The 69833-nt window shown below is 34.1% G+C and overlaps 9 protein-coding genes and 1 long non-coding RNA gene across 14 annotated transcripts in view; 7 read left to right on the top strand and 3 right to left on the bottom strand.

Moving 5' to 3' along the window:
• The window catches only part of LOC116339524 (arginase), a 6472-nt gene extending 1578 nt beyond the window's left edge, over positions 1 to 4894 (top strand). The window contains exons 2-4 of the mRNA XM_031765450.1: positions 4160 to 4259; positions 4395 to 4533; positions 4623 to 4894. Of these exons, the coding sequence (XP_031621310.1) occupies positions 4209 to 4259; positions 4395 to 4533; positions 4623 to 4846 (414 nt within the window). The 5' untranslated portion in view covers positions 4160 to 4208 and the 3' untranslated portion in view covers positions 4847 to 4894. The remainder of the gene's footprint in view (positions 1 to 4159; positions 4260 to 4394; positions 4534 to 4622) is intronic.
• Positions 4895 to 6070: 1176 nt separating this feature from the next.
• On the bottom strand, positions 6071 to 6795 carry LOC116339831. The gene is made up of 2 exons (XR_004201026.1): positions 6641 to 6795; positions 6071 to 6459 (listed from the first exon to the last, which is right to left on the bottom strand). It is a non-coding gene; the product is annotated as an uncharacterized LOC116339831 (long non-coding RNA).
• Positions 6796 to 8824: 2029 nt separating this feature from the next.
• On the top strand, positions 8825 to 10198 carry LOC116339700 (protein kinase C-like). The gene is made up of 4 exons (XM_031765729.1): positions 8825 to 9433; positions 9497 to 9749; positions 9826 to 9965; positions 10040 to 10198. Exons 1-4 carry the CDS (start codon positions 8825 to 8827, stop codon positions 10196 to 10198), a joined length of 1161 nt encoding a protein of 386 aa, XP_031621589.1.
• A 4300-nt stretch (positions 10199 to 14498) lies between these two features.
• LOC116339738 lies at positions 14499 to 35424 on the bottom strand. Its single transcript, XM_031765772.1, has 12 exons — positions 35392 to 35424; positions 33529 to 33824; positions 17697 to 17891; positions 16624 to 17536; positions 16310 to 16537; positions 16054 to 16234; positions 15871 to 15945; positions 15729 to 15784; positions 15485 to 15611; positions 15166 to 15410; positions 14898 to 15070; positions 14499 to 14836 (listed from the first exon to the last, which is right to left on the bottom strand). Exons 2-12 carry the CDS (start codon positions 33658 to 33660, stop codon positions 14786 to 14788), a joined length of 2376 nt encoding a protein of 791 aa, XP_031621632.1. The 5' UTR covers positions 33661 to 33824; positions 35392 to 35424; the 3' UTR covers positions 14499 to 14785.
• Positions 35425 to 39698: 4274 nt separating this feature from the next.
• Positions 39699 to 44307, bottom strand: LOC116339801 (neprilysin-2-like). Its single transcript, XM_031765853.1, has 11 exons — positions 44129 to 44307; positions 43790 to 43858; positions 42801 to 42928; positions 41957 to 42732; positions 41704 to 41880; positions 41249 to 41625; positions 40742 to 41151; positions 40557 to 40653; positions 40456 to 40496; positions 40269 to 40381; positions 39699 to 40192 (listed from the first exon to the last, which is right to left on the bottom strand). Exons 2-11 carry the CDS (start codon positions 43816 to 43818, stop codon positions 39851 to 39853), a joined length of 2490 nt encoding a protein of 829 aa, XP_031621713.1. The 5' UTR covers positions 43819 to 43858; positions 44129 to 44307; the 3' UTR covers positions 39699 to 39850.
• Positions 44308 to 44734: 427 nt separating this feature from the next.
• Positions 44735 to 46521, top strand: LOC116339543 (mRNA export factor). Its single transcript, XM_031765482.1, has 5 exons — positions 44735 to 44862; positions 44997 to 45326; positions 45402 to 45589; positions 45654 to 45909; positions 45990 to 46521. Exons 2-5 carry the CDS (start codon positions 45057 to 45059, stop codon positions 46347 to 46349), a joined length of 1074 nt encoding a protein of 357 aa, XP_031621342.1. The 5' UTR covers positions 44735 to 44862; positions 44997 to 45056; the 3' UTR covers positions 46350 to 46521.
• Positions 46522 to 46674: 153 nt separating this feature from the next.
• On the top strand, positions 46675 to 49906 carry LOC116339791. Of its 3 annotated transcripts, none has more exons than XM_031765839.1 (6): positions 46675 to 46793; positions 46949 to 47102; positions 47390 to 48000; positions 48111 to 48981; positions 49049 to 49190; positions 49634 to 49906. In XM_031765839.1, exons 2-6 carry the CDS (start codon positions 47034 to 47036, stop codon positions 49663 to 49665), a joined length of 1725 nt encoding a protein of 574 aa, XP_031621699.1. In that variant the 5' UTR covers positions 46675 to 46793; positions 46949 to 47033; the 3' UTR covers positions 49666 to 49906. The 3 variants fall into 3 exon arrangements, with proteins under 3 accessions (XP_031621699.1, XP_031621697.1, XP_031621698.1); XM_031765837.1 differs by having other exon boundaries at positions 49049 to 49255; XM_031765838.1 differs by having other exon boundaries at positions 46712 to 46810; positions 49049 to 49255.
• Positions 49907 to 50885: 979 nt separating this feature from the next.
• Positions 50886 to 60275, top strand: LOC116339428 (histone-lysine N-methyltransferase ash1). Of its 2 annotated transcripts, XM_031765289.1 has the most exons (9): positions 50886 to 51733; positions 51947 to 52008; positions 52160 to 52254; positions 52338 to 52981; positions 53073 to 57604; positions 57675 to 57857; positions 57926 to 58136; positions 58216 to 59318; positions 59399 to 60275. In XM_031765289.1, the coding sequence occupies exons 1-9, from the start codon at positions 51691 to 51693 to the stop codon at positions 59696 to 59698; spliced, it is 7173 nt and encodes a 2390-aa protein (XP_031621149.1). In that variant the 5' UTR covers positions 50886 to 51690; the 3' UTR covers positions 59699 to 60275. The 2 variants fall into 2 exon arrangements, with proteins under 2 accessions (XP_031621149.1, XP_031621150.1); XM_031765290.1 differs by lacking the exon at positions 51947 to 52008.
• A 2119-nt stretch (positions 60276 to 62394) lies between these two features.
• LOC116339753 (thymic stromal cotransporter homolog) lies at positions 62395 to 64904 on the top strand. Of its 2 annotated transcripts, none has more exons than XM_031765788.1 (8): positions 62395 to 62505; positions 62811 to 63083; positions 63143 to 63317; positions 63379 to 63567; positions 63658 to 63764; positions 63828 to 64277; positions 64387 to 64598; positions 64664 to 64904. In XM_031765788.1, the coding sequence occupies exons 2-8, from the start codon at positions 62877 to 62879 to the stop codon at positions 64803 to 64805; spliced, it is 1482 nt and encodes a 493-aa protein (XP_031621648.1). In that variant the 5' UTR covers positions 62395 to 62505; positions 62811 to 62876; the 3' UTR covers positions 64806 to 64904. The 2 variants fall into 2 exon arrangements, with proteins under 2 accessions (XP_031621648.1, XP_031621647.1); XM_031765787.1 differs by having other exon boundaries at positions 62445 to 62505; positions 62796 to 63083.
• A 345-nt stretch (positions 64905 to 65249) lies between these two features.
• On the top strand, positions 65250 to 67956 carry LOC116339585 (thymic stromal cotransporter homolog). The gene is made up of 8 exons (XM_031765549.1): positions 65250 to 65532; positions 65695 to 65911; positions 65983 to 66157; positions 66234 to 66422; positions 66486 to 66592; positions 66658 to 67104; positions 67176 to 67387; positions 67455 to 67956. Exons 2-8 carry the CDS (start codon positions 65699 to 65701, stop codon positions 67603 to 67605), a joined length of 1494 nt encoding a protein of 497 aa, XP_031621409.1. The 5' UTR covers positions 65250 to 65532; positions 65695 to 65698; the 3' UTR covers positions 67606 to 67956.
• The last annotated feature ends 1877 nt before the right edge of the window (positions 67957 to 69833 follow it).

Raw genomic sequence — 69833 nt, 5'->3', positions numbered from 1 at the left:
AGCTTCCATCATTAATATTACGTAATATTATCCTTAGCACAATCGGTGTTCGTCGTTATAATAACATATCATATGAGAATAAAAGTATAAAAAGAAATCGTACACGATTTTGATCGAAACATGTGCAGATGGGCCGTCAGAATTGCTCACGAAACTACATTAAAATGAAAATATTCGTTTGCAATAAATGGCTTATTTTGAAAATCAAATTTATCATTCACGGCGTTCAACGAACGATGATGGGTTCGTGTTAGCTATTTACATACGGTTTCGTAAATGCATGGCAGAAACAAGAGAATTTTCAACATTGAGAAAACAAAAATGTAATGCATGGCGTTCCCACGTTTTAGTTACTATATCACTGCTCTGACAATCGGCATCGTGAACACGACAACAAGCGATTCCGGCTTGTGTGTTTGTGAGGAAATTTTTCGGAGGGTGAAATTTATTGATTTTTCTTTTTTCGCGCATCGCCACTTTATTCACATAGTATGCTCACTCTCTCTCTCTCTTTTTACTCTGTCGTTCTTATACTCTGCGTAACATTCATCTCACAATATTCGATTTTTAGCCTTTTTGTGTTTGCAACCACCGTGCACAGTATATCCTCATCGCATTTTTGTGATTCAGTGTAAGTCTGTGTGTAAGCTGTGGCAAGGCACCGTTGATAAAATTTATATTTTCGCTAACATAAAACGCATACACGGACAGAGCGTATTTAGCGAAACACACCCTATTTTGAAATGTCATCGGGATTACATTAACGACAAGGATACAGCAATAGAATTGCGCGTTGACGATCGCTAATGCATCTCAAAATCTCTATCTCTCTCTCGTTTTCTCCCTTTTTTCTCTCTGTTTATCTCTGCGTGTTTTTCTATCTAAAATTTCACTGTTTATTTTTCCTTTGAATCTCCTGATGCACACAAAAAGAAATTGACGAAAAAAAAATGATTTTAAAAATTCCAAACGGATGCGACAAATAGAAAATGCATTGAATAGAGTCGCTGACCGCCTCTAGTTCAAAATAATAGTGCATACGGTCGTATTTAAGCTAAATCGTAGACAAAATGCATACACTCACACTCTCCCTCTGAATAGTATACATGCACATGCACACATAGAAAAACAGAGGTCAATGAATCCTGTTTCGGTTGCAAGCAATCGCACTTCTATTGCTTTCACTTCATCTATATAGCTAGGGTAGTTTTCGGTTGTTTCGAATGCCGAATTTTATGTGGCTCATTCTATTTTAGACATTGTTTATACCACGAACATGCACACACATACTCACTTACCGTAGAACATGTTCAAAATAGAAAACACTGTGCACTGAATTCAATGCACATATGCTCTACCATATACTATTGTATATATGTCCTGTAACAAGGCAAGATAGAGCGCACAGTCACAGACAGAATCGACGTTTTATCGAATCCGATTATACCCTGTATCAACCCTATGAACGATATTTGTCGATCAAAATATGTCTGCACAAAATGTACATACATCGGTGCATTTTTCTCCCCCTCACCATCTCGTCAATCGAACTCTGTTGGTTTTCTGGACTGTGCAGCGATTCATAATAATACAATATAAACGATATATGCAATTTCATGGTAGCTACAACTTTAATTCCATATCAGCATTTTATAAGCGTATTGATAAATCAACAACAAAAACAAAAAAATGCGAATGTTTGCAATTTCGAGCTGAAACCATAAAAAATATGATTTATTATTTCGGAAAGCTATTAACATGAATTGTTGTATACAACATAGATTCGATCAAAATCATGAAATAGTTTTTTTTGTCGCGAGTCATGATTCTATACATCACGATGATTGTCCTTTTTAGACTGGCTGTGCCCTAATCCAAAAATACACCGCTTATTCATTTTGCTATGTATATACAATGAATCGAAATAGAAAAAAAAACACACAAAACAGTTACTTTAATTCGGTTTTCGCGTGTTCATGTAAATTTGTATTCGCTGCTGCAAACAAAAACCATCGCCTGCAAACGTGAAACAATGAAACAAACAAAGCCCAAAAACCTACGTACAAGACTTGCTATGTTCATTTGGAGGGTTGTATTTATTTTTCATGTGTATACACAAGTCTCTTGCTCAGATCAACACAATTTTATGAACAACTCTCTCTCTCTCTGTCTCTCACTTTGTCTTTCTCTCGGTTGCTTAAATTACATATATGCGAAACGAATTCGAATAAGCAGAAACGCAAGAACCAAATGCCTGGAAATATCGTATACATACACAACGAATGGTATGGCTTGAATTTAGCTTTTATATTTTGATTTGATGCATGAACCTGTAATGCCGCATAGCAACCATTCTATACAGTTACATATTGTATAACGCCGTTGTATTGGCCAAATGGAATTGATGTACGTGTTTGACGTTGCATAGCTGCGAATTTATAGATTTGTACACAGCTCTTTGTCACACAATATACATTTGGTGTTGTGCTTTCTGCGTTCCTATCTATTAGTACACACAGAGAACGAGAGAGTTAACCCATTTTGAAATGCACGAGCCAAACAAGATATGGCAGTATTTCAAAAGTCACCCCATTTTTGTTGTCCTTTGGACCTTTAAATTTGAGAATTTCATTTGCATAATGCGTTTTAGCGTTTAAATTGCTTTTCATTTATTTTATTTTTTTCATCGTTAGCCCGATGCCAAACGCATGCTTTTATCCAATGGTCGCATTCTTCGACCCAAAACTTACACACGAGACATTTTGCGTTAATTAATCTCACTCAGATAAAAAAGCATTTTTTAATGCTAATTGTCCGTGATAGTTCGATGCTGATCCATTTTGCTTGCACCATATTTCTGCAACAAGATCTGCATATGTCGATTGAAATTCCATATTTTATTCGATTATTTTGATTGGCCCAGACATTGTACATTTCGAATAATATGGCAGGTAACAAACATCATATACATTATAATTTATGGCAAGAAATATATGGCCATTGTGCGCCGTGAATAATTATTGTAATTTTGTCGAATGGTCGACAGGGTTGTTGGAAATGAAAACGCCGGTGAAATTACATAAATAACATTTGTATATTTATATATATATTTGTTTCAGCCAATATGACCTGATGGTCAATACTACGACGATATTGTCGTCGTTCAGCTGTTTCTCTTTCTCTATCTCTCCCTCTTTTTCCATATCGGTCTTTCTCGAATGGTTTTTGTTTTAAATAAATCGATAATACGTCTTGCATAGCATAAAGTCTCATTTGCTGGGGGTGACAAACACGTAGTAAACAGTTTTGTTTAAAATATTTGATATTGCATAACAGTTCCAGTCTATGGAACATTTGCACAATTGTGATCCACTGTCAAGAACAGCGACCGCATACACACACACACACACTCGACCATGCATGGCAAAGTATTGTTTTATCTGTTCTTCAGCACGTGCGATATTTTCAAAATGAAAATTCAACTATACTACTGTACAAACAAGAACCAAATGCTCGTCCTTTTATTCATAATTTATGCACGCACCAAAAAGAGAATGTGAAAAAAAAACAAAGTGCAAACTCGAAGTACGCTCTAGTAATTATATGGAAAGAGAGATATCTATCCAAACATGCATTGAAATCGAAAAAAAAAACATTTTTATCAAGGGTGCAAAGACCGGAAATTTCAAGATTTTATGTATTCAGTTCAGAATACACCATATATCGTACGATGTATGTGTGTTTTATTTTATTTTGCAAGATCGGGTTTCACACGACACTGCATTCTGAAATGAAAAGACACACAACTAACAGAATAGTAGAATTGAGTCCAGGTGCCATATTGCCTTGAATGAAAAAAGGATGCTGGAACACGTTCCTCATAAAACAATGCATATTTCAAAAAAATTATTCAGAATTCGAAGCTCTCGAGTGTGAAAGCCATTAGTTGCTCATTAGAAAATTTCGGCAAACTTATGAACCGAAAAAGCGATAACATCTGCGAACACAATATATTGCATGTGATTTAAAATACATATTTTATGCTTTTGTTGATTTATCCACATCAAATATGCATACATTTCCGCATTAGCCAATAATTTATTTGAATGATTAAATATAATAATATGTTAATCACCTATATTTATTTGCATATTTGCAGACTATCGCTGAAAAATGTAGCCTACATTGGTTTACGTTCGGTGGATCCTATGGAGCGTTTAATTGCCGAAAAATTCAACATTAAAATTTTGGGAATGGACGTAAGTTTCCGTTTTTTTCTTCTTCATAATCATCTGTATAAAGTACATTGTTAGCTACAATAATATTGTTGTTCATTGAAACAAAATGTATTTTTTTAATTAAATATTTTTTATGAATTTATTTTTCGATATCAGTATGTTGACAGATATGGCATAAATAAATGTATTGAAATGGCGTTGGATGCGATTGATGAGAAGAACAACAGAGACTATTATATTAGTTTCGACATTGATGCGTTGGATCGATTTGAAGCGCCCAGCACTGGTATATCTCGTAAGTGTTTTATTTTAATGTTAAATTTGATGTTTGAATATAAAATGTCTTTCCTTCTTTTTAAATGCATTATCTATTTTCAATGGCAGTTGCCGGCGGTTTGACACTGCGTGAGGGTATCCGTATAATTGAACGAATTTTTGAAACGGGTCGCTTAACCGGCTTGGACTGTGTTGAATTTTGTCCAAACATTGGCGATGCAAGGGATGTGAAAACAACAATTGACTCGGTCATTCAATTGATAAGCGCTGCTTCAGGCAACAAACGCAGCGGCAACGCACCAATTACTCAACATGACATACCTAAAAATTGATAAACTCGATTTTTCCATTAATAAAAATAAATCCTTCTATAAACAATAAAGAAAAATTCTTGATCATTTATTTTTTAATATGGTGTAGAAGATGCCTATTTGAAGAGTCTTTATGGTGCACAAAGGGTACTTTGATTCCATTATCCTTGTTCATATTGATTAAAAATAAAAATAACAGAAATATCACGTTCACCTATGATGAAATCGTGCCATTCACATTTTATTTTTTGTTCCACTACTGATGCTGCTGATACTTGCAGCAAATAAACTACTTTTCGAATGTTAGTAATGCCGTTTCTATATTCTATTGATGTTTGAGTTCAATGTGCGGATTGAATCGGTGGCTAGAACGTGTGTGATTCGATATATTATTTTAATGCATCGTGGCAACAGTGTGAAACAAACAAAAATCATTTTATCGACATTATTCGAAGAAGAAATCGAAAAAAGTGCAATAGCCTCTAAATGATGAGGGGAGAGAAAATGATGCACACATATAAACAACACTATGAGCTATATCATTTTTTTTATCCAACGAAAATGCTTTTTTCATCTTATTCGCTTCGCTTGATTGTTACACTCACCCCATTACCAAAAAAAAAAAACTTTGATCCAATGATTTTTCATCTTCTTTTGAGTACATCGAATGGCATCACTGTCATTTTCATTTGGTAACAATCTTTCAGGGAAATATCAAAGTATTGGAAAAGAAAAGCCATCCCTTAAAGGAAACCATAGAAATAAGAATGTTTAAGAATAAGATTAGAAAAATTTATTAGAAAAACAACGCTATTATTTCAAAGAAAAAACTGAATGATTTCATTTGTAAAAATAGTTTTATAGGCAATTTTTTCATCAAGAGATCCATTCATTGAGAGTGATTGAATCTAAAAATCGAAAAAAAATTATGTTTTATTACATGAGAAACACAATTAGTTGGTTTCAACATCAATATCTCTCAATTTTTTTTCCATCCGATATACTCCTACATCCTGAATTAAACAAAATGATGAAGATGGAATAAGGTCAAAGGAATATGTATCGTTGCGCACTCTATGAATGAGATGCTAGCAAATATCACGCATTAAATGGACGCCGTAGAAATATGAGTTGAATGGAGAAGGTTACTAATTGTTTTTTTTATTTTGATGCCATTGAACATATAAAAACTATAAAAAAAACTTAATGATAGACTGATAGACAGAAATAAAATCAAACAATGGATTTACTTTGTTCATCAAACAAATTTATTATTCTCGAAAACTTTGTTCAATTTCCATAACCTTATGTAGCGATTCTGCTACTTGTGTAAGTTGATCGTTCAAATGTTGGCTTGTTTCTTTGGCGTAAAAATATTGTTCGGAATTGAATTGAGCCTTTTGAACTAGCTCAGTAGTCTCCTGAAGATTTCCACTTAATTGTATTGGTTTGTGTTGAATTTCTGGCAGTCTAACACCATCAAATACTCCTTGTCGCGTATATTTGATACGATTTTCAAAATATTTTTTGAGTTTCTTTCCATATTCTTCCTTAGCCGCACGACGCAATCCGATCACCTCGGCTAATAAGTCATTTAAATTTTCCGATTCCTTTCGGCGTGGTGCTGCCATCGTCTAATAAAAAAAATCAAAACACAAATTATTTTCATATAAAATTGCACTGGAAACATCCAATTACTATTACTAAATGTTCAAGACCACACAGACACGTACATAAACGGTGTAAACAACACAATATTCACAACATTTTACATATTTTATACGTTTTTTTTAATTTTTTCAACATTTTTCTTACCAAATATAATTCAATTGATTTCGTCAAAATGGTTTACACAACTTTATTTCAAATGCACATGCGATATTAATCAGAAAATGATTCCAGCCTGATATTTCGATCTCGTTTTGTAATTTCGGTTGCTTGACATTTTTTTTAAAATGAATGTTGTTGCTGTGATGTGTGTAGTATATATACAATTCGTATTACGGTTGACAGTTGAAGTGTCAATGGAGACGAGCGCAGGGCTATACAATGTTTTTGTCTAATTACTATTTGACTAATTTTATGTTTTTAAAATAGATATACTGAAATGTCGTTAATAGTTCAATTATCATTTGGAATTTCATTAATGACGATACATAATTAAGACTGTTTTCAGGTAAAATGGTTAACCTTTATTACAACATATGTTTTGCCATATTATTTTATATTTTTCATTTTGTATTGGTAAATTAATTAAATATGAAACAAGGTAGGAACATTTATTTAGAATTAACTCTAAATTTAGATTTTTTGGAAGAAAAATCTAAACTTTTATGGGATGCAACAAAGGAGTTACGAATTAGCACAAAATCATATGGCATTTTACATTGTGTGTACTAAAAAATGCTAATTTAGGGATGTATAGTCAAATGTGAAAGTCGAAACTTGGGACTAGGTTTAAACAATTGTACCGAAAATGTACTTAATTGTACCACAATTTATTTTTAATTGTACCTTATTCGTTTGGATAATATTTGAGGATCAAATTTCGGGTCACTTCAATTTGCCGCACAACAGGCCAAAACAAAAACTCAAAGATATTTTTCAAATTTTTATGGCTGATAATAATTGTAACTAAAATGTTTTTTACTTCCTGAAATTTCCCAGACGATCGGATAGAAAATATGTATAACTCCCATACAAAAGTTCCAATATCTGAAGTAAGAAAATTATTTTTGGAAAAAGTGTGAATTTTGTGAAAATGAAATTTTTTGTTTACAATCAGAATTTCATGAAATTTGGCATGCCTTATCTTTAGGCAACTCCTTCAAATAGCTATTATTATTAGTGCATCATTAAATATGACCAAAAAACAATAATATCCCATTTCTTGCTACCCACAGTCTGTAAAGTCAGATTTCAAAACTTTTACGTGATCACAACAACATCTATATAATATAAATATTGAGACCAAATTCGAACGTTTTTTGCACTTCATTAACAAACGGAAAAATTCCAACCTTTATTACCAGATACGAATATGTTCTAAGAAACCAGATACGAAATTTGTATAATTCTATTTGAAGCCTTTTTGGCGGACCATTATTATATAAATTTCTCTCAATCCCACGTCCAGCTGATTCATTTTACTTCGAATTTATGAAAAAACCATGGGGTGGCTGCATCAATAAATTTCAAACTTGACGCGATGATTGATTCCGAAAGGATTTTTTAAAATACATTGAAGTGTCTATTTAAGTTTAAGGCGCTCGCGTCATTCATGAATTCACAATTCTGTTTACAGCCGCCCATTCGAAAAACATTGAGATGGAAAATCACAATAACCTATTTCTGTATTCTTTAGTAGTCTATCTTTTATGTTTCCGCACACTCACGGTGTGCAGTAAAGTAATGTAATCACCCCAAAACTTTGAAAGAGCAAAAAATCGTTTTTCTTCGCGTTTTGGGTCTCAGAATCACAGAGCAACGGTTTATGGCCAATGGCCATGCAAACATTTGTTAAATGCTAAAAATGTGGATTTTTTCCCGGAATTTATCTATGCCTGAGTGATGACGTGAAACTTTGCACAGGAATTTTTTTTCACATTCTGAAAATTTGAAGAAATTTCAATACTATAATACAAAATTTTCGTTTTTGAGCCAAAAATCCAAAATGTTGTATGAAGAGTCCTATATTTTTGCATGCTAGCTAAAGAAAGAAATTTGAAAACAGTGCGGAAAAGTTAGACTCACGGATGTAAGTTCCTTTTTTATTGCTTGAAAATGATCCACCTTCCAATGATGAAAATGCGTTTCCAAATTGATTCCAAGGAAATTTAAAAAAAATTTCGACGCTTATATTCAAGTAGGGCATGCACAAACATATTGTTAAATTTTACTTTCATATCATTAAGATATTATCCGCTATAGAGATCAGATCATTCAGCAGTGGGCTCTCGGCCGTTGATTATTTCTTGTTTGAGAGAAAATCAATCTAAAATGTGTTCGTTAAATTTTTGTGGGTTTAGTTTGTTTAATCGGTATCAAAGTTCGGTAGTAAATGAATCGAAAAATGACGCAAAATCTCCGAACACAAGTGGTGAAATTTATAATAATACGTCTATTGTCAGTTCAAGTGAAGACAAAAAAGTGTGCATTAAAGATTTTACCTTCATTAAACTATTGGGAAAAGGTACATTTGGCAAGATCATTTTGGCTGAAAAGAATGGCACCGAAAAAGTGTTTGCCATTAAAATTTTAAAAAAAGATCATCTCATTCAGGGCGTAGACATTGATTATATAATGAGAGAGAAAAGGATTCTTACACGATTTTCAAAACATATATTTCTAGCGACATTTTACGCAAGTTTTCAAACACCCAATAGCTTATTTTTCGTCATGGAATTTGTCAGTGGCGGTAATCTATTGTTTCACTTGCAAAAAACTGGCAAATTTAATGAGGTACGTGCAGCATTCTATGCTGCAGAAATTGTAATTGCATTACAATTTTTGCACAGCCATGGTGTTATTCATAGGGATTTAAAACTGGATAACGTACTACTCGATCAAGAGGGCCACTGTAAATTGACTGATTTCGGATTAAGCAAAGTAAAATTTAAATAATTTGTATTTGTGTTACAAATTTAACATAATTTTTCTTACATTCGGCAGGATGAAATAATTAATGGTGTTTTAACGTCCACATATTGCGGTACACCATATTACCTTGCACCAGAAATGTTACAAGAATTAGAATATGATTCATCGGTTGATTGGTGGGCACTTGGTGTGCTTATGTATATAATGATGACCAACGAACTACCATTCGGAGCCGATAGCGAAAATGATTTGTTTGAATTAATTCTTCAGTATGATGTTTTCTATCCATACTGCTTGAGTCGTAACGCTGTATTCATTTTAGAAGGTTAGTGTCACATTTTGGTCCAATTAGTAAATGTTATAAATGTTGAAACATGTTAAGAATCAAATAAATTTCGAAGGCTTAATGACGAAAGATCCGGCCGATCGTTTGGGATACTCTAGTAGTGTGCCACCAATAAGAGGTCATGCATTCTTCAAACACATGGACTGGGAGGAGCTGGAATTACGTCGCATTGAACCACCAATTAGGCCTATAGTGGTACGTGTCAAATGCACAAATATTATCAAATGTACAACAGGTATTGTTTCAATTATTTGCATTTGAATTTACAGAAAAGTCCTAAGGATACGCGGAATTTCGATAGAAATTTCACGAAATACAAAGTAGTCATGACTACAGATGAAGGAGTACAATCAGATTGCATCAATCAGGACAAATTCGATGGGTTTTCTTACGTTGACCAAAATTATGTGTGCTCTTTACAACAGTGATAGCCGTTAATTTGCACAAGAATGTACTTTTTAGAAAAAAAGGTTTTACCTTTGTAAATAATGTTGAATCTTGAACGTAAGCAAAAATACCAAAACACTTGAGATTATTTCGAGTACAAATAGATACAATAATCTTATCTATAACAATCCAATTAGAGATAGCCAAATTATCCGTCGAGAGCCATCAATCCAAATAAAACAGATATAATTAGAGCAGTATATCATCTATCTGAATATTGGCTGATATTTTCAGACGTCTTTGCTCACATACAGACATTATAATGAGATATTTTCAGCCAGATTAATCAGCTCAGCCAGATATCGTCAGGAGCTGAAGTGGAGTGAAAACTTTTTTTTCGTTTCAAACTGATTTAACTTTAAAAACAATGACAATGTAAAAGCAGATATACCGTTTGATATAATGTTGTGAAAACAAAATAACAATCGTTTTCCTGAAGAATAGGCAAAACCCTAGATACAGTTACATACAAAATACACAAGAATCAAACAAAATAAATGCCCTTACCATAAATAAAAGGTTGCTTTATAATACAAAGAAGCAGGTGGTGATCGAATGTTTTTCCAATTATTTAAAACTTTCATAATGCCACTATTCAATTACACAGATTTGTCGTCTGGGTAATAAATTTGAATTGAAAATGCAACGCATTTAAACTTTATTAAACATTTATGACGAGAACAAAGGAGCTGATTCAAATTCCAAAAATGAAACTGAAACTTTTTTGTTGTAAACTAATGGGAGTTACGTGTCCTTTCAAGATGAAACTGTGGACAAAAAAAAACCAATTTGTATTTATTTGTTCTTTATTGAAAATAATTAAGTGAATTTTCCTTAATACATTCCATTGCTTGAATTAGGCATGTCATTTGTAAATATTTATTCGGACCAGCTTAAATAGTAACGTCAAACACAATATCACTTCAATTCGTGTTTGAAAGTGTTTGAGAGCGCAAAGTGTGTGAAAATAGAAAAATGACTCTTCACATTGTTGTGGCGTATTTTATTTTGAACGAAACTTTTTTATCATTTGCTTTACATTTTGACTTTCTGAGAATTTATTATGAAAGATTTTCGTCTGAAATAAATAAAATTCAGAATATTGTAATACAAGTCAAAAATATAATCTGCATCCTCAATAGATTTCATATCGTATTGAATGAGTAAGTTTTTGAATCGTATTGAATATTTTTAAATTACTAATCGGAATTCCTTTAGTTTTAGTCTTTTTTCATTTGAGGAATCGTTCATGGGATATCTATTCATTCAAGTTGCGGGTGTTAATTTTCTACAAGAAACAAATTGGTACTGTTATAAGACATCAAATGAGCTTCGACCTTCGAAAGTACTTTTTTTCATGATTATTAATGCACAACAACAGATTCACACGGATTATTTTCCACTTCTGAGCAGCTTAAGTTGGCGTACAAATGTACAATTTGATAAATTTCTAAAGGCCTTTGCTTCACAATGCGATTTTCAGTTTTACTAAAAATAGTCCGAAAATTGTTGCCATTTTTTGCACTTCATATGAAAATATTCCAAAAATGAATGAATAATAATAAATGTAATGAAATTATTTTTTTTCCACACATCACAGTAATAAGAATGGTATTTTTATATTGACCCTCGTTAACCTAGTGCCCTGCCTTTTTTCAGTCATTTGACAAGTGTATGTTAAGTGGTTGTTTAATTATAAACACAGATGTACGCTTGGATGTGCGCGAAAACAAAAATTTGACAGAAAAATTATCAGTTTCTTTGCTTATAACACTTTTATAGCACTTCAAACAATGTTTTGAAGAATATTTGCAGCCGTCAATGTGAAGTAGATCGAGTATAAAACTTCACATGAGAACATATACGATGAATATGGATTACAAAGTATGTTTCAAAATACCATCACCAATGTACCAAGGTCGACACCATCTGACATCAAAATTTTGATACTAAAAATACGTGTTATTGTTATTGTCGTTTCATAGCTGCGGATTATTTTTTTTAAAGAATTATAAACCAAAATAACCATAGAAAAATAGATCTCATGTCGAAAAAAAATTAATGCATTAGAGGGTTAAGCACGGACTTCATGAATTGATAAAAAATGTGAACGAATTCAATTCAATTTTATATTTATTATTTTCAGATTTTGAAAGCGCCCGAAAAAAAGAGATCAAAAACGTTTATTTTTTCGATGAAATATCATCATATATCCAAAATATGCCAAAATAAATGCCACTTAGAGATTAGAAGTATGGTAAGTTCTTTAAAATGTGATATAAATTACAGTTCCTCATCACTGTGTATTCAAAAGTTGCAAGAAAAAGATTCGATGATTACATTCGATGAAGTTAAAGAACATTTTTTGATGTCAACAATATAAAAAAAAAGTATTAAATAGTTATCACAAAATAGTTATCATCGTTTTAAGGCTTCGCCCCTGTTACTTGAACTCCATTAAATTTCCAAAAAAAAACTGATCATAAAATAATGAATTAGCTAAAACTGAACCAAGTGGTTCTAACATTTGTTGGTGATTGTGTCGTTGAAGAGAATGCTCCATTGCGAAAAAGAATTCGGATCTTATTATTTTATGCATTGATGTTTCTAATGCATTTTATAAACATTGCAGCGTGTTCTCTTTACTTTATAAAATACATTTCCATTGATTACGATGGTTCAATCTATGCATTTTTAGCCGCAACTGTTTGCTATACATATTAATAAATCTGCGCTTTCATTCTGTCAAACTGAGACAAATCTTCGAAACTCTCTATGCAATTCATGAGAGTGGTAACTTTTATATCATAGACTCATGCATTCATATTTTTTTTAAACCTAAAATTTAGATTCGTTTGAAATATCTGCATACACCAAGCGGATTGGTAAAATCATTTCACTTATTTTATAACACTGTATACGCCGGGATTTTTTGTGATGTCTATCTTAGTAACATCTATGGATGTATTACGTTGTTACATTCATGATCGATTGACTGACGTAAAATGTCTTCTCACTCCGTATAAATATGTGCAAGTATTGAAAACTGATCAATCAAACATGTCTAAAATTCTGAATAAAAACAATAAATCTTTCTTTTTTTGTTTCAAAAATTAAATTAGTTTATCTTTGACAGAAGACACATTTACCGGATGGTTTGCAACATCTTTATATTCAACATTTTTTGCTACCGAAGCGCTCATTTTGAATGCGTACTTTTTTGTCTGGGTTTGTAAATATTTGCGCTCAATTTCGTTCATTTCGCATGCAATTTGAATACTTATTGTCGAAAGTTAATGGTGCTCAAAATGGTGGTTATAAAATCAAGAAATTTCTTTGTGTTGCAATTTGATTCCATAATTTGACCAAAGAGTAAGTACGATTATAGATTGATAAGGGAGAATTTGTAAATAGTCAATCAAAAAATTTGCAGTTTATTCAATTACGAGTGCACCTTATTTTTTCAACTTCATACCTCCAAATATTGTTTTGTTTTTATGTGAACGGCTATTTTCCAAACTGAAATGGTATTTGTAATGTTTAAAAAAAATCGTGGAAATTCTGTGATTTTTTTTCAATCAGGCTTTCAGAAATCTAAATCTCTACATCGTGACTGTGATTAATGTAATCATTACGAGTGCAGCAAATTTATACTTGTATTGCTTTGCTGGAGCTATTGTAACTGATAATAGTCAATATATTTTTTGTTTTATTCAAATTGGACGGAGATGCGGCCGAAGATTCAAAAATATTTCATCATAATGATCGCTGAAATGAATTTGGACGCGTATGGTCTGATTCGATTGAGCATGGAAACATTTGGAAAGGCAAATTATTTACAGTCACGTTTAAATATTTTATGTCTTTTTTCACACTTGACGTTTCATCAATAATTTCAGATGCTGCGAACAGTACTTACTCAGCTACTACATCATGTTTCGCACTTTGTCATTTTAATCGATAGCTAAAGTGAGGTTCAATTTTGGAGCGTACATTTTTTAATAACATCAAACAGTAAATGAACCCGAAAAGATAAAAAAAAACTGGAATGTATGATCCGTCATGGAAAGAAAGAAATCACCAGAGTTTTGCGTTCATCACCATGCCGCCCTTAATATTAAATTGAAAGTGATACGTTTTATTATATAAAGTTTTTATTTTCTGGAATATCAAAAAAGGTCATTTGAAAAATGGAAATACAAATGGGACTAAAATATAAATGTTTGAAAAGAATATAAAAGAAAATATCATGGTTTGTGTAAAAAATTTATCACAAAATTTTGCAATCGGTTTGATTTATGTAAAAAAAGCCAAAAAAAATGAAAAATTGTATGTCTAAACAGCGGTTTGATTAGATTCATTTTCTTTTTTATGTTCTCTCTCACAATATAATGCTAAAAATTATAGTTATATTTTTGACAATATGAAGACTTAAGTCTAGTAGCTTATTCACGGCAATATTCATTTATATGTTATATTCACTAAAATATGTTTGACGCAAAGGATTGATGAATCTGGTTTTTAGATTGAAGCAAAGCTTCGAATGGACGAATGTAAGAAATAAATTGTTATGTGTATGTACATGAAGCTTCGTCGGCACCATCAGAGCAATCAGTAATCTAAAATGAGAATTCATTAAGCAAATTGCAATAAATTGGTGTGGTGCAATGCTAGAATTACCTTATCGCATAACTGACTGATTGTTATACAATGACCGTTTACGCATCGTAATTCACCTTCTGGACACTGTGAAACATACGATGCTTTTACTTGTACATAGTTAGAACTTGAATATTTGTATTCAGCTTCCGAATCGCTAGTCATCATAATTTCCTTGCTGTCTTTGAAATTGGCTAAATCACCGCAAAAACCACATAAAATTTATTACAAAAAGAAAGAATAAACAGTAAATGATGTCATTTTTTGATAGAAACAATTATGGTTTTACCGAGACTTTTTGAAATCGGCACCGTAATGCCAGAAGCGTCGCCTTGAATATCATCTTCATCATCATTAGTTTCAAAGATGTCGTCAAGTGTGGCAGTTATGTTTTTAGCGTCGTTGCGCTTATCTTTATCCACTTTACTTTTAGCGGGGTCATTCAACGAGATTGGTGTCAATTTTGTTTTAATGATAGGTTTATCTTTTGGCGATTTTAATCGATCTCCGGTTAAAATCAACAAATCGGGCACTCTACAAAATTGTTTGCATACTTTTTTTAGAAAAAAAAAAAACGGAATCGATTTTTGGAATTTGATTTTGTTTACCTTGTGGGTACAATGCTGTTTTGTGTATTGGAAACGGGAAATGTTCGTGCATTACCAATAGATGGTTCATTTGTTTGACTTTCATCAGCAAGTTCACAATCTTGCTCATCGGAAGCATCGGGACAATCTGCATGAATTTGAGTATTTTTGTCAAATTATTTAATCGTTTTGATTTCATTCGTGAAACACGCATCATCTCTTAAGAGATATGACATAATAATACAGCACTAAAATATGTAGTTACCTTCATATTGATCACAATGCCATTTTTCTGGAATACATTTATCACTTCCGATACATCTAATTTTTGACATTTAAATAAAGAACCCAAAATTAAATTAATTGAGTTGAAAATCAATTGATTGTGAGGTTGTTTTTAAACTCACTTGAATTCATTCTCCTCGCAAAATGAACAATTCACTTCGTCTTCAGCATTTGGGCAGTCTTTGATGTTGTCGCACCTTGAACCAAAAATAATACAACAAAAGACATTCGCTTATGAAAGAATTAATTCACTATTAACAAAAAAGGAAGGAAAAAAACACGATAAAAGCCTAGAATAAACATACTGCCAACTTGAAGGTATACAAGTCTGATCTTTGCATTGAAATTCATTTTTCAAGCATTTTGTTCCGCGTGTTATGTCTTTGCATTCGTTTTCGTCGTGTGAATTTGGATAAATATCGCAATCGAATGTGGCCGTAAGCAACTCTGATGATGCTACAATATCAGCGCATGCCTCTTGAATAGCTGTAAATAAGGCGATAAATTGATAATTGCGTCGGAATTGTGTGATTGACCTTACAACGATAAAAGCGCACAAACCTTTACAAATCCGTTTACACGGAAGCAATAAGCCCATTTTTTCTGGTCGACACTCTGGCTCCAAAATTGAACAGACAAACTGATGCGAACGTTTCGAACATTTCGATTCAATTAAATATTGAAAATGTTCCAAGTCTTGAGGCGTAATCGATTTAGCCATTTTCACATTAGTTAAATCATAAGGTAAAATACCACGGCATATCGGCAATTGAGTAGATTGACAAATACCTACAACAAGAGACTCATTTAGAAAATTATGGGGCTGGGTGTGAAAAAAAAGCACAACAAATGCCTCGGAGATATTGCAAAATTACCGTCTTCAGTTGTGACATTGAGAGGTCGTATGCGTTCGGTGGTAGCGAAATTCTTTTTTATATTCGGTAGAGTTGGTGAAACTTTTGTTTGATGCATATTCGCATCGGTTGTGATGCTGAGCAAGAAGAAGTCATTGCTTTGGTTTGAATTTGTTTCAATATTTTGGCTGGCTAATTGATGATTAAGCATGCGTAAAACACGTTCATCTTCTTCAATTGGAACGCCAAAGCTATTTTGATGGCCTGAAGTAAAACCGAAATTTTCGAATGTTTCTTTCGACGGAAAAAGTAATTTCGATCGTTCAACGGCATTCTCTTCCAAATCATCATCAGCTGTTGGTAGTAAAAGTGTGGTATGTTTTGGGGCGGGTTGCAGTTGCTTACGTCGTGGGCTTGAGTTTGTATAAATTTTTACATTTTTCACGGTTGAAGTGTCCGTAATCGGATTTTCATAAGATGGTTTACCAGAAGTTGGTACAATTGGTGTTAGGATTTTAACACTTGGAGTTTTTGTTGAAATGCCGTCCGTTGTTGTTGTACTTATGAAAAAGCTGGTGGGCGATGAGGAAATTAGTGGACGAATGGTTGTTGGTACTTTTACCGTTGTAAATGGAGCTCTTGGTGTTGAATAATCTGCATGCGTACTGGGATTGTGTATATTTTCAAGTGTTGGATCATTTCTACGACTCGTTTCGTCCGGTCGATTATTACGATTTATACTATTGTAATTATTCAGAAAATTTATGGCATTTGGTTCGTATGAGTGTCCGTGTCTCTTCGCATAATCTCCATGAGATGAATTCGATGAAAAATTCTGGCCGGCTAACAAAAAATAAACTACGCCCGCAACCATACAACACACCAGTAATAGAGCCATTGGCCAAATAGCGAATTTCCATAATTGTCTTACGGACTATCGATTTTGTTTTGGTTTTTGTTTTTGATTTGCGAGAAAAAAGACATTTCAATTTATTAAATGACAATTTAATTATAAGCAAAAATTCAATTTAAATTTTTAATGACAGAGTTCGTAAGTAGAAGAGGTCAATACAAATGAAAAATAAATTTCTCACCTGCCATGTGCTCCGATGGCGATGCGAATCGGCTGTTGGTAGACCACTTGATGAAATTGGTGTTTGTGAATCAGCTTTCCAGTAGCCAATACGATGATGGTCACTATTTATTGAATTTGAATTAGAAGATGGTGTCGATGAATTCGGTATTAGTGGTGGCAATCGGAATACACCATCATTCGACTGTGGCATTCCCTAAATATGATAATGTATGTATAGAAAATAATTAAAAAAAACGGTGATCAAAACGCTTATCGCGATGCGGCAATCAAACCGATTTTTGGCGATTATATTATTAATAATGGTTCGCTAATAAGCTTTCAATCAAGAAGCTTCTCATTGTGCATTCACTCATTAGCGAAGCGCTGTTTTTGTCTGACAACGGTACAAGAGAAAGAGATGGAGAGAGAGAGAGATGGAGTGAAGAAAGAAGGTGGAATTGAAATATGAAAAAAAAGACAACGGGAGACTTCCTCCCAAAGATTTAATCATATGCAATCAATTATTTGGTTGACATCTGCTTGTTTGGTGTCGTGCATTTTGACGTTAAACCCAACAACAAAATCACCTGAATTTTGTGCATAGTTAATTCAGTTTTGAAATCACAAATTGATCGAAATATTTGGACCAAGAAAAAAAAAGAAACAGAAACGTTGACAAGATGAGCTATATGCATGACACCACAATTTTGTCTGTATATCTTTCTGACGATAGCGATTATGAATAAACCAAAAGAAAAACAATTTAGCTCTTCTTTGCATCATTCGATTTTATTGCTTCAAAAAATGAACATTTTATAGCGCATACAATTGATCCAAATTGATCCTATTCCACTAATTGAGTTTCGAATTAATTTTATTTGCTCACGAAATAGTCGTTTCATTAGTTCCATTTAATTTTTTTTCAACTTCAGTTTATGGCATGAAATTAATATAATTATGGAAGATGAGCGAAAAAGGGAATTGATGAAATTACATAAAGAAGCAGAAAAAATAACGAAAACATAAAAAATCACCAAAAAAGCACCGATTCAGTTCATTCAAGTTTCGATTTGTATGCAAAGTGAATAAAATCATCGCTGATGAGTTTTCAACGAAATTGACGAATCGAAAACTCATTTTCATAAAATTTGATCAGAATAAATATAATATAAACGGTATTTGTAAGTGATAAAATGGTGGCGTCGACAGGTGATTACGACAGAATTGGCGGCAACTTCAATCGCAAACGCAACCACATAATTATCAATTGAACTGATGAACTCGTGAACATTGCTGCTCTAGTTTTTGTTGTTGCTTTTGTTTCTGGTATGTGGCGGAAGTGTTGTTTTTAGAAGAAAAAAAACAGAAATCCGATTGATATCGTTTTCATGCTTACTCAATGACTTAAATATAACAACAACGATAATTGTGGCTTCTCCTTTTTTTATATCTTCCACCGGAATGTATTAACTCTTGTTGCTTATCAATAAAAATGGTATGTATGGCACGCGATTCAATTCACCTTTTGCATTCCACTTGTGAATCTTTGCAGTTTTGTTTCGTTTTTCGCGTGAAAAATTGAATTATCATTGTTTGTCGCTTAAGAAATAAAAAGCAAAGGCGTAACAATTCGCAATATAATAAACCATGTTATTGGGCATACTAACAAACAAAACAGCAAATATGCGTATGGTTTTTAAGTTTGTAATACATACGGAATGTAATTATGTCGGGAACCGGGTATATCGATGAGAAGAAAATGCGTATGAAATGTTAAAAAAAGTGTAAAGCGAACAAAAGGCACAACAAAAACAACAATGATAATCAATTAAAGTTGGTGGATTGCTTGTGCTGTTTTTTTTTGTCTTCGGCTTCATGCCAAATAAATTTCCTTGCCGAAAGATACAGATGCATGAAGTGAAAACTGACTGGCTTATTGACTGAGTTTCAGTTATATTGGATTCGCTCGAGTCAGTGTGTGTTGATTCGCTGGAATGTGTATATAATTAACATGCGAATCGACTTCGAAGACAAAACAAAAACAACCATAACAACAAGCGCCAACATTGTCGTAATCGCATTTCGTTTGCACTGTTTCATTAATAATCAATTATTTAGCAATTGGATGTCCAAGTGATCAATTTATTGTGCCACAGTGTAATGCCTTTTTTTCTCTCTTCGACTCACACTGACGTTTTTTCGACAAATTTATTATGCAGATTTCGACTCGAGCCGTTAAATTACCGCTCAGATCTGGCTAAATGACCTTATCACTTTTACCAGTTGTTTTAACCAGACAAAAAATTGTAGTACACGGCGTGTTGTGTACCATTTTTCCCATTGCTTGAATTAAATGTAATTTAAAAATGGTCAATTTTAATGAAATTAAATCAAGTTCAAAGACAGTAAAGCTTGTTGCTATTAAAACGAGTAGAAAAAGAACGAGAGAGAAAAAACCAACATTGTTTTTATGAATGTCTTTTCGGTTTCACACTTTCGTTTGGGTGAGTGTACGTGGAGTGAAATTCGTTGTGCGTTTGCAACACGCAATTGCTTTGACTTTTATTGTAGTCGGTTTAAATACGATTTTTCTTTATGTCTTCATAAAAACGGAAAAACATTTTCACAAATTAATGCCAACAAACCGCGAAATTGTCAAAGAAAGTCATTTATCTGTTTCCTATATTTTGTTTTTTTTTTTTGTTTTTTTTATTCTCAAGTTCCGCCGTCATTTTTGAACGTACACACAAAAATTAATTAACAAGTTGTTGTAGGCAACGTCTTCTTCTTTTTCCTCTTCTTCTTCTCATCTTTTTTTCATGAAGATATGTTGTCAAAGTGAAAATGTGAAACAAAAGCAACCATAACCATTTGAAATTAACAATGACTGATGTTTTTGTTTGAACCGTTTCTGGGTAAAACTCATCAATTGAGCGATTGAAATATGACATTGTGCATGATGATGTTTACCGCCCCAAAATAGACCCCCCACCGACTGACATAACTTTTTGCGAACTGAAAAGAACTTACGGAGAAGATGCCAATTTCATACAATTCGCAATCAAATGTCCGGCTGGTAACTGTGAGCCAATAAAAAAAAGAAGAAGACAGTTTCTGAATTGATCGGAACTGTATGTGTTATGAAGTTGAAAGCAAAAGATTGAGATATACCATAAACGATTTTCTTTATGGTCAGTAGTTGGTCGTTTATCAGGCAATGAAGCAGCGATTTTATTGTCTTATATGACAGTCTGGTGTTTATCATTAATCTACATTTTCTTATAAATATGGCATGTGTATACACGCTTTTGCTGTTTATGGTTTAATTTTGGCATGCATAATCATGTTGTTGTTTTTTTTTTTCTAGATATAGAAGTTCCCATAATGTATATTCATAATAATATTTTCAATGAAGCGAAGATAGAGAAAGAGAAATTAGCTCGTGTAACGTTTATTGCGAAAATGTTCCAAATTTGTACAAAAAAAAATTTCTGTCACCGGCAAAAATCGGCTACTTAATAATCTGGTGCCACGATTGCATGGGCCTACGTGAAATGCTGCCCAAATATAGGTAAAAAATGTGAAAAATTACTTTGTTGTTACTTGGAATGTCATAACGTGCGTGTCGGGTGCGCGTGCTTGTTCGCATTAGCTAGGTGAAAATTGCTTCACATTTACATATCCGCAATATCGATTATGGAGTGAAAGAAATATTTTCAATGATGCGGTAATAGAAATTATCGCAGTCAATTTTCACAACACAAACATTCCGTAAAATAGTGACACATTGAATGGTCTACTACTAAACCTATATTGTCTCGTTTGAAACGTTATTTTACTTTCAACGGTCAAAAATCATTAAGACTACGTAAAAAAGTTAGACATTTTGAATTCACTTGAAACATGCGATCTCGGAACCACATTCGAGAAAGCTACGGAGAAAAACGCGCACATTGTATGCCACAGAATTTCATTGGAATTGACAAGCCTGAAGTTGAAAATTAAAAAAAAACACACACACAATAAATAGTTAATTCGAACTGAGAGCGAAAGTCCGTAGATGAGACTTCGACATACTGAGAGCCAATGATGTCTTCACATGCTGTACCGTATGCAGTTGCGTACAAGAAGAGGTTATTTAATATCTGTGTTGTGGCTGGCAGGCAAATAAAGCGACAACAAAACAATGATTGATTATTATCATGTATGCGAAGAGACACTTGGGTGGAAAGTGAACAAGAAGAAAATGCAGGCAATTGAGCGAAAATTAAAAGTAAATTGAAATTAGCTGAAGACTATCTCGCCCGGCTCTCTGAGCGTTTGGCCAATGAATATTAAATATATTTTATATATACAAGACTTGGGTTGGATATTCATTATTTTTATTATGCAGCCTTTTTTTCGGTTGTACATAAAGTTATGTCAAATTACTTGATAAATGTTTGATCATTGGCATCGCTAACTTTCATATATAAAAAATTATCGATTTTTCATAAATCAATGAAGTTAATAGAAAATTAAGTTGTTTGCTGTGTACGGGTAATCGAATGTCTACTTGTAATCTTCACGATGTGTTGGTTACAAGGAAATTCTATTTAATTGATCGATAATTTTGTGTGTGCAAAGTCAAAAATTATTTAATCATAGTGAATGGGTTAAGAAGCCAGGGAGATCGATCAGATGCGTCTTTCAAATATAATTGAACAGGTGTGCGTATATGATTAGAAGATTTCAATCGTGTGATCCTCTCTCCATATCATGCACATTCATTCCCCTTGGCTTTAAAAGCTCAATTTCATTGGATTGATGTCGACCTGATTTTTTCGCATCTGAAACACTCGAAGCGAACACAACAAAACACCTTTAACTGACACATAATAATAATAATAATAGCACATGCACATATATAACGCAATTTTCAACAATAAATTGAATTCTTATCTTCTATTAAAAATTATTACATGAATGATTACATAATCGATTCAAATTAAATATCGATTAAATGCCATTTTACGGGGAAAAAAATGATGAGGCAAAACGTATCGAGTGAATCTCTCGCTTCAACCATTTGCTCGTTGAGTTGCTTTTTTTCTGCTTCTTCTTTATCTTGTTGATGAAGAAGGGGCGCGAGCGTACTTTGTTGAAAATAATCACATTGGAAAAACATAACCAACGATTTAATTATATAGATGGCAGAAGTGGTGAGGAGATTCAATGTGATGATTTCTTTGAATCGCACGCATTTTAATTAACTTCAACTATGTTACAAGCAAGTGAGTGACTAATTAATCCTCAATCTTTTTTTTCTACCTTCGCATTATGACGCGCTTCGTTGGAACTTCGCACGAAGGTTGCAATGAAATTTTGTGTTTCAACTAAATACGCATGTCGAATCCGTCGAACAACTCAATTCATTTTCAATTTTCATTTTCTATGCACATAGAATTAACAATCAGATCGATCGGTGTTGAAATCGCAACATTCTAAACTATAACAAACAACGATGGCGGCCACACAGCAGCGACAACGACGTCAACAGGTATGGCACACTATGTACATGTGGCATTCCACACCAAATCGAATTCACACGCTTCACAATTTCAACAGTCGTGAATATATATTCAATTGATGGCAGTGCAACCGTAAATGTACTTCTTTCTTTCTCGTACCATACCGTTTAATATCGCAGCATAATTGTGGGTATTCTCTTTCAAAATCGAAACAAAACAACAACAAAAAAAAAATTTGCAGTGAAGGATAGAGGCAATCGTTTGTATTTAGTTTTATAAACAAATAAATGGTGAACGTGTCAATATACTCACAAAATGAAAACAATACCACAGAAACAACAACAATTTTAATAATACCACAAAAACGATATTTTGTTTTGAACATTCTCGTTTTTTTGTCTATTTTCAATTCAATGTTGAGTACTTTACAAAAGAATCCGTAATAAAAGTCAAATTGATAAATGTGTTCCAAGGCGCGCACCATACCATTTCATTGCGCGCTAATAATTGTACACCACACACAACCGTCACAATTGGATTTATTCTTATACAAAGTCAATTTGCAACGATTACTCATTATTTTAATTAATGGCAGTTCATTATAATGTTATTATAATGAATCGAAAATCCATGATATGATTCTTTTTTCTTTCTCGTTCAGTCATTTCTGGCAACGTCTTTCTCATCGTTATGATGTTATTTTCATCGGATTGAAATGCAAAGTCAAAATTGAATCAATTTTAGCTGGAGGTTAAAATTCTCTAAAGAAGCGTCATATAATTTAGATCGTAGATTTTTCCAAACGACCCACATCTCTCGATGGTAATTTCAAAGTCTAGAAACCACTTTGTTTCAATTATTACGGCAGGCGTTTGTTCGCTCCATTGGAGAAGAAAGCAAATCCAAGCAAATAGACATTGAGCGATTCTATTTAGCAGTGTTGTGCATTCGTCGTAACAATGTGGAAAAACCTCGGCACCTTGAAGCCATACGAATCTGTTACAATGGAATACTGTATCGGATATGAAAAGTTCGAAAAGAGCAAATTGTTTACGGAACCTTTATTAATACTTTTTTTCCTCTCCACTTGCCATTTAATTCAATTCAACATACGTCGTTGTTGTTGTACTTGTTGTTTTTTCTCTCCTCGTATCTCGATTATTATGCAATGGCATGTGCTTTTTTGCTGTTTACTGCACACCTTTTTTATGTCATCATTGTTATGATGTGTGTATGTATACGTTATTTTCCATGAATATTTTCTCATGATTATCTAGCTGTAATTTTTTTTTCGTTTCATTCAGTCGTTATAAGTGATAATGGAGTGAAAATTGAAATGATAATAGAGCAGCCATGGCCAGATGTATGCAGAATATACTATTTATTTCATCTTGTTGACCCGTTGTCTTGGAAAAACCTCAACCATCACCACCGCCACCACTGACTGTCAAGAAATTTTGCTTGGGACAATATCATATTTTCCATTTGTTTCGGCATGATTGTTTTGTTGATAATAACAGTAGATTGCAACACATTCGGTGTGCATTTTCGTTTGCATGTTTGTCCGAACTGACATCGGATCAAAGTCGTTGTACGACATCACACAAAAAAATCTACCATTGTTACATGTTCACGGAGAGTCACTTAGTATGGCCACATGGTTTTCATATGCACATTTGATAATCAACATTTTTGTCCAAGCAAGAAAATTTAAGAAGAAAAAAATTGCGCGAACCTAAAACAATGAATGCAATTCTTAATGCCATTTTTGGAAGTACAACATTGTAATAACAGTGTATGGATTTTATAATTCTATCTCATTTTAATCAAATGCGAATTAACGAGGGGTTATGCGTTCGCAGCAGCTGGATATAGGTTAAATAAATTCCAGCATACCGATACATGGATGTAACAAAAAATGTTCCAATGACGAAAACTCGTTGTTATTTCACATTTTGAGACAATTTAAATAATTCAGTATATCAAAAGCTAAAAACAAAATCGCACCATAAATACATGATGAGAAATTCGTGATGAGTAGGTTTTTTCGTATTGTGTTGCTTGAAATAAATTATACGTCATTTAGGTACGACGACCGAAAATGATGGAGCATCTTAGCGCAATTGAGTACATTCAATCGTTTGTAATAAGAGTTTATAATTTAAAGTGCAGATAATAACCTTGTACGTGATCTATTTTCATTTTGGCAACGCGTCAATGCAAATGGTTTTTTTTACGAAAATAAAAATTCATCATTATTTGAAACAATGATAGAGCAAATCAAATGTAAACTATCAATAACAACAGCATCATCATAATCATCATCCTCATCGGCAGCAGCAGCAGACGCAGCAGAGTGGTACCATCGCCGTTTGCCCTTTGTGACGAACGTGTGATTTACTGTGCACAAATTTCAAACTGTATATAATTCATCAGTTGGTTTTTTAAGAATCGTGCTCAGGAAAGGTAACCATAGCCGCTATATACACATCGAGCGAACGAAAAAAATAAGAGTGCTTGTTGAGTTAATACATCTTATCTGCACGAGCTGGAAAAAAATTCCTATCATCACTGCGGTGTGTATATATTTGCACGATTCACGTTAATATCCACTTGTGAAACACCATCGCGAATCGCGATTCGCATCACCGATATGCCTACAATGTACGTACATCACCGATAAAAATCGAAAGTATTTTTTTTTTTGTTCGGCTTGAGAAAAGCATTTATTTTTCTTTCTCGTTTGCTTATTTTTCGTCTAGATTTCATAAGTTACATTATATTTGTTTCATTTGGTGCTGTGGCTGCTGATGTTGCTATCAGTGTATAATAATCGCCAGACTGAGAGGAACTAAATGTTTTAGACATTAGATGTACTCTATTGCATCAAAATGGTATTGATGCTTTTCAAATGCAAAATTGTTTAGATTTTTTTTTTTGATTTGCGAAACAATATAAAAACGCGATGTATTCGTGGCGCTGTGAATGTTATGAAGTATGTGTTTTATTGGCTTTTTCGAAAGAAAAACCAAATACATTCAACAGGGAATCAATTGTGAGTGGTTTTATCATAGCGGAAAAATGTTTCTATATTCTTGAAGAGGTAATTAAAAAAGGCTAAACCACCACAATACACAACTGGCTGGCTATCAATTAGCGTGGAACAAATGCATCTGAACAATTGCTCACCTTACGTACACATACATTGGCTGCTGCACAAAAAGATCTGTCGATAAACCTTTAAATGCCATGAATGGAAAAGCCGTTACGGTGGTATGAAGAGAATTTAAAATTCCGTTGATCATCAATAATGTAGCAATTGCGGCAATCCAATTTGAAATGCCAGGCAACAACAAGCGCGAAATGTCATCAGGTTTATTTTTTGCTTCGTCTAGATATATATGTATGTGTGTGTTTCCAGTGACTTGTGAGTTTCGTATCTCACCAGAACGATGTGCATTGTTTAATGGGCCTTCTATTGTTTATTGGATCATCATATCGAAAATGAAAGATGAACGCGCTTATAACGTACCATTTCAATTGCGCTAATGGTAAATTATTTCATCATCGTCGGCATCGAAAATGTTTCCATTTTATTTTCATGCCATGCTTTTCCAACCAATATTGGACTTGGCAATCAGCCGCATGCGAAATCATTTTTTCCCTTCTTTCTTCTTCTTTGGATTTGTTTCTTTCTTCTTTTTTTTTGCTTGTGTGTTCTTGTTTGACGGTTTCAGCTCAATTTGCCGTATTCACATAATCTTTTCCAGCTGTGCACGTCTTTCAGTTTCACCGACTTTATTTATTGCGTGAGAAGTTTATGTCACCCATCGCTATATATTTAAACGATATATGTGCAATTTTAATTTTCTGCATTGCATATGAATAACCAATTTTTACCGGAAACTTAGGTAAAGTACATTACGTGCGATTCGGTTGGCGGCTTGGAATTGGTCAAATTAATCATGTCGAATGAAAATCGAGCAAGAGACGATTGTGCGAGCGTGAATCAGATGGAGAAAGAAATGCGTGAAATACATCTCGAATGCTCAATGATATAAATTTCCGTGATGGAACATAAAAATTAACATTTTACCTTTACGGCCGTATATTTCCACACGAACGTTAATGAAACAACAATTTCTCCAAATCTTTATTACTGAATTCCAAATTAAATTCTTATTAAGTTCACATTTTTATTTTATTTTAAATCGGACACTTCGGGCCCAACTGTTTATGAACCGTAAACTTGAATGTTATTCACGTCTTTGTTTTGGGCCGTTGTTTCTTCTCTTCATTGTGTTTCGCTGCATTCGTAGGTCATTTATTTTTGTCTGTCTGTACAATTTATTTCGTACGACAGCAAATGAATTGGAACGAGTTTAGCGAACGCACCACATTATGATCATTATCTTATCAACGAATTGATCAAAATCAAACATTGCACGTTAATTGAATACTAATGAATGGAATCAGCACGTTGAAACACACTTGTTGGTTGCGTCGTCATCATTCGATGCTATAAAAAAAAAATTATTTTTCATTTTTTTTATTTTCCATTTTGCGTGCATGAAGCGATTGAATTTTATCACTTTTCGAATCAATCGATTTGGCTTTGGCGCTGTGCATTTTATAGCTTTGATTTTATATCCTATCCATAAATTGGGATCACCGTTTTCTTCAGTTCGTCTCGTTCGGTTTACGGTTATTTTTTGCTTAGTTTTTTCCTCTTATTTCCAAGTAGCGACAATCAAAACAAAGCCGAACGTGAAATGGGATGTCATGCATGATAATGCAAATGTTACCGTTTTACTGTCAAATTGAAACGGCAAACAACAAAAACAGCAAACCGAAAAAATGTCTGATGAAAATGTAATGACACTGAGGAGTGTGTGTTGTGTGTGGCAACAATAACCAATATTGCTCATTCAAATACATATTTCTCTAATTATGCAATCGCAATCATTATGATGATCGTCGTCGGCGTCGTCGATGGAATTTGTTGTATTTTTCATCTCTCTCTGTTGTCGTTTTGTGTTTGATGTTTTGGGCTCGGTCACAGACAGAGCCGCATCTCAATTAGTGCCATAAAATGTGTATTTATCTCCTCCTTCTAATATGTAATCCAAATGCAATGCTTGGAATTTCGATTAAAATTTCAAAGTTATAAACAGGTCGGCGCGCAACAGATTATTGTAGCAAATCAAACAAACCGTGTGGAATGTCGCAATTGAATTGAAAACGAAATGGAATGAAATAACACACAAACAAACGAAACGAACGACAAAAAAAACCACAATTATTTCATTATTAATTAATAAGCGTCGTCGTTGTCGTATTATGAATTGATTTGTCCACGTATGGCCATTGACTGTTTGGTGATGGTTGATGTAGCTAATTATCCAATTGATGAAACTAAACGGTTTTATGGACATGAAAGCGCTTTCGACACACACATGAATAAAAAAAAGAGACATAGAAAATTGAATAAATAACATTCCGAATCGATGAAACAAAAAAAAACTAAACAATGTAAAATCGATTGACAAATTATTTTCAACAAATCGACTCTTTTGTTTTTTATTGTATTATTTGAAAATTCTATTGAAGTGCCTTTTGTGTGTCGCATTTGGCGCTAATGATCTCATCGGAAATTCAATAATTTGTTATTTCTTCTTTTTTCCACCGAATCAAGTAAAAATGAAAGTGAAAAATAATAATAATGAGTGCATAAGCAAACGTAATGCCGGCTATTTTCTTCCTACGCAAATACCAATTGGCTTGTAAAACAATCGGCATATGGAACCAAATATATATAGAGAGCCGACCGAACGCCAGTAACAAACAACGGTCGACATTTAATTTTTGCTTTTATAAAAAAAAAATGAAGATGCAGCTTTCTGCATGGGTTCCATCGAATGGACACGGGCGAAGTAGTCAATTGCACTTCTGCTCCGTGCACGAGCACGACGATGAGCCCAGCAATTTGTACGGGTTCAGTGTGTTTCGGTTTCACTTTTTGTTTTTGTTTTTTCATTCTCTTGAACCCGCTTTCGAACCGTTAAAATGGATTCGGAATGCATTGAACTCCATTCGAAAATGCCATTGATTTAAAAGCAACGAAATTTATAGTTGCAAAGATATTATTGGCATAAGGTCAACTCAATTCAGATTGAGGCATCTTCACGGTTTTGCTGTTGTTGTTACTTCTTTCTTGTTTGCTGTCGATAATTTGAAAAATTTGAATCATTTGACATGTTTGCTTTTTTTTTTGCTGGCTTCTAATTCGCATCGTTAACGAACAGGAAATGAATCGATCGATTGATCGGTTGCTACATTGAATGAGAAAATAATTTGTTTGTTTTTTTTTTTCATCCGTGTTTTTAAATCGGTTTTTCGCTATTTTGTAATGATCAATTTGCGGCTGTCATTTCACTTTCGTTTGGATTGTTTCGTGTGATTTAATGTCGTCGTTGTCTTGGGAACATCAAATGCATTCCATTTCAATTGTTCTCGATGTTCGTCTTCTTTCTTCTTCTTCTCTCTCTTTTTGTGTGTTCAACTTTGAGCGAAATTATAATGAAATTAAAGGGAATTGATTATATCAAATTGTGAAAGCTGTTCCGTATTGTGGTTGAATGAAATGGCACATATCTCTTTGGAAAAATCCCATTTTTTTGCAACAATAGGAAATAAAATTTGAAATGAAAATTCAAGCCATAGATCAAATGTCTATTAAAGTCGCACATTCTGAATCTCTAGCCATTCCATTCAATAAAATATTCAGACTGAATTCACGATTTGATCTATTTCGTTGACAAATTCTTACAATGTGACTGTATAAACAAATAGACTTCAAGAGTATAGTTTCATGAGAGCGAAAGTGTTCATTGGTTACTAAAATGGGCCTTGATGTCTTTAAAACCAATTTATTGGCAATAAACTTGAATGAAACCCATACTGGAATCGTGAATTGAATTGTACAAAAGTATTGATTTCGTCTCACTTCATATATTGATTGTTTTCCCATGGTCCACATCACAAGCTTCTCTATCGGTGTATTTGACTTTTAATTAAATTTGACATTTTTGACTATCGATATCGGTACAATAAACATTGTAGTAGTTCATTAAATTAAGACGGAAGAATTCTGCCGTCGAAAATGTCGATACAATTTTCGATTTCTTATGCACGCCCTCCGATTCGCATATAAATCTACGCTATATGCCACATGAAATCAATCTAATAATATAATAAATTTAATGACTTCGATACACCTTTCGTATTAAAAAGAATTATACGCTCGATACACCTTAAATGCTTTGCATAATCATGGCATTTTATGAATCAATTCGGACGAAATAGGTTTTGGGCATGATTGTCACGATAGATCGATAGATCACTTTTTTATTATATTTACCGCACGACATCTGAACGAGGTTTGTCACAGCATTTATTGCTATAATAAAATGTGGTAGCTTAGCATTTATCAAACGACAATTGTATACACAATATAAACAAAAGCGACGCCCAATTCTTTCATACAAATAAATCATAAATGATCTAATGGTCTTTAACTGTTCGTTAAAGTCACTAAATTCTCAGAGGAATGTTTTTCATTCGATTTACCTTCAATTGTTTTGGTGCCATTATTTGGACAGGTTTATGTTGGTATTGCTATTGTAAATTAATTTATTACGCTTGATTTGCATCTGAAAGCTCAAATATTTATAAAATCGCCATTGATTTTATTCAACATGTGTTTTTCTCTTTCTTTCTCTTCAATATTCTGTTTGGAATGACAATCAAATTGATTTTATGCAGAAAAGAAAGAAAAAAAAAATGAAAAGAGAAAGAAATAAATTCACGACTTTGTATCAAATGAGATGCGAACAATTTACGATCAACGGAGCAGACAAAGCAGAGCCGCATATTGTAAAATAATTATCAATGTTAAGTCGATTATTATTAGATCACTGTCACCATTGTTGAGCGGTGCATTTTGCACGCTGTCAATTTCGTTGTATGCGTTACGTTTTATGAAATAAGTGTGACTAATGGGATTTCAAAAATTCCAACGGTCGATTTTTTTTCCGTGGTTTGTTGTTGATTGGTCGGAACGTTTGATCGGTCGAGAAAAGATTTGACATGCATTGTGTCAGTTGTTTGTTGCACAATTTTCAGTGACACGATTGACCCGAAGGAATTTATGTATATTTTGCGACACAAACCGTAAATCAACAGAATCACTTGTTATCAAACCGGTCATCAATCCGCTCTTTTGTTTCACATATCCATATGCAACGACGCATTCCAAACATGCATACTGTCATTTTCAATTATCATTCCATATTTATGTTCGTCCGCATCGAAGATTGCTTAACTCGTTTTTGCTACCAAAAAACAAAAGGATTCCGCCGTGTTTTTTTATTCACCTCTTGATGGTGGCTTTGACTCTGCAACACCATTGCAATATTTGTATTTTACGAACAATCATTATTAATTATATTCCGTATTTGTCAGTTATACTTTGTATACGACCATACATCCTCGGTTTTATCGTTGTTGTACACTTCAAGTGTGGTTGCAATTCCTGCTTAAGGTCAATGATATTTTCGGTGTGAAAAGTTCAATGCAATCCACATAATAACGATGATGATTATGGTTCTTTTTTAAGTTTCTTCATTTATCATTGTTACGATTTGCATCCAGATGGTACCGAAAAAGAAACATTGAAAGAAGCTGCTTGATACTACCGCTAATTTGTGTCATTCACTAGTCAAATTGATTATTATTTGAATATTCGTAAATTTACGGATTATGTTGTTTATAAAAAGATTTGGCACATAAAATCGCATTAAACCAAAAGTGTTGATTTCAGTGTTTGTTGTTATACTACCCAATTCGTTTTGTTTCTTCATTTGACCATAGTCGAAAATCTATATATATATATTTTTTGCACATTAGATCACATATCACATGATGTAATTCGCTTGTGTGCTATTTGCCAATCGAAAAATATTTTATTTTGTCATATTGAAATTGGTCAATTTATTCACAAATCATATTGATAATAATAATTATTATTAATTCTATGGCACCAGTCAACATCTACCATAAACATAACAAGAGGTCATGTTAAGCTCATCATCTAAGATCATCGCACATTTCTGTTTCTTCATATAATAATGCGTAGAAGAATATGCCTCAAGCAAAAAGAATCACTAATAAGTCAACTGGTTTTTCTCGTAAAAGCTCGTTTCACTGGCATATCATCATATTTCTTCAATCATCGTCGACGGTACACCATTTTATTGATGTCATTTATTGAACGAATTGGACGATTATTTGAAAAATTTAATAAAAAAAAATACAAAACGAGAAAACATGATAAAACCATTAAAATATGAATTTCATCTATGTGTGGACTGTATTATTTTGCAAAATTAGCAATTTACATGATTTGAATTCTCGGAAATGTTTGGCCATAAAAAAACGTTTAAGCGATGCAATCAATTTATATCGATGGAAAAGTGAATAATTGCTGCAGTTTTAGGATCGAATATTAAAAAAAAAAAGAAAATTAAAATAAAAAAAGATACACACACAGAGAGAGAAACGAAAGTAAACAGCAAATAAAAGAATCGAAGACGAGTTGCAATGGAATGTGATAAAAAAACAACAGTAGCTCATAAACTTGACGTTAAATAGCCCAATAAAAATGAAATGGTGAAGTAAACATTGAACATCGATAAAAATCGAAGTTTCCATCAGAAAACTACGCAGTCTCTTCTTTCATTCTCAACTCACAACGACCTACATTATAATAATCCATGCAAAGTTGGCTCATGTTTTATAAAAAGAAACAAAACCAAGATTGTTCATGAAAAGTGCCGAAACAACGTGAAGAACATCACCAAATTGAAGCCACTGTATGATTGGATCATAAGACCGACATTATTAATAGCCATTAAAACAACATATTGATTCGAAACGTGATTCGTTCGAATTTTAAAGCTATTGGTCGCTACCAAGGCATTCAGTTCAATGCGGAGGCTCTTCTCGTTGCAAGCAAGAAGGACAGAGAAATGCAAAGCAAAATACAACAACATCGTATCACATAAATTGCTCAAAATACGTGCAACATATCGATCAGATAAGCTTATAAATGATCGTTCCGCAAAATTATTCATAATATTTATTAGCCGCATCAGAGATTATAACGTAATGGAAAAATAAGCTTCACGATGCTTTCTTCGTTTTCTTCTCTCCCATCGAATCAGACCAAAAAACCAAAACTAAAAATAAAAAAATATGTATCCAAACGAAAGTGAATCTTACCATTTCTCGGTCCATTTGTAAAATATATTGAAAACGTCCAATATCATTAATTGATAAATGTTTTTGTGATTGTGAATCGGCGTCTGTGTCACCTGCTGTAATGCTGTTGTTATTTTTAACAATGTCGGCCATCGAATCAATGTCCGTTGCTATATGCTTGCTATTATCAAAATTTCCATCCAATGAATCGGTTAGACTGTGGTAAAATTGTTGCGCTATATTTCGTTCGAAAGCATTCTGTGATTGATTGGCATCATTTGAATTCGGTATAACCGTGATGCTTTTTTTCAATGTCTCTGCATCGATGTGATTAAATTTTGCTTTGTTTTTATTTATATTTTGTACATTGTATTGTCTATTCACCATGGTCTTTTTGTAAATTTGTTTATTTGAATGATGTGTTTTGGATTTTAACACACTTTTACTCGAATACTTTTTTTTGTTTTGTGCGGATGATGTTTTTTCTATTGTTCCGTTTAGATAGAGTTAGTTGGATTTGTTTTTGTGTTGCATCGAACTTAGTCTTTCACCATCACCCACAATCAAAACGTACGATGTAATATTTAATGCAATTTGAGCGTTTTCACTTGCACGTATCGTCGATTATCTCGTCGATGTGAACGATAAAGTGGTGCGAAGAGAGCGCAAATGAACTTCTTGATTACACAAACAATATTTTGATTATTCGTGCATACAAAAGTAGACGATATAGATACTGGAATGCAATTTTCTTTTTTTTTATATGAGTACCCAAGAAAGTTTCGACGCTGTAAAGATCAACGATGTTAGTTCGACTGCGGTTGCTGCTGTGGTATCTTTTTTTCTTCTGTGGTTGCGTTTGTAAATCAGTCAAAATCTAGGTAAATCCATGCTTAACAACACACAATGGATCAATTGGAATGCACTCACTATCGTTTTCTCCACGTCTCGTCGCTTCACACGCGCGCAGAACTATTGCCAAACAATGCAGAAAATGAAGATTTCTATTGTTGCGGCTGGTATCGTGGTGATCGAGCACAGTTTTTCCAATGTTATTGTGTGTTTGTGTTGTTGTTTTTCACTTTCAACGTAACTGATTATTATTATGCCAAACACATACTTAAACCCAAAGTGCGGCGAAACACAGGGTAACGAATCAATGTGTTTTTTTTCTCTACTTTGTTTAATTATCACGACTCTATAATTTTTTTTTATTTGGATTTTTCGACTTTTATGTGTTCGTATCTCGGTCGATAAAAAAAAATTGTCTAAATTTATGAATTACATTCGAATATCGAAACGAAACGAAACAAATCGAAGGATAAATAAATCAGGTGCAATTCAATTGGCTGGAAAAATGGTCACCGTTATTCGCTGAACTTCAAAAATGACCAAAACGATTCTGCGCGCGCGCTTACACACAGAGTCACACAAATCATTCACGTTCCGATTTTTATTTTATTGATAATTTTGAATTTATTATTATTTAACCAAAAAAGCCAATCGATTTGGTTTCTATTTAGTTTTCGTGCTCCAATTAAATGTATTTTATTTACACTACGAATTTGGTAAGTGTTTGGCGGTTTTTTTATTCTTTCTTTCCACTATGTTTTTTTTTTGTGTAAATCCCAATCGTGATGTTGTAATTTTTTGGTACGGATTTGATTCGCAAACGTATTTAATTTATTTATTTCGTTTCGCACAAACAATATAGTAAAAATTGGTTAAATTATTTACGCTTGTTTTTTTTATGTTTGTTTGTTGTGCATAAAAAACGGTTCAACAATCAAATCAACGGAAATGTAAACACATTGCGTTCAATTATTTTGTGGACGATGACGGCGTAACACACAAATATAACGACAAAATTTTTTAAACACGCACCAAATGCTGCTGCAATTTTCTGAACGATATTGAAGAAATACAAGACAAAAAAATGCACGAACCAAATCACTGGTAAAGTAGAAAACAACTGTTCGACAGTATCAAGCAATTGCGACTGATCACGTTGAAATGAGACAACGGAATGAATAAATTCAACGATGGTGAGCCGATGAAACCAACCCAGTAGACAGTGTAAGAGAGCAACGCGCCAAAGTATTTTGAAAAAAAAGAAGAAGAAAAAAAATAACACTACATATAACCAAAACAAACAGCGCGAATAATGTATGAGTTTTTATATATGTGCGGTCGCGCGGTTATGGTGCGCCGCACGCTTTGTGTCAGTCGCGATAGATAGAGTCTGATTCAAATGGTTGATGTTGTTGTTGTATATTATTGCTACTATATGAAACACGATACCATTCGGTAATGCAAGTTCAAACCTATGCAAAATACCTTATATACACAACCATCATCCGTGTACTTTAAAGCGTTCAAGACATGGTTTGGCATTGTAGCGCGATGCATTTATGCAAAAATTGTAAGACGATTTTCTGTTGTTTACATTGTATACATGGACGATCATCATCCGCATGCACTCAACACCAAATGCGTACAAGAATGCAGAAATAAAAAAATCAAACCAACAACAACACAAAAAAAACTGCTACACTCAGAAGAAAACATATTTGTTTGATGATATAACATATGATACCACTATATTCGAATGAACTGTGTGTGCGCGCTTGTCGACGACTGCGCACGCGATTTTCGGTTGGTTTTATTTTTATTTTTTTGTGGTTTTCATTGCACATTCTTGTTCGGATTTTATTCGTTGTTGATGGCAGAGGCTTTTATTAATACACTAGCCAGCATGAGCTAAGGTGTTCCCCTGCAAAATAAAATGTAATTTATTTTATGTGCTAATGAATTAAATGAAATGAATGAAAAATTAAAACAATTTGCATAAATTTTTATGAATCCTCCTTTAACACGCTGCCTGCTGTCGGGCAGACACATCAAAAGGCAATTTTTGTTTAATAGGCATTCGCCCGTGTATTGACCAAAGATCAACGATTTGATTGAACGATTTGAACGTTATTTTTCATCTTCTGTTCATTGTTTTTGCAATTAAATATGAAATCAAAATAACGAAAGACTGTTTTTAGGTTAGAAACCCTTGTTAGATGTAAATGCGAAATCCGGTGAATGTTGCAAATAATGTTTTCATCTTCTTATTCGATCTTGCAATAACCGTGTTAATAACGTAACATGTGAAATGAATACCAATTTTCAAATGTGTCTAAAAAAATCAACGTAACACAGCACACAGCAAGAGTGGTTAAAAAAAAGATGTGAAATTCAAATCCTTGAAATGCATCGCATGTAAATCGAGTGCACATTACAGTTATTTGTAAGATTGGTGATGTTGAATTTTGTTGGCATACGTTTAACCAATAGTCCGCAAAACAGCAACCATCAACAGTCAACTGAAGGCAACACCAAAATGAAAACGTAATGAAATTAATCAGTAAATGACCATAGCAAATAAACGGTTCACGAATGTGATAAATGAATGTAGGCATTTTAATTGAAAAGGCGCGTCAAATGCCGTGCCACTTTAAGAGTGAGCAGCGAAAAAAAAGCTCTGCAGAGGAAATCCCAGACAAGGAAACGAAATTTCATTCGTATCAATATAGATAAAGTGCAGGCCACAAAAGTAGATATAAAGCATAGAAAGTGTGTGTACGGCATTTATTTTTCTTCATTCATTGCGCTTTCCAGTTCCGTTGGTGGTACATCGAAGGCGTCACAATTTTTAAAGTGTGCATTTTGTTTGGGCTGTCACATTGCAAAGATTTACTGATTTAGTTATTTTTCGCAGCACATACACACCATGTGATGGACTTTATATCTTTTTTTTACATCGTTCGCACCATGTAAACCGTTTAATGATGTTGTGATCTATTGTTTTGGCTGTACAAGCAATTAAAAAAAAACATGAAAATGAAAAGTGTGTGTGTATGTGTGAAAATTAAGACAATAAGACACAATTTACATGCGAAACAATCAATGTTGGAGTGAATTTTGTTATTTCAACATGTGTCGAAGTCCTTTGGTCGAAAAGAAAATTGCAGATAATCGTTTGGCGTCTTACTCAGGTGCATGGCACGTATTTGAGTGCAAATGTGTTTATGTCGGCATTTGTTTTTAATTGAGGTCATAAATTGTTTGGCATCAGGAATATTTTGAATGTGAAAGATTTTAAAAATGTAAAAATTATTATACTCATTAGATCACAAAATTGTATACTAAAACCACTTAATAACCATCATTTGATTGAGCGAACGTCAGAGCCCGGTCTCTTTAGACAAAAAAGATTGAAAACGAAAGAAGAAATTTTTTTACACATAGAGTTGCATGTTTGCGCCATTCCTGTTTAAAAGACAGAAAAAATGGTTATCAATTAAAAACAAATGCGGTGCTTGCATGTGAATTAATAAATGTGTTCTTCATTTTTCTTCCATCGACGTGCTTGGCTCTCAGTCAAACATTTGTCGCATTCAAACGATTATCATGCTTTTAATTTTAGTTTATAATTCATAATTTTATGGGAAATTACATATTCCATATTCATAAAAGAGCTAATGAACAAAAATTCCACGAGCCACAAGCTGCAAAGATTTTTCACTCGCACAACATGCACACACACGCACGCGCGCACAGACAAATTCATTAAGTGAAGCTGGCCAGGCGATTGAGTAAGACAGAGGAGAATTTGCATTTCATATCGCGAAAATGCAGATGAGGTTTCGGTTATGGATGGCAAATATGCGTTACGCACTGTTACGTAGTTGCGTATGATGCATTATACGTTTTTTTTTTCGCGTTCAATATATTTTTTTTTTCAATCTGTCTAAGAATTGCTGATTGATCAGTCATCATCGGTTTGCTTTTCGAATGAAAATGATGATGCAGAAACAATGACGAATTCGCGTTAAAGTCAATAAAAGACGATAGATGCCTATTCCAATGATTTAATGTGGTTATAAAATGATGAGATGTCTATCGCCCAAATCGTTTATCGGTGTCGTGCTTGTTTTTACTGACATCGATAAATAAATTTAGTTCTCAAAATAAATTATTGGCCATTCATAAATTCAAATTCATTTGACATTTCGTGTCTTCGTCTTTTATACGCACCACATGATGCTAATGTGTGGCGTCATTTTGTTTCATCTTTTCCGATTGCGCACGTCTTAAGACGATATTTTCCACAAAATGTAAGAAATGTAAGAAATGAGAGAGAGAGAGAGAGAAGAAAACAGAACACTAATAAAAACGAAAATCTTACGTAAAAATTAAGTTTATAAGCTTATCTATACGGCCGACATGATGATGTGTGCTGGCATGAAATGAAGCTCACTGAGTCTAGTTTACTTTGAATGATATCATAAAAACGGATGAAATACGTAATAAGTGCGATTGCTGTATAAACAACTAGATCTTTTAATTATCGCATGCACAGCAGCAATCACAGCTTAAGCACAGCAAGCATCTTCTACACTTTACTCAACTCAACTAAACGGCATTTATTATCTAAATGCTTTTTTTATCGGAGCAGCTTTACAAATGGGCTAAAAAACGGTTTCAAATTGATTACCTTTTTTCTGCTCTATAACATGCAATAAAATCTTTAAAAAATATTAATAAAACTTCCAATTTTCGCAATTAATTTGCATTTAATGGGGGGGCATAATCTCTGTTCTCTCTATATACCAAACGCCATGCAGAAAAGAAAGGATGGGAGATGGAGAAAATGCATCACATAAAATTGTGTGCAATGAAGCTAATTTGATGCGTGTTGCCTTTTTAGTTGGCATTTCTACATTGTATGTACTAGGAAAAATGAAAAATATCATCCTCACATACTAACATAAAAACGATTCAACATTATAATCACTGACTTTATTTTGAGAAAATGGTAATTCCAATTATAAATTTGGTAATTCAGCTTTTAAGAAGCAAACAAATCACTTCATTTCTCGAGAAATTGTCGAACTTTTTCAGTTGAATATTTTATTTCATTTTGACGATGTATTTTTTACCAAATGTCAATTTCAAATCAATTATTGACATTTTTGCTCTTTTTTCCTATTCGCTTATTTTCTGGCCACGTATTCAAAATTTCCTGACCTCAATTTTTTTTTTACTTTCCTGTACAACATTTTTTTTCGAAGGGACAATTTTGATGAAATATTTTCCTTGAATTCGGAATAAAATGTGAAATGCAAAAAGAAACATCCAAGTATCTTTACCACAAATATATTCATTGATTTTATTTCGAGTAAAACAATAATTCAGTTTAACAGAAAATGACTTTAATTCAACGTGGGATCGTCGAATTTGTTTTTTTTTTTTAGTTGAAACATTGATTGTTACAATCCGTGTGTCATTTGATTTACCAAACTTTACATTTTTTGGCTGGATTCATTTTTGTTCCTTCGGGACAGTTAAAATCATATGCAAATTCAGGCATGTTATTCAAAACACCGATGATACGATACTCATTGGGTGCGTGTTGACCTGTAAGAATTTTATTTTTGGTGAACTCTTCGCGTGCAACCGTACACCGCGACTGTGCAAATGAAATCCAAAACAATTGATTCTGGTTGTAAGAGTTCAATCCTGGTAATATTGGTTCAGCTTCGTTGCGTTCCACCCATTTATTATAAGCAATGTATGCTTCCTTTGCACCTCCATTATCGGCAATATTCTCTCCTTGCGTGTTGACGCCATTCAGCTAAAATGATTCATTTTAATTTTCAATTGAAGTATATTGGTTATTTTCAAGCGTATTTGAATTGACTAATGTTTACCGAAAGATTTGTTGACAGATCTGTATAGTTTCCATATTGTTCGATGATGCATTGAGCCTTTTCCAAGAATTTTTTGTTTGTTTCTTCATCCCACCAAACGCGAAGATTTCCATCTAAACCAAATCGAAAATGCACCCAGTTATTAAACTAAAAAAATTTCGCTACATTTGCTTTGTTTCATGCTTACCCAAGTCAAATTGTCGACCTTGATCGTCAAAACCGTGCGTTCTAAAAGAGTTTATATTATAAAGTTGTATGAACGGCGCAGCATAAAAAAAAACCACTTACATTTCATGACCTATGATACTTCCGATGCCTGCGTAATTCATGTAGCGTGGTCGATCCACTGAGAAAAATACATCTTGCAAGATTGCAGCTGGGAACTCTAAAATATGTACAAACACATGTGTGCATTAAATTGCAATGGGACTTATTCATCGTTTGATTGTAGTATTTAATTTAATAAAACGTACGAATGCTGTTTTCGAGCGCTGCATAATATGCATTTACTTCGGCGGGTTTGCTGTGAGTTTCCCAATCTGTTTTGTTGACAGGTAAACGTAGTTTACCAAATAAGTGGTCAGCATTGAATACATTTATTCGTAGCGTATTCAAGAGTAAATTGTCGGGTTCAATTTCGAGATCTTGGTAGTATTCTTCAAGTTTATTGTTGTCGGCCAATTCATTGGGGTAGCCAATATGTTGTGTAAGTGCTTTTGCCTTTTTTATAGCTTCCTCACGTGTACTTTCATCCATCCATGTAATTTCATGCAAAATGTTAATGAACTCTTCGCGAATATTATCCACCAATTCAATGGCGGCCTGTCGTGATTCATCGCTAAAGTATTTTTTTACATAGAGTGCGCCTACAGAAATTGGCAAACTACAATGAAAAAAAAAATTATGCGATTTTGGTCAGTATGTGTTCAATTCATTTATAAAATTGTTTACAATATATTAAATTGCAAATGAACATTCACCTCTCAGACGTTATTTGAATACAGTCTTTCCAACGTGGCTGTTCGCTTTGCAAACCGTACACGGTTTTATAAAATTGTACTTTATGTTTAAATAATTCGTTTGTAGTTGCTCCAGATGTTGCTAAAATTATACGCCATATGAAGTAATTTGCCATTGTACGTTTTGGCGTTGAGCTCAGAACATCGCCCAATTTTTCGAAGAATGTCGGCACTGTATCACTTAAAACCTCATTCTCATCAACTTGTAATGTGCTTGGCATCAATGAATTTATGTAGTCCAACCATTGCAAATATGGATATTTTTCTTGTAATTCTTTAATTGATGTTGGATGATATAATGCACTGGCATTACGACGTTCTTCACGTGGAAGTGAAATCTACACGCAATAAATGTTCAATGACTTCGGGAATCAAAATAATAATAAATCTAATTGCGGAATAGAAGACACACTTACCATCGCAAGTTTAATTTCAAGTTCAACCACTTCTTTCATTTCTTCTTCGGCTCGGTTTTTATCTGCACCGAATACAACAGCATTGTCAACCATAAATTTGTGATAAGCTACAACTGCTTTTTCTTCAAATCCTTTCAGCAAATATTCTCGGCCCAATTCCAACTCAGGTTGGTCAATCTATGAAACATGGATTTGTAGAATTATTATCAGTTTTCCAACAATAAAAATCCATTCTTTGTCTTATACGACTTACATATAATTGGCGTTGTTTTGAATTTTTCAAATCAACATTCATATTGAGGAGGAAGATCATCGATGTAGACAATCCCATGCGTCTGAATCTTCTGATTGTTTGAACCCAATCCCATGTTGTGTCCGACCATGAATCACCTTTGACCACCGGCCATCCGCCATACGATTCTAAAATGTCAGCTAATGGTTTAATGCCTTGTGCCTCGATGTTCGTTGTATTCAAACATGCCACATTAAAGTTTTTGGCCAATTTAAATGGTTTTGCTTCATGTGGCTGTGGTGCTTCATTTATAATTGTTTTCAATTGATCATTTAACAAGTCACGAACTCTATCAAATGGGTCAAGGGACACCTTATCTTCTGGCACCATAGTTTCTTTGATGAAATTGCCACAGGCAAACTCATAGAAATTTTCACAAGGGTCTATCGCCGAATCAAGTTGGCTGAGCATATTCGATGCAGCCTGAACGCAACCCCGTGATTCGCACATCGGTGCCGGTTTTTGTTGTGATGCATCTTCCCCGCCAATAACAGATGGTAATCTTTGCGATTGAGCTGGATGTGCATCTGCACTGTTTGACTCAGCTGACTGTACATCGGATCTAGAGTCTAATTGTGGTTGGAAGTTATCTTTTTGAAGTTGTTCGGGTTCCGCTTGTCCATCTCGCCATTGCGTGACTGGTTCAGTTTTTGGATAAAATCCCTGTACATTTCCACCGGACTGTTCTGTTGAACGAAACCTTCGTAATGCTTCAGCTTGTGCTTTTTTATTGTAATCTATTTTAATCAAATAGAAACGCATTTCAGAAACGATTTAAAAAGAAAATAATTCAAAAATGACACACCTTCTTTTTGCATGTTCACCACGTAGAGCGATAGACAGAGTGCGAAAATGGTGATCGCGGCTAAGATAACAATTCCAATCAGTATTTTCTCCAGCAATGTTCGACGCTGGCAACATGATTGTGATTCTCTGTTGGAATGGTTTACATACATCAATTAACATTTATCATCACTTTTGTTTCAACTGATTTATTCAAAGGTCGATAAAGATATTCAAGTTTGAATGACGTTTTTTCTGTTTCTTTCTCTTTTTTTTTCAATTCTTAATCAAATTAGCAAATTTTTTCATTCGATTTTGCATTCACTTTATTTTTGTCCAATACGAATCGATGGAAAAAAATTATCGAACCGAAGCAAAAGAAGAAGAAAGGGAAAAACTTGTTTAAATTGCTGGTTGTCATCATTCACTATGTCAAGTTCATGTAAAAAGTTCTCGAGATGTCTATGTGCCTGTTTATTATTTTCATGATTGTATAGTACATTCAACCGGAATTTCAATCATAAATAAATATCTTCAACAAAAAAAAACTCGATCCTCAACACGCATCACACATATCGTTACCATTGAAAGAATACCGAAAAAACATATGAAAAAATAAAATAAAAAGATTTAAAACCAACAAATATGATCGGGCACTGTATAGGATGGCATGACGTAATCGACAGACATTTGTTATGTGTTTGCATTATTTATTAGAAACCAGTTTTTTGTGCGTTTCTTATGCCGATAAAATAATCAAATAATTATGGGCTTGAAAACTGTTTACTTTTCTTGCGTTTGTGTGGAGGCTGGCGAAATTCCCCTTTTTTATAAATCGTTTTCGACTACAATATTATGATGGATGCATTTTGACAAGCCTAATAACGGTTTTTTTAACTTTCAACTAAATGGTCGTTAATAAAATAAAGATAAAATATTGCAAAAAAATTCCACACATCTATAATAGGCGTGCATTTCATAGTTTTTTTTTAAATAACTAAAATCGCTTACTTTATAATCTCGTTTCGATGGTGTGGCATGTTGATGTTTTGACCTTGACTGTTAGCTGCAAGTGTTTATCTGCGATAAAAGAAAATAATTATTTTGCGCATTTAAGTGTTTACATTTCTTAGCCACTTAATTGAAGCCGTAATTGAACCTCATTATCCTGAGACGGCACAACATGCCTTGCACTTTGTTAAAGCGCTTCTACTAATAAACTTCGTAGCATTGATAAAAGTGGGTATTTTCAAGGTCTTTAACCAAAACTGCTTGAATTCTATTTTAATCAAAAACTATACCGAGATGTTAACAGCGCGAAATATAAAGATTCGAATAAGATTTACTCACAAGTTTGGGTTATCTGGATTTTTCTGCGACACGTCTTCAAATGTGGCCATCGGCCGTCAGACTGAATCTAGATTTGTTTTTGCGCAGCGATATTCCTTTTGAATATGATCATGAATTATTTTATCTTGTTTCGCTCACTTTTAATCAATTTTGGATGCTGCCGCACCTTTTGAACGATGAACATCTTCGCTGAAAACGATATCCCTACCATCGATTTTCGGTCATATCGCACATGTTTTGAATATAATTTTGAACACACACAATTCGCATACACGTACATTTTTTTTTCGATACTATGTGATCATACGACGTATTTTGACTAATTTTATTATTGATTAAATTTAAAAACATTGAGTGCAACGATATTTTGATCGAAAAAATCTATGAATCCGATGCTCGCTGAGTTCATTTTGTTACATAATTGTAAAAATGTGTAATTAGATTGAAAATCCGTTTGATAAACAAAGTCCTTGCAATAACAATAATCCAAAAGTCTCATCGAAGTAAGCATAAATTCAAATCCATCACCGCATCGCATATAAGAAATCGTTTACAATTTACGTATTACATTTCGTAAGAGGGGAAGTTATAATGTCCCAAATGCTGTCCCAAAACTGTCAAATTCAACTGTCGTCTATTTGTATAGCAGCAACAACTTAAAAGTCGCAAAACGAAACACAAACAATCAAGTCGCGCTTTACAACATATTCTCTCTGTCAAGAATTCAAATTTATGTAAGTTATACAAGAAAATTGTGATTATTTATCCATTTTATTTCAAATAAAAAGTCTTTCTTTTCAAATTTTATAACACAAGCGTATATTGAAGAAAAGAAGTTAATTTTTTGTTCGTCCATTTTCATTTTCAGGTTAGGTTCATGCGAAATTGAATTTTAAAGAATTTTTTAACATAGAAAAATAAAAAAATCATGTTCGGATCACCTTTAAATTCTCAAAGTGCGTTTGGCGCAACGCCACAAGTACAAACCAATCCAATGAAAGACATCGAAGTATCTTCACCACCCGAAGACACAGTATCAGCAATGGAGTTTAGTCCGATTACGCTTCAACAAAATTTCTTGCTTGCCGGCAGTTGGGATTCAAGCGTTCGATTGTGGGAAGTTGAATCAACTGGAAAAACAGTACCAAAACAAATGCAAACCATGGGATCGGCAATTTTAGATGTGTGCTGGACAGATGTGAGTTTTATATTAATTATTATATTTCTCGGCAATCTAAATAAAAAATGCCATGCATTTGTCTCCCTTCAATAGGATGGCACAAAAGCGTTTATTGCATCGTGCGATAAGCAAGTAAAATGTTGGGATTTGGCTTCGAATCAAATGATGCAGGTGGCACAACATGATGCACCCGTACAAACTTGTCATTGGGTTAAGGGAACAAATTACACATGCTTGATGACTGGTTCTTGGGATAAAACACTCAAATTTTGGGACACCAGGTAATAATTGTACAAAAAAACACCGAAAACATACAATTGTAATTGTTAATTTTAACACAAATAGATCCCCATCACCGATGATGGCCATTAATTTGCCAGAACGTTGTTACTGTGCTGATGTTGACTATCCCATGGCCATTGTGGGTACAGCCGGCCGACGACTGATTGTGTACTCACTAGAAAATAAACCGACTGAATTCAAGCAAACTGACAGTCCATTGAAGTTCCAACATCGTGCCGTTTCAATTTTCCGTGATAAAAAGAAAACACCGACCGGTTATGCATTGGGCAGTATTGAAGGTCGTGTTGCCATTCAATATGTAAGTGTCATTGATTACTTAAAATAGAAAATTATATTTGTTTTTTTTTTTACTTAATGTATGAAAATTAAAAATTATAGGTGAATCCGGTGAATCCAAAAGACAATTTCACATTCAAATGTCATCGTGTCACTGCAAACAATAATGTTCAAGACATTTATGCTGTGAATGATATCAAATTCCACCCGGTTCATGGAACATTGGTAACGGTCGGAAGCGATGGTACATTCAGTTTCTGGGACAAAGACGCCCGCACAAAACTCAAGTCATCGGAATCGATGGGCGAAGCGATTACTAAATGCTGTTTCAATGCTCGTGGTGAAATCTTTGCATACGCTGTCGGATATGATTGGAGTAAAGGGCATGAGTTTTATAATCCTAGCAAAAAAACTTATATTTTCCTTCGGCCATGTTTCGACGAATTGAAACCAAGACAATAGGACTTTCGGCGACCTATTTCATACTCTAATTATTTGAATGTCATTACATCCAATTTCCTTTACATGTATTTGTTGTGAATTAAGATCACAATAGAAAAAAAAATTGAGCGATACCAAGAAAATGTGTGAAAAAGTAACAAAAAAAATATCCATTTAAATTTAATACCAAAACCGAAACAAAAATAAAAAATAAATCTATGCAACAACAAGAAAACTCTGATATTCTCATTTGAAACAGATATTTTGTGACAATATTCACCAAAAAGCGAATTAGTTTGTTCGAACGCAGATAGAGGGCCATTTACATTCCATTAAATATCCAATTCAACTTCATGTCATAAAGTCATTTATTGTCTTTAGTTTTATTTTGCACTAGATCGAAAATACACCTAATTGGAAGAACTTCTGACAATTTTTCACAGCAAAAAACTTTTGAACAAATTCGTATGTTGGAATACAATGTATATTATTCATTTAATATTGAAATCAGCGCACGCATTTTTAGTGTCACATGATTTATCTTAATTTGTTTGAAATCTTTCGACAATTGTTGAACATTACATATTGAACAAGTGAATTTTTTTCTTTTTTTCTTCTAGCAACGAAAAAAAAGGAATTCATAAAGCAGAGATACAAAAAAACTATTGTGAACTATTGAACACTGAAGAACAATCAGGCATAAACATGAACGGATTTTTCACCGAAGAAGGCATTGCAATTAAGACCATTTACATACCAAACTTAACAATCAGTGTAAGTTTAACATGACTTTTTTTCGTCTATACATTCGTCTGTGTGAGTTGCACTAGGCTGACTTGCCACACACTATTATAGCGGTACATTTTGATTTTTCGGAAATTGATATTGCAGCCGACATTTTGCATATCATTGTGCACACTAGTAAAATATTAATTTAAATGACCTTATGAGATTTTTTATCGTTATAATATTTGTTTATTTTGTAGTTCTTAATATAAAAATAGAAAGTTTGATATGATAATTCAAGATTAGATAAATAAAATGCTTGTGTTTTTATTCAGGTTTCCAAAGAAATACTGTGCAGATATTTTTCGCAATTTGGGGCCGTTTACCATGCAAAAGTCATGTCCGAACCATTGAAATTTTATGATCTTATGAAAAATTTAGATGCGGGTCGACCCAGTACCTCTGCTGTAAATCATCTTCCACCGGACAAATACTATGCATACGTGACATTCGTAAATGAACTTGGAGCGGCAGATGCATTACGTAGATATCCGCACCATATTGAAGGTGTTGAAATTGAGGTGGAACAAGCATTTACTTGGAATCAACCACAAAAAGACGTGGAACAATATTTAGCTGCCAATGCACAGCCGTCATCATCGAAAAAGGAGAGCATGTATGAACAAATGTGTACAGCTTTAGATGATGATTGTATTCATGAAATTCTTGGCTATTTGAATGTGTTCGAATTGGAAGAAATGTCAAAGTATAACCAACGACTTCATGGTCTTGCCAAACAAATAAATGTATTGAACATATGTCGTTCATCGGTCGACAAAATAATCACACTGATGCAATTGCGTGGCATTTTGAAACTTCGTGGTTTTGGTCATTCGGTTAAAGATTTAACGATATCGAAAAAATCTTTCAATGCACTTTCCCAACGGTATATATGTTCACTTACTTATTAATTATTATTGATTATTTTCGATTATTTTCCGATTACTTATCGATTATTTTGAATTTTATTCTTTTCTTTTGTGATTCTCCCCTTAGGTATATATGTTCAAGATTATTCCAATACATTGGTCCACAAATTCGAAAACTGACGCTAATGTCGTTTGGTGTGACCACCGCACAATTTGAACAAATGAAGCCATTACTCCGTTGTCTCGACTATCTCGACATCGATTTGGAAATGAATTTCAATTATGCTTGTTTCAAATCGATTTGGCTAGTATTGGAAGAGTTACGAATTCGATCAAATGGAAATATAGACATAAGTAGTGGCGAACTACCGAATGCTCTGAAGGTTCCTGAATTTCATAAATTGAAAAAATTATTGATTGAAACAAGTTATCGTTTGCATGCAAATCTCTTTAAAAATTGGCATAACATATGCCCCACACTAACTCAAATAATTATTCTCAATGAAGATGATTATTACAGCCAACGGTCACAGATGGCACAAAATACCACCGATTTGGCAAATATATCGCAATTCACCGAATTAAAAAAACTGCATTTATCATTTAGTCGAACATATTTCATCGTGAAACTCATTGATGAGATCAGCAAAATTGAAAAATTGGAACACTTTACATTGGACATTGTTCATCCACATGATCGACCGAGAGAGGATCATATCTTTGCTGAATTCAATCATAACTTACATTATCTTGGTGTAAAGTTGCCAGAATTAAGGGAGATTCGTTTCTCGTCTATACCGTTAGACGTGAACAGAGTCATTGACCTAATCAAACACGCACCAAGGCTTGAGAAACTTACTATTTTCGAAGGTTGCTTTACTTTTGATGTAGACTTCATTCGGAATATTGTTAAAACACGCAGAACTGTCTTTGAAAATCGACCACTAATTCAATTGAAACTTACTGTCGCTGAATTTAACGATGAGGCTATTCTAAACGTAAGTTAAATATATATACATAAAATGACTTTGCAAATGATTTTTAAACTTTTTTATCGATATTTAGGCCCTAATGGAAGAAGAAGTTATGCGATATTTAACCGTAGTTCGTGCCAGCAAAAATGTTATAAACAAAGATTACACTCACAAGGAAGACACTGGTGTTCGAGCATTGGTGCGAAATGCACACTATAGACGCATACGTTTCGGTAATGACCCACGTGAACGTGACCCATTTCGTCTCCGAAATCGACTTTTCCTATTTCGACCATGAGTATGTTCATTTTAAATCGAAATAAGTTGTCGTTGATAAGAACATGGAATCCATTGAAAACTGGCATATGCTTGAACATTTTTTTACTTTATAATTTCTTGATTTTGATCGGAGGAACATTGAAGAAATGAAAAAATACCGCCATTCATAGCCAAATCCATTATAGATACCGCGGAAGTGCGGACATGTATTCAGACAAATGTTATATGGATTAGGTACGGGCAATAACTAGCCGGGCATTAACAGCTCTGTTCATAGCATTTGTCAATTTTCGACATTCTATGCACCTCCAATGTCCCTAATCGTATGATCGAATTTTAAACATGATTTGAGTTAGATCCACATAAATTAATCGATATATTTTGATTTTGTTTGTAGAAAGAGATTTTGGCGGAAATTTCTGGTTTTAAGAATGTCAACCTGAAGACGATGAAATGATAAGAGACAATATTGGTCCAATTTTACAAAACCTTTTCACAAAAAAAAAAAAATTCAACAACATTACCCAAACGATCTCCGTGCAAATTCAATAAGATTTTTTTTCCTACGTAAACATATAAGTAATTTAAACATTTAGATAAAGAAAAACATTTATATTTCAAATTGAATTCGTTAAAACACAAAGCAATTTTGAATTGGATTGAACCACAATTTGATTTTTTTTATATTTGTTATTTTTTCCACATTAATTATAAATGGAACAGTTCTCGTTAACCGTTAAATTTCGATTTAGAGATAAGAAAGGAAAAACATGAATCCGAACAAATTAAAATCATATATATAAAAAAGAATGACCCATTCAGAATGATACATTGAATAAATGAACAATATTTGCGTATAATTAAAATGTTTGTTGCAATTTTATTTTGGAATGTAAAATGAATTAGCCATGTGATAAAAGAATGGAATGTGACCCACTTTGTCTGTATACATACATTTCACAGAAGTTATGTATCATTCACATTGTATGTAAAGTGCGCGCCAATCAACCAACGAATTTTTGTTATGGACTATCGTGAGCTATACAATACAAAGAGAAGACGATACTTGTATATGATTGTGTGCGTGCGAGATGATAGCAACAAATTCGGTGCATGTGAATGTGAGCCTGTAGTTGTGCGTAACGAGGGCCATATGCAAAACATTGTGACATCTCTCTTGTCTATTTGTATGTGTACATTTTGAAAGTGAGTGCAGTGCACGTTACCAACACAACAAAGCATTGAAATGTTGATGTCACCGTATATACGTGTGTGTTTGTGTATGTGAGTTGTGTATTGTCAGAACGGTCATTATTGTTATTATTTACATTTGGATTGCATAGAATTTTGAACCATGAAACAAAAAATTTCACTTCATAGAAACCAAATGAGATGAAATTTCTTTGAATTCGAAAGAAAAAAAATGTAAAAATTTATGAAAAAAAAAACAATTCTGAAAACGTGATATTTCATGCAAAGCATAACGGGAGAATATACTAGTTTTATTCGAAAACTTGCACCATGTACATGACCGCACGCTCGTATACACATACACCGATACATAGACACAAACTAGTATGGCAATTGTGGGTTTATGTGAAATGCCAATGAGGCGCCATCTTAAAATATTGTTCATACACAAAATATCATTTACAGAAAATAAATTGCTCGCTATCGGAGCGAACCGAACGAATTCTGTTTTCGTTTGTGACTTTATAAATTACAACACAAGAAATTTCGGTGTAAATGATTTAGTTTTGTAAGAATTTTAAAATGATTGTGCTGCATTTATAAAATACGGAACAATTTTGGCGAAAATACGATTTAAGCGCAAATAAGACATTGTCGACATTGATAGTTCATACGGTGTACATACAAAGAAAAACGAATTGATTGAAATTTAGCTCAGAGATCGCATCATAAACGGTATATTAAACTGATTTCTTGTTGAAATGTAACAAAAAACGAAAAAAAATAATGGTCTGACTGCTCAAACGAGATAGACTTTTAACTGTGAGGTCTACAGTGTATATGCATGTGTGTATTTTACCGTATATGAAACCGAGCAAAAGTGGTTGGTTGATGCAATTTGACAAGCAATAGCTTGAACTAAGAATAGAGCTTAACTCGACACCCATCGTGTTGCGATATAAGATAATTGACAGTGAATTTATATCACTTTGTTGGAAAAATAAAATCACATTTGACCATTAATGTGTTGATTCTAAATATTTGATATAAATTGAATCGTTTGTTTTTTATTCGTATGTTTTTATTGAAACGATAGACAGTAACAAACTATTCAGGTTAAGTTTGTAAAACGTGAAATTGTAAATAGCATAGAATTCATTTTGTCTCATTTGAATATTGGTGAATATTAAAAACGAACGGTTGAGAAATGAGAGATCAAAGGTTTCCAAATGGGATCCATCACTGAACTATCGACAATTTAACATGACACAGACACAAATAAAAAATTCCATCGAATCAGTGTCCTGTAAGTACTGAGTTTATTTTCATTTTTCAGATACAAAATTTATTTGACAATTGTGAAATAAATAGTTTGTGTGTATTTCACTTTTCGGGCATTTACTCTTTAGATTATAGATTTTGATATAGAGTTACGATAGCGTTGTGCAGTTTGTGTTTTTGTAGAAATGTATATAGAGTTTGTTTTTCTTTCTTCTTTGCATTATCAACCCATCAACAGATAAAATGAGTCTGAAGAAAACGGGCCCATCAAATGACAGTACAACTTCTGACTCTGATGACGTAAGAGCACACACACTTCTTTTATATTCAATGCTTTTTCATTGTTTGTTGAATAGTTGCGTGCTTTGCAACCATTTTTCATCAACCAATCGGCTAATAAATTGTTTTTTTTTTTTCTTTTTTGTTTGATCATGTGTTTGCATTTAAAAAGGCATCCGATTCATCGTCAAGCAGCAGTAGTAGTTCGAGCAGTGAGGCGTCGATCGATCAAGAGGTTCCATCAACGACAAAATTTAGCATTTTGAAGTAAGAACTAACATTGTTTCTCATTCATTTCGAATTTTATTCGATTTTTCTCTCTCACACTCTCTCCCATTCTGTTTTTTTAGAAACGACACAGATTCTGGTCTCCGTATGAAAATTGGTATACCAAAAACACTGCCAAGAAAAAGTAACAGCCCAGCTACGGAGGAAACAAATGCCAATCGAAAGCCATTGAATAAAGAACACACGGAACTGAAGGAAAGTGGTGCTGGTGACGAACATAAAACAATGAAAAATATGTTGTCAAAGCGGCAACGACGCGACTCAACAACGAATTCATCGTGTTGTTCAGATTGCAGCGATAGCGATGATGATAGCGATTCAAGTTCCATGTGTTCAAAAAATAAACTTACGCCAAAATCATTACCGAAACACAATGGCAACAGCAAGCTACACAAAAATGGTAACAGTAGCATTCGAAAAAATGTAACCGCAAAGCGAACAATCAACCAGAAAACTGCGAATGTTGAAACGAGCGATTCAAACTCTGATTCAAGTGATGAATCAAGTGACAGTGAATTGGACGAACGTTCACCTTTGCCAAAGCCAAAATCATCGTTCAAAACGGATTTTCTCAAATCGACGGCCAATCAAAATTTAAATACCGATGGTGCATCGTCAAGTGACATGGAAATTCCGGCTCTTGTGATGGCGGCCATTCAACGGTTTGAAAGTGGTTCGGATGGTGAGGATTCGAAAATCGAAAAAAGTAATAATACACATAATAATTTTTCGATTCTCTTCCATTACTTATTGACTGATTGCCATTTTTTCCATTCTTTTCTTTTGATCATCCCTAGGCAATAATACACAATACACATCGTCACTTTTACGAGATTTTGTTGCAAAGACCCAAATGTTGGTATCGAGCAATCAAAATTCGAATCATATTCGTGACACGGAAAACGAACAAATTACCAACGACAAAACAGTAACAAATAATGTGACACAAGAAACCACCGAAGTAAAACGGAAACGTGGACGACCGCGAAAAAATCCGCCACCTGCAACTAGCACCAATGAATCGGCAAATGTAAATAGTGGATCGCCTGATTCTGGCATAACATCAACAAGTCCAGTGCCATCAAGCAAAAAATCAACGACAATTGGAGCTAAGAAAATCGATATGTCAACGTTGGAAAAGAGTATTTATGCAACGGAACGTGTACTGTATCCACCTCGTCGTAAGAAACACAGCAATCACCAGCAGCAATTGGACACAGCAAGTTCAAAAAATCGTGATAGTCAAGGTATCGAAAAAATTGATCCAGTTTGGCGAAAAATCGATATCAACAAGAAATTTCGGAGACCGAGCGAATGTGGCTATCGCAGTGACACAAATACAATTTGCAGCAAAGTATTGGCAGCTCAAAGCGGCTACACAAGTGATTATTGCAATGTAAATCGACGCATGCTGTCCGGCTATAAAAGCGATTACAGCTGTAAAAGTCGACGCAGTGGTTATAAAAGTGATTACAGCATTAAAGCAAAGTCGTGTGGCTATCGAAGTGATTGCAGTACACGGCATCGTCGGAAAGTTCGACGCAAACGGCGAACCAAAACTGCATCATCAACAAAACCAACGGTGAACGAACAAGATCTTTTAATGTTGGCTGGTTTAAGTTTGGGCCATAGTGATGATGATGATGATGACAGTAGTAGTTTTGATTCATCAGATAAACCAGTACCTCGAGCCAAACCAGCATCAATGTCAAAACTGTCGCCAAAAAAGTCAATCAAAAGCAATTCGATCTCACGAGATGCTGGAAAGAAGGCTGCATTGGCCGATGATGTTTCCAGCAACCAGTCGGATCGTATGCCAAAGCACAAACACAGCAACAGCAATTTTGATAGCATGTTGCTTACGATGAACGATTCAATGCCAACGATCACATCGAGCATTTACAAAGACGATGGCAGTTCATTGAAATTGGGACGAATCAAAGCGGGTTTAATCAGACGAAGACGATCATCAGCAGTAAGTCATTGCAGCAGCCATTGTTCGACAATTTCAAGACATCCATTTAGAAGGCGTCGCAGAAGGCGACTCAAATCCACCACCGATCAAGTATCCGAAGCAAATTCAGCCAAAATAACACAACAAATCGATTTGCTCACGACATCGTTCTCTTCAATGTGCTCCATTATTATAGAAAAACCGGTACGCAGCGAGAAAGAAAAATCTTCACAACCGGCCAAAGCGTCGGGCTCACGTCGAACGGGGAAAAAACGTAAAACAAATCAGGAAAATACAGAAGTGCCAACAGTTAGTTCAGCAACCACTTCCAAGCGACGAAACAAAAAAGCAGTCCAAACAAAAAGCCCAGACGATCATAAGTTACCGCTAAAGAAACGTCATTATCTTTTGACACCCGGCGAGAAAAGTGAAAATGTCAATGCAAACGAAAAGGATGACGAACAAACTGAGCCGGATAATGAGACTGAAACCACCGGAAAGGCAATTACGCCAAAAAAACGACACCTTCTTCAAACACCAGTCGATTTGAATGACGTTATTGATTCGACCGATGCCACAAGCAACAGCACGTGCAAAGATTTGCAAGAGATTCAAGCATCGGTCTCAGCTTCAATAACAGGCGATACGGTGCCAATCAAAGGTAACTCACAATCCAAGAAAACCGAAAATACACGTAAAAAAGGACGACCAGAAGGTTCAACATCAACAAAAACCAATTCGAATACTCAAAGTAATACCGATTCGAGTGCAAAAACACCGACTACCAATAAAGGCTCTACACAACGTTCCAAAGCATTGACCACAAAATCGGCACCGAAAAGTTTATCATCAAAATCTTCACATACTACAGCAGCAACAACGGCCACACCAAAATCAAAACAACTACCGCCAAATACTCAGCCAGTTGAACACATTGCCATAACAAAGGCCAGCCATTCACGCGTGAACAATGCCCGAATTAACAAAGAACCACCTCCAGGTGTTTTTGAACCAAGTATCGATTTAGAACTTCAGATACCATTTACTGAAATTCCCATTCCATCCATGGCAAACAAAGCAGCCAACGAAACAAATCGAAATGATGGCAAAGTATCAAAAACAAATGCCAATAAAGTGGCCCCTGTGAGAGTTGTGGAGAAATTGTTACATCGAACTGGTGCATCGATGAAAATCGGAAAGAGAAAACGTAAGAAACCAAATCGAACCGGATTCCCGACGTTAAAAAAGAAAAAGAAACCAGCCACCATTGCCAAACCGATCGAAACTGAAGCAGATCCAGAAGATGTAATTACGCCCAATGTTATTTTAGATCACTCCAAATTGTTGACCTGCGAACCGAAAATCATTTTGAATTGTTTGGAAGTAGCTCAATTGGAGAAATTGACAGCAAAATGTGATCGTGTGCCATCAGAAGGTGAACCAACTGGAAATTTTATCGAACGAAATTCCAAGTCAACGATTTCAACTACAAGTTCCGATCAACAAAAAACCAAATCAAAGCCATTAAATAAAAAATCAAAAGTGAGTACAAAGACCGATACAAAACAAAACGAAACTGATGACGAATCAAAACATGGCAAACGACCGAAGTCAAAACAAAATGAAATCGATGACAGTGTTGACGAATCAAAACATCTCAAACGACCGAAGACTAAAGAAATTGATCTGAAAAGCAAAATAAAGCAGAAAGAAAATACAGTTGAAAAAGGACCAGCTCCTCGTCGTGGTCGACCGTCTTTGAATAAAGACGATAGCTTACCAGCAAAAGTATCGAAGCTCTCAAAATCGTCCACAATATCTGGAGAAATTTTGGCAAAAACAGTTACTGCAAAATCCACAGAACGAAGTACTAAACCTAAAGTCGATAAAAAAGAGCCTGAATCATCAAAAAAGGAACAAGAGAAAATTTTGGCGGAAAATAAGAAATCCACAAATGAACATTCGAAATTGGAGAAAAATGAACATCAAATCAAATCAGTAAAACGTACAATAAACGGTCGAATTGATACAAACAAAAAAGCATCGTCTCCAACGGAAATGACAAAATCTGACGAAGAGCATAAGGGACGTAAAAGGCAACGCCGTGACATTGTGGACGAAAACAAAGGTGAAAGTCAAAAGAATAAACATGAAAACCACAAGCGAACCGCTACGCCAACCATTCACAATGACACAAGTGCCGTGGATAAAAAACGGGCTCGCTCCGAAAAGAGTGAAGCGGTAAAGAGTCCAAGCAAGGATAAAATACAACCAAAATCAAAGCCATCAATACAAGAAACGGTCACAGATGTGAATGATATTGTTCCCTTCGATGAATGGATTGGGCCAATCGTGGATGATCAAAAACCATTGCCTGAAGAAGAAAACGTAAATTACGTTGATGCATGTGATGAAATCGTTCCAATGATTGACAGTAAAAAATCGCATGCCAAATTGAAGAAAAAATATTTGGTGGCCGGTCTATTTTCAAACTTTTATAAAACGAATATGTTGCCAATTGAAAAATCGAAAAATTCAAATTCAATCGATAAAAAGACGGTTGAAGATCAAGAGCCAGCAAGTGACACTCTTTTGCCAATGCCATTCTTTGACAAGTACCTGCTGCAGACACAAACCGATTTTACGTTGCCATACGATTTGTGGTATGCACATAAACATGACAAATTGTCCGGTCGAAATATGGTTCATAGTTGGAATTTCAAGAAGCTTCGTACAAACGTCTATGCCGATTCTGTAAAACCAATACAATCACCAGATTTGCCGCAATGCAGCTGCAAACCGGAGTACGAATGTGGCGATAATTGTTTGAATCGATTGGTGTATACGGAATGTAGTCCGGAAACATGTCCATGCGGCGATAAATGCCGAAATACAAAGATCCAAAAGCACATTGTTGCATCGGTTGAGCGATTTATGACCAAGAATAAAGGATTTGGCGTTAAATCCAATCAAGTCATCAAGAAAGGTACATACATTTTGGAGTATGTCGGTGAGGTGGTGTCTGAACGTGAATTCAAAGATCGAATGGCCACATTGTATGTCAATGATATTCATCATTATTGCTTGCACTTGGAAGGTGGCTTATTCATTGACGGTCATCGTATGGGCAGCGATTGTCGTTTTGTCAATCACTCGTGTGAACCGAATTGTGAAATGCAAAAATGGTCTATTAATGGTTTGAGTCGCATGTGTCTATTCGCAATGCGAGACATTCAACCTGGCGAAGAACTCACCTATGACTATAATTTTGCGTTGTTCAATCCGGTCGAAGGACAGGTTTGCAAATGCGAATCGAAAAATTGTCGCGGTGTCATCGGCGGCAAATCACAAAGAGTTCGGCCCATTGAAAATAAGGTTTGTTTTACTTTTGTTTGATTTTGAATACTTTGAGCGGTGTTCCTGATGAGTTTTCTTTGTTTAACAGGATTCAGACAAAGCCATCGACAAGAAAAAGGGCCGACTTAAGCGTCTCAAGCATGGCGGCGCATCGAAGAGCAAAGGATTCATGCACGCAAAGGCACAACGTTCACATTTCCAACTGCCAAGTGCCAAGGAACAAACGCTTGCAATCGAGGGTCATTGCTTCTTATTGAGAAATTTGAAAAAGGTACTTGACTGCTTTTTGCAACAATTGATTTTAAATTCAATTAATTTATTTGACAATTTTTCCCACAGATTCGTAATGCAAACTTAAAAAACACACCGACACAGACCAATTCGAATAATCTACAAATATCGTTAACAGCGAAAATCTCAGCGTTGAGAGTTCCACGAAATATTCGAACACGAGGTGTTACCATCGCCGAACACGATCCAGTCGTTGAAAAAACCGTTCGAATCGCTGGCATTCTACGCGAGATTTATGAAGAATTGAATAGTTTCAAAGGTTTGTCATCCGAAAAATATGCTACGCCATTCATGAGCCATAAAATATTTTACAACATATCGATTTCTTTCCATTCTAGATGCGTCCGGTCAATATGCCATTTCAAAATTAAATTTACCGTCAAAGAAAAAGAATCCACAGTATTATGAAAAGATAAAGAGCCCCATTGATTTGCAAACGATTGAAGCAAACGTTGAAAAAGGTGTGTACGATAGACCCGCTCTATTCGATGCCGATGTGAATCGTCTCTTTGAAAATGCCATCGAGTATTATGGAAATGATTCGACCGAAGCAACAATCACAATGCAATTGCAAACGATTTATGCGCGAAAGAAAACCGATTTATACAATAAATTGGTGGCAATTTGTGGTGAATCGGCCGAATTGAGTACATTGTTAGAAACACAATCGGGACCATTTTTGTGCCCAGTTGAAGATCCAAACGAAGAGCATATACGATGCATTTGTGGTTTGTATCGTGATGAAGGTGTGATGATTCAATGTTCACAATGTAAAATTTGGCAACATGCCGAATGTACTGGTGCTGATACAAAAGCCGATGATTACTTTTGCGAAAAATGTGCACTACGTGACGTTGACTATGAGATTCCATTGAAAGATAAAACCGAAGAGGGTTTCACATACTATTTGTCATTGATGCGTGGTAATGATCTTCAAATTCGTCAATCGGACACGGTTTATGTGCTGCGTGACATTCCAATCGAAGGATCAACCGATGGAGATAAGACCAAAGCGACACGAAAACACACGTACGAAACAATCGGTGAAATTGATCACAATGAATGCGATATATTCCGTGTGGAACGCATGTGGAAAGATCATGATGGTCGTCGCTTTATTTATGGTCATCATTATTTGCGACCACATGAAACGTATCACGAACCAACGCGTAAATTTTACCAAAATGAAGTGGTACGGGTTCCATTGTACGAAGTCGTTCCTATCGAATTGATTATGGGCCGGTGTTGGGTCATGGATCTAAATACATTCTTGAAAGGCAGACCAATGGACAGCATTGAATCTCATGTATACATTTGTGAATTACGTGTTGACAAGGCGGCTCGATTATTTTCCAAAATTAAAAATCCATATCCAGTATGCACAAAAAATTATGCGTTCAAAAAGTTCCGACAACGATTGAAAATTACACGCAGTTATTTGGTAAGATTGACTACTATGCTAGCTACTATGAAATGTTATGGAATTTGAGTTTGTTTTAATGATTTTTTTTGGTTTTACAGCCGCATGAAGTTAATACGACAGCGATGAAACAAGCCCCAAAGAAACGTCGCTGTCCTGATGAAATTTCAATTCAACCATCGAAAAAGCCATTGATGCCAATCGTTCAGCTAATGCCACCACCACAAAAGACGTTGAACGAGAAACGAACACGGTTGGAGAAATTCTTGGGTCATTTGAGGGAGTCACAGCGAACGTTGAACGAAGATGTTCAACCACTTGATTTGTCATATTTGTTAACGGGACGTGGAGCAAGACGTGGAAGACGAACGACTGCAACAAATGTGCCTCATGTAAATTAAGAATGGAAATTTGACATACGAAAACCTCAACAAATCATTCAATTGCATCGATTTATAGATCGACCAACAAAAATACTACATTCGTTCATTATTATAACTTTTATTCAATTTTTCCCTCTTTGGAGCTGAACATACAAACAAACCGTTTTTGAACAATATATTTTGTTAAAAAATTTATAATTTTTTTTCTCCTCATAATTTATTTGATTTTTATTGTTTAAATTATGTAATTTATACCGATTCAGCAAACACACATGTATCATAATAGTTGATAGGCATTTTGCAACTACGTTTAATGATGATGAACTTTGAACTTTTTTGAAATTACAAATTATTTACATTACAAATGTAAAATAAGTCGTTTTAGGCTTTAAGTTTTTTTTATACATTATCTCTTTTTTTCTTATTTTTTTTCTCGTGGCCTTTTTCCGCACGAGTTCCACTTTAACTTTTCGATTTGCCTTTTAATCTCATTTTCATTTGAAAATTTGATCCTTTGGAATATTGTAATTTGAAGCAAAATACAAACTCATAAAAAATAAAATAAATTGTTTCTGAAAAATTTGATTAGATAAAATGATAGAAATTGTGCTTTTTTATTAAGAGGAAGAAATGGAAATCAACTGTTGGAAATGAAGATAGCAACATGTATCTTTTATAGGGCTAGCGGTCAAACGTCCCGAACGGACGAAATGTTGTGGGAACAAATCTATTTTGTTCTCTTTGTACCAAGCGTTCACAAATCTCAGCATTGATACTTTGCATCAAATGATGCTTGCATCGCTTATGCCTTCGTTGTGCGTTTGGAGCACTTCGTGCACTGACGAAGATACGAAGCACTATAGTGATGTGCTGTATCAATGTTGGCGTTTGTGAACGCTTGCTTTGTACGTATGACTCACAATGCTTTCTTCAAGGAATCCACACATGACTGTCCGTATGAATGTTTCAAAGTCCACTGCCTTTCATGCATTCTCCGTCCGTTCATCCAACATGTACGTCTGTAGATATTTTTTATATTCGAATCGCTGTCTACTCATTTAATCCATATCCATAAATTGTCCGGACATGTCCGTCCGTCCAACATATCAGTCCGTTTAATGTTCGATCAAATTCTTAGGGTGTCCGTCCGTCCGTGAACAGTCCGTCCATCAAAAAATTGTGGATGGACCAAAAATGTTAGACGGACGGCCGGACATTTCGTCCGTTCGGGGACGTTCGACCGCTAGCCTTTTATAGATAAGATTTTTTCACTGATCTCTTTTACATATATTGTGAATTTGTCTGACAAATCGTGTGTTATCACGGTTTTAGTCATGAAATCTATTAGTGTGAGTAATAAACATATGTGCATTCAAAATGTTGCAGTTTGTATCACAAAACAAAGACTTGGAAATCGAACTTTGCGGATCATTACCTTTTCACGAATTAAAGCATCTTGGATATTTAAGACCTTGTCTATAAAATCATTATATGGAGATAGAATCTGTAATCTGGCATCGTTCTGCCTAAATCATTATTGCAAGATGTATTTAGATTTTTAGAAGACAGTATTTATGCTGTAAATATTTTCATTTATACATTTGTAACGGGAGCATAAATTATTGTGTATTATTGGAATCTTGTGTCATCTCGGATTGAAGTATGTCCCCTATTCCAGCCAATTCTCGAACGGCATTCATGAGCACGCATCGCTGAAACTCATCGGACGAGATCTCCATCTTTCATATTATCAGCTTCTGCTAAGCTTTCCTTCCTACTAACGCGCCAGCCACAGCTCTAACTATGGAATTTTCATGGCCAGTGGCATATCTTCGTGATTTTATCCAGATGTGGCATATCTTCGTGATTTTCAATATTTGGTTAAGCATCTGCATTAGTCGCTTCTTTATAGCTTGGCGGCAAATGCATTGTTGTATCATTCATGTTTACCGTTGAATCACGTTGACTTTCTTCGGTCAAAGCTATAGTAGAAATCATAACCAATCAATGTCTTTTCAATCACTTTTTCACTTTTTTTTTCTCTTCTCTCTTGGAATTATGACTTCCAGGTTACTCGCGCCATGGGGTACCCGCATCACTATTTCTTCAATACTTGCATGTGCATTTGTATATTTAATTATAATCACACGATTTTCACAGGAGATGATTGATTTTATTATTTTATCACGTTTATTGCAGTCACGGTACTCGAACATTCACTCAAGTTTAAATATCAAATTTCGATGTCATAACCGCTTAAATGCAGCATAAGCAAAATGATCATGGGATCTTAGAACTAATTTCATTTTGTCAATTTAAATCACAATATCATATCAGAAGTTTATATTTGCCAACGTCGCACGATCGGTTGACTACGCTTTAGGCGATTTAGGTGTCGTGCTTCGTTGACAACGGCTGAGTTCCATTAAGACCATTAACCAATTGAATCGTTGCGGCGAAAGAGTAGCTCTTATTTTTCTCCAAATAATACTGCAACATAAAGTTTTTTATGAATAGTTTTTTTGTTGTATTACAACAAATAAACCGTGTGAAAAAAACTTCATGTTGCAGTATTATTTGGAGAAAAATAAGAGCTACTCTTTCGCCGCAACGATTCAATTAACATGTAGTAATGCTTCGTCGTCCTATTTTCAATGAAGTGATATATTCAGTTATCTTCATTAACTAAGGTCACCGTAGTGGATTAATTATATAAATTTTATGGATTTCGCGCAACCCACTACACCATCACTGATTTTCATATGTTTAAATTTTATTGTGTACATTTTGATTTCTTTTCCTACTAATTGGAGACGAGAAAATAGGTAATTGCCTTTGATTTAAAAATTGAATATTGTAATTAAAAAAAGAGAAGAAAGAATTACACATAAACATAAAGCAAAACATTTGATAGAAAATTTGATTAGATAAAATAATGTTCATAACTTTTAATTGTTCTTTTTAATTAAAGGGAAGAAAATAGATCCAAAAATTGGATAAGATTATATTATTAAAGATAACGACATTTATCTAATGATTAAAGATTTTTATGTGTTCTCTTTTATCATTGCTTTCGTGACAAAATCTATTGATGAGAACAATAATATCTTACCAGTTTGTCTCTTTGAAGAATGTGCACATTGTATCGGTGAATAGTGTAATCAAAATAAAATAGCAAGATTTTTTTACAAAAAGCATGACAATTGATCCGAAACAACAACAGCCATGGTATCAATGCATCACCGTCGAGCCCATGATGTTTTTATACATGTTTGCGTTCGTATTAACGTCGGTCGTCGAACAAGAATTGTTTGTTAGAAAGGCATGCCTGGTCAATCATGGCATCCAAATGGAAATTTGTAACAATCTTACAAACTATATTGATCTTCATAAAGAAGTCCAAGTATGAAGAATAATATTGTGGCTAACTCCAAAAAAAAACTAGATTCTATTACATTTCAGATAACAGTGTCTACGTTTTATCAATGGAATCACATTACTGGCAATATTTTTCCAATTTTAATTTCGCTTTTTATTGGTTCATGGTCGGATAGACGTGGTCGAAAAATTCCATTGCTCATTGGATTAACTGGGAAGTTAATCTATGTCTTGGGGGTTTTATTGAACATATACTTTGGTATTTTGAATTCACATTATTATTTCAAAAATCAAGTTTATAGTTTGAATTTTTTTTCTAGAAAAATGGCCAGTAGAATACATCATTTACACAGCAACGATTCCGAGTGTCATAACGGGTGTAGATATTGTAATATTTTCGTGCGCTTTTGCTTATTTGTCGGATGTATCAAGCGTTGAGAATCGAACATTGCGTATATCAATTTTGGAAGTGTCTTACTTAATAACATATCCCATTGGAATCGCTTTTGGTATGAAGTATGCATAATTTCAGATTCATACTCTGAATATTAATTATTTTGAATTTTTCACTAAAAAAAATCCAAAAATTTTGATTACAGGTTCATATCTCTTCAATAAAGTGTTCGATCATTCGTATTTCATTATGTTCAGTATAAATGGAACACTTTTGATCATTTCAATTATTTATTCGGTTGTTAATTTGCAGGTATGTCGTTGTGTTTTTAAAAAATATTTCAATCATTAAACATGTTTGAACCTTCTGGAACAGTGGATCACATCAACAAAACAAAAATCTATCAAAGAAGTTGGATGGAGTGGAATTTGTGGCGACTTTTTTGATCGAAAACATGTTGTCGACACCGTTAAAACACTTGTAAAAAAACGCAAAAATAATCGACGCCTACTGCTGTGCATTTTTCTAACGGCCATGTTTTGTTATGTTTTTCAACGTGACGAAAGATTGTACACTTATCTGTATACGAATATGAAATTCAATTGGGGTATTTCAGAATTTTCAAATTTCAAAGTTTTTCAATACACATCACAGATTCTAGCTTTGTTTGGTGGAATGCCAATTCTTACCAAACTACTAAAATTCAAAGACACGACAATTGCTATGATTGGTGCCGTTTGCTTTGCAACATCCCGAATTTTTTTTACATTTGCCGAAATTCCCGAACTATTTTACGTGGGTGCAGCCATTTCTGGTGTCGGACCGGTGAGTATTAAATATGGGTTGGATTCTATAGAATCAGTAAATTTACTATTTCTTTCTGGATTTCAATATATTAACATTGGATCAGTGATATTATAATATCCTTTATTAGATTGGAGGAGCCATTCTACGATCTATGACATCAAAAACCGTTCCATCATCCGAGCGTGGCAAAGTGTTTGCAATTTTTTCACTTTGCGACAATGCTGTGCTGATGGTCAGTTCAACCATGTATTCGCAAATTTACAATTGGACGGTTGGAACATTTCCTGGAATATTTGTCTTAACATTTATAACCCAAGTTATTGTCTTCGTTTTAATGCTGTAAGCGAAAAAATAGGCACATTTAACTCATTTTAACTCAATTAATTAATAAGCACTTTTTTCAGAATTGTACACAATATATTGAATAGACAACAGCCAATTGTTGATGACAATAATTTAGATGTCACAATTCAATTAAATTTTCCTAGAAATATCCCAACCATTAAATATTTTGAAAATGATGACAAATCCCTCGAACAAAGCTAAGTTTCTACACATTTTTGGCCGTTATTTAAGTTATACGGCTTCAACATCAAAAGAACATTTCTGAATTAAATATTCCAATAAAATATTTCATTAAAAACATCAAATTGAAATTTCAATTAATCCCATAGAAAAAAATACAACGTTAAAAAAAATTCCTAAAAAGATGTCAGAATATTGAATAAAAATAATAAATGCCACGAAAACCTATCCAAAGCTCTGTACGCCATATCAAAGTGTCGCCCTCTGCGATTCTTATGAGAAATTCAAGAAATTATCTGTGAACGCACATGTCGAATATGTCATTGTAATAATGACAGCTTTAAGTTTTTGATGTATGTTTTCAATAACATCTTACATCATGTGGATTTGTGTGTATTTGATCAATATCAAAGCTCTGCTTAGATATTTGATTTGTTTTCCACTTTGAAATCAGTAATATGATCTCTTGCACATTGCTGTACTTTAACACATGTTATCAATTTCAATTGTAAGCTTTTATTGTTGTTTTAAACAAGTCAGTATCGATATGGAAAAATACATTAAATGTATTACAGTGTATGAATGTATCTGATAATGTAATCAACAAGTTAGAAAAAAATATTTGTTTTCAATTTCCACAAAAGTTGGAAATGTGATTGGTCTGTGATTAAGTAACTATTGTTTACGAGAAGAGAATTTAGTTTATAATAGTGAAAGTTATTTTCTTGAACCGCATATCACATTCTAGGTATGAGTTTTACTTCATAAAAATACTTTAATTGCTAAAAAAAAGAACAGTTAACGTTTAGATAAGAGATACTAACCGATAAAGTTGTACAATTTTCAAAAAAAAAACCAATTTCTGTTATTTCATCGTAATTCAAGTGAGCATTTTATTTTAAATTTTAAGAAACATGAACCCCAATGTTGGGCAACGACAGGCATGGTTTCGATACATCACCGTCGAGCCCATGATGTTTTTGTACATGTTTGCATTTCAATTAACAACAGTCATCGAACAAGAATTGTTTGTAAGAAAAGCATGCATGGTCAACCATGGCGTCGAAGCTAAAATTTGTGATAATCTTAAGAACGAGACATATAATAATATTCACAAAGAAGTACAAGTATGTTGAATAATGTTTTTCTTTGCGCTGACTTTGAAATCTAATTGTATTTTTTTTTCTAACACATACAGATAACAGTATCGACGTTTCTTCAATGGAATCATATTGCGGGCTATGTTTTTCCCATTGTGATATCACTATTCATTGGATCATGGTCCGATAGGCGAGGCCGAAAAATTCCATTGCTCATTGGATTAACTGGAAAGCTAATCTATGTTTTGGGAATTTTATTGAACATTCACTATGGTAATTCGTGTTCGTTTCTTTAAAAACTGAAAAAAAAAAATGTTCACAGTTCAAATTGGTTAATATTTTTCCTTAGAAAAATGGCCTGTAGAATATATCATTTTCACAGCAACGATTCCGAGTGCCATAACGGGTGTAGATATTGTAATATTTGCATCTGCCTTCGCTTATATATCAGATGTATCGAGTGTTGCAAATCGAACTTTGCGCGTTACACTCCTCGAGGTTTCATATTTAGTGACATTCCCAACAGGGATCGCTTTAGGTATGATTTTTACATCTGTTTTCTTGCGTCTTCGGTACATTATTTCACAATTATGCATTGCAGGTTCGTATCTCTTCAATAAGGTCTTCAATCATTCGTACTTCATTATGTTCAGTATTAACGCAGTAATTTTGTCAACCTCAATATTATATGCGATTGTTAATTTAAAGGTATGTTATGTTTGTTTACCTTTTGGAACAAAAAATTTGTACTAATACAGTCAAATTTCGAATAGTGGCGAACATCCACCAGGCAAAACTCCATTAGAGAAGTTGGGTGCTGTGGACTTGCTGGCGATTTTTTCGATCGACAACATGTTGCCGACACCATTAAAACTCTAGTAAAGAAACGTGCGAACAGGCATCATATTTTATTTTGGATTTTTCTTGCGTCAATGTTCTTTTATACATTTCAACGTGATGAAAAATATTACACATTTCTCTATACAAAAATCAAATTCGGTTGGACCAATACCGAATTTAGTAGTTTCAAAGTATTTCAATCCACGTCGCAGATTATTGTGTTATTTTTTGGAATGCCAATACTTACCAAATTGCTCAAATTGAAAGACACAACGATTGCCATGTTTGGAGCCTTTTGTTTTGCGACAGCTCGAATTTTCTACGCATTTGCTGAAATTCCCGAATCATTTTATGCTGGTGCAGCATTTTCCAGTGTCGTGGTTAGTATTTTTTTTTATGTATATCTCGGGTATCTTCTCGACTTCATTTATTTTTGATGATTTTTGCATAGGTTGGAGGGCCAATGCTTCGATCCATGACATCCAAAGTCGTTCAATCATCCGAGCGTGGCAAAGTGTTTGCGATTTTTTCGGTTTGTGACAATGCTGTCCCGTTGGTCAGTTCCGTGTTATATTCGCAAATTTACAATTGGACGGTTGGCACATTTCCTGGAATATATGTTTTAACATTTTTAACGCAATTGATTCTGTTCTCTTTCATGTTGTAAGTGTAAAATATTGTATTATTAAGTTCTTTTTAACTTATTGTCTTTATTACTTTTTTTGCTCAGAACTGTACACATCGTTTTGGGAGAACACCAGTTGGCTGTTGATGATAATGCTACAGCCAAAAATGTTGCTAATGATGATGGGGAAAGTACCGAAAATATTAACAAATCATCTGATCGCACTGACACTTCCGAGAACTTTTCGAAAATTTAAAATTCCCTAATTTGTATATATTGTTAGTAAACTTAGTTATATGTTTTTAAACAGAAACACCAAAATACATTCTTTAAGTGTTCAAATTGTAATTTTATAAAAAAAATCGTATTTTGTAAACATTTTCCAAAGCAAAACGTAGTATTTGGAAAAAAAAGAAGAACATTTATATAGCAGCTAATATTCGGTCACCTTTTACTACTTTAAAATATTGATTGAATTTTTTCAAAGAAATGATCGTTAAAAAGAGCTAGCTGTTTCAAAAATATTTACAATTCCAACTGAATATCTGTAATTTTTTTAAATTAAATAAAGAAACTGGTGTTGGCTATATACAGCTGTTCAAGAAAATATTGAATTTGTAAGCATTCTAACATTCATCTCTCAATGTCGTCGCAACCCTTTCTATTCGTTTTATTATTTTTTCGTTTTGTCTTTCTAAGCATAGTTTTTTTATGCAATCGTATTTTTTTGTATTCGTTAATAGACCATCGATTTCTGAAGCAGTGAAATGTGTGTCACTTACGCCTTAAGAAAGGATCAAAAAGAAGAATTAGAAGAAACGAATGTAGAACAGCATATGGATGTACAGCACAGAATACGATGCTCAAACAAATCATGTTTGTACGAAAGACGCTTCTAAATTGAAAAAAAAAGAAACGTATAGAAAACAAAGCACAAAAAGGAACGGCAAAAAAACATACAGAAATCTTTTACTCTGTGAAATATCCTGCAACGAAAGTAAGTTTTCTATTTCGTCGATGCGTGGAAATGAGACAATGCGAAGAATTGAAAAAGATTTTTTTATCGGAGCGACGAGCAGATGATGCACTTTTTTTCCAGGATTAAAAACAGATGGCAGCAATATATTTCTTAAAGTCATTTGAGATTTTTTTTTTTTTCGAAATATGCTTTCCTTATCATATTCGACATAATTTCGTCAAAATGCTTTCCAAATGTCCAAATTGTTCAATATATTATTTAAAATAAAGTCGAATAAAGCCGAATATAGACATAAATTCAGAGGAAAAAGTATGAGAACATCGCGATCTCTTCAGCTGGATTGCAAATGTCAATTTTATTTGGATTTTTTTTCGATGTGAATCACATAAGGAAATGATTTGTGATTGAAATCATCGATTATGACTCTATTTACGATTGAGAAGTTAATAACTTTGATTTTTGCTTAATATTTACCAGCTGCTGCCATTCCAATGGCCAGTGTTCCAGTTCATTTTTAATGATTTGAACACCGACCAACTAACAAGTAGCCCTCATTTCTAACCAGAGTTTCTTTGCACATTGAACTTTGCATTTTAACAACGAATCGGTGCGTCGACATATCCAACTTGTGCACACTGATCAATCAAAACATGTGACTGATGCTTTCTTCGGTTTTTTTTCCTTCTCTTTCCCTTTTTTTTCTCTCGTTTGGTAACGCTATTTATTTTGAGCGTGTGCCGGTTGCAGTATCGAATGTCGGCCAGATGTACATGGATTTGCTTATAATCATCTCGGTGGAATGAATAATCTACATACGAAATGCAGTGACAAAAAAGAGAAAGAAATGCTTAGGAAGTGCATTAACGGAGACAGTGCATATGGGACACATAAACGAAACATATAATTTGGTTCAGTGCATTCTGCTTTTTTTCGCATCTTTCGTTTCATAAAAGGAAAAAAAAATTGTTCACTTTTCATTTTGCCTAATTTGTGATTGATGCCAACGAAAGGTGTTTCTACTAAATATAGTGTTGTTGCAAGTGCGAATTATTTGTACGTTTATCGCATGCATAAATATCAGTCAATAGCGTAAATTATCGCCTTACAGCGTGATTCAGTCTTTTTAAACTATTAACTATTCATCAGGAAAAATCGTCATTTCGTATGGTGTGTCTCATGTGTTCGGCATGAGGATGACACAAAATTCCTTGAAAAACATATGCGTGAGTTTTGTCATTGGAATTGTGTTTTTTGTAGAATCAGAGCCAAGGCTGACGATTTTCATCGGCGACAAACACATTACTTACATGTTGATTATGTCTCCAGGAATCGTCGCAACAGCCGCTACTTTGAAAAATCAAATGGCTGTTGGCAAAACAACAAGAAATGCGTTGCTAAAATCCCACCGACAAAAAAAGCGAAACAAATATTGAGAAAAGACAGAAAAAAATCAAGGGAAAGCATTTTTTTTGCCCTCGAGATTTCATCTGCTAGTTTGATTATAT

The sequence above is a fragment of the Contarinia nasturtii genome, unplaced genomic scaffold, assembly GCF_009176525.2.
Source record: "Contarinia nasturtii isolate CC-2019 unplaced genomic scaffold, AAFC_CNas_1.1 Cnas_scaffold_533, whole genome shotgun sequence".
NCBI classification, from domain to species: domain Eukaryota; kingdom Metazoa; phylum Arthropoda; class Insecta; order Diptera; family Cecidomyiidae; genus Contarinia; species Contarinia nasturtii.
The sequence above is the reverse complement of the archived record's forward strand: the minus strand, read 5'-3'. Positions and strand labels throughout refer to the sequence as shown.

Coding starts and splice junctions, on each gene's coding strand:
- LOC116339700 (XM_031765729.1), top strand. CDS start 8,825: ATGTGTTCGTTAAATTTTTGTGGGTTTAGTTTGTTTAATCGGTATCAA. Junction 9,434..9,496: donor CTGATTTCGGATTAAGCAAA/GTAAAATTTAAA, acceptor TACATTCGGCAG/GATGAAATAATTAATGGTGT. Junction 9,966..10,039: donor CACCAATTAGGCCTATAGTG/GTACGTGTCAAA, acceptor TTGAATTTACAG/AAAAGTCCTAAGGATACGCG.
- LOC116339738 (XM_031765772.1), bottom strand. CDS start 33,660: ATGGCCGACATTGTTAAAAATAACAACAGCATTACAGCAGGTGACACA. Junction 15,946..16,053: donor TGTATACCTTCAAGTTGGCA/GTATGTTTATTC, acceptor TTTTGGTTCAAG/GTGCGACAACATCAAAGACT. Junction 15,612..15,728: donor GCATTGTGATCAATATGAAG/GTAACTACATAT, acceptor AAATTCATGCAG/ATTGTCCCGATGCTTCCGAT.
- LOC116339801 (XM_031765853.1), bottom strand. CDS start 43,818: ATGCCACACCATCGAAACGAGATTATAAA. Junction 41,152..41,248: donor ATTCAAATAACGTCTGAGAG/GTGAATGTTCAT, acceptor TTTTCATTGTAG/TTTGCCAATTTCTGTAGGCG. Junction 40,193..40,268: donor ATCTGTCAACAAATCTTTCG/GTAAACATTAGT, acceptor GAATCATTTTAG/CTGAATGGCGTCAACACGCA.
- LOC116339543 (XM_031765482.1), top strand. CDS start 45,057: ATGTTCGGATCACCTTTAAATTCTCAAAGTGCGTTTGGCGCAACGCCA. Junction 45,327..45,401: donor TAGATGTGTGCTGGACAGAT/GTGAGTTTTATA, acceptor TCCCTTCAATAG/GATGGCACAAAAGCGTTTAT. Junction 45,910..45,989: donor GTCGTGTTGCCATTCAATAT/GTAAGTGTCATT, acceptor TAAAAATTATAG/GTGAATCCGGTGAATCCAAA.
- LOC116339791 (XM_031765837.1), top strand. CDS start 47,034: ATGAACGGATTTTTCACCGAAGAAGGCATTGCAATTAAGACCATTTAC. Junction 48,001..48,110: donor TTCAATGCACTTTCCCAACG/GTATATATGTTC, acceptor TTCTCCCCTTAG/GTATATATGTTCAAGATTAT. Junction 48,982..49,048: donor ACGATGAGGCTATTCTAAAC/GTAAGTTAAATA, acceptor ATCGATATTTAG/GCCCTAATGGAAGAAGAAGT.
- LOC116339428 (XM_031765289.1), top strand. CDS start 51,691: ATGACACAGACACAAATAAAAAATTCCATCGAATCAGTGTCCT. Junction 51,734..51,946: donor TTCCATCGAATCAGTGTCCT/GTAAGTACTGAG, acceptor ACCCATCAACAG/ATAAAATGAGTCTGAAGAAA. Junction 59,319..59,398: donor AAATTACACGCAGTTATTTG/GTAAGATTGACT, acceptor TTGGTTTTACAG/CCGCATGAAGTTAATACGAC.
- LOC116339753 (XM_031765788.1), top strand. CDS start 62,877: ATGACAATTGATCCGAAACAACAACAGCCATGGTATCAATGCATCACC. Junction 63,568..63,657: donor TCCCATTGGAATCGCTTTTG/GTATGAAGTATG, acceptor TTTTGATTACAG/GTTCATATCTCTTCAATAAA. Junction 64,278..64,386: donor CCATTTCTGGTGTCGGACCG/GTGAGTATTAAA, acceptor ATCCTTTATTAG/ATTGGAGGAGCCATTCTACG.
- LOC116339585 (XM_031765549.1), top strand. CDS start 65,699: ATGAACCCCAATGTTGGGCAACGACAGGCATGGTTTCGATACATCACC. Junction 65,912..65,982: donor ATATTCACAAAGAAGTACAA/GTATGTTGAATA, acceptor TAACACATACAG/ATAACAGTATCGACGTTTCT. Junction 66,158..66,233: donor TTTATTGAACATTCACTATG/GTAATTCGTGTT, acceptor ATTTTTCCTTAG/AAAAATGGCCTGTAGAATAT.